Raw genomic sequence first — 71,733 nt, 5'->3', positions numbered from 1 at the left:
TTAATTGCTCCTAGCTGCAGTTGGTCTCACACTCCCAGCCACTTTGGCATGTCTTGTCGTCTTGCTTGCGCTTGTTCTTCTTTTTCTTTTTCTTTTTCTTTTTTTTCTTTTTCTTCCGACTGGGCGTCTATGGCAGCCTATAGAACCGTTTGCGGGAAACTTATACAAATTGGCACAGTGATAGAGGACAGCCTGAACTATCACCATAGCAAATTTGGAGTCTCCAACTCATTCCCTCTAGCGCCACCAGCTGTCCAAAGTTTCACTCATGTTTATGCTAATAACTTTTGAACCACAAGGGCTAGAAACAACATTCTTTTTTCCTCTGATTCCTGAGCTCACGACGATTCGACTGCACCCTATGACGTCATTTTCCGTCATAATAGTTTTCCCGCCATTTTGAATTTTCCGAAAAACCTACTTTTTCGAACTCCTCCTAGGCCGTTGCTCCGAATTTCACGAAAAATGAACCAGATCATCTCCAGACTATGACGACCAAAAGTTATGGAATTCAAGTTGATTCGAATTACCGTTCTCGAATACCGCGCAAATAAATTTTACGTAGCGCTTGCAAAAACAGACGTAAGGCCGTATCTCCACAACGCTTTATCGGATTCAGACCAAATTTGGTACATGTTGTCACAAGCATGACCTGAGGTTACTTGCTGCGTTTCGGCGCAGCGCCACCTACTGGTCCGGAGATATGAATAATTTATGTTTTTGCTTATAACTTCTGAACGGTTTGTCCAAAAATCACAAAAGTGGTCTCGTTAGATTCAGGGCGTCGTGCTGAGTTGACTGATATTCAATTTTCCCATATCGGCCATTTTGGCTGTCGGCCATTTTGAATTATGTGCTAAAATGCTGTATTTTATGAACGCATGAACGTATCGTTACGAAACTCAGTATGGGTCATCAGTACAACGCCCTAAAAGTACTCAAAAATGTATGAGACAGCGCCACCTTTTGGTCAAAAGTTATAATGAAATTTCCAAAAATGCTAATAACTTTTGAATAAATTTGCCTATAGTAATGACACTGATCTCAATAGATTCCTTGGGTTATGCTGAAAACATAGATACCAATTTTGCCATAGTCAATCAAAGTTCCTGTCCGCCATCTTTATTTTCTTTTAAAACCTACTTTTTCGAACTCCTCCTAGACCGAACGTCCGATTTTCACCAAAATCGGATCGTGTCATCTCCAGACTGTGCCGAGTAAAAGTTATGGATTTCGTGTCGATAGACAAAACCGTTTTCGTATACCGCAGTGGCAAAGTTGAGGCATGATGCCAAAATGACTATTCAGGCTTTATATCTGCAATGCCTTGACATATTGACACCAAACTTTGTATGTGTCATTGTCACTTCACTCTGACCACATCACATCAGTTTCGTAACTGCGCCACCTATTGGTCGAAAGTGATAATCATATTTTTAGTTATTGTATGTGATTTTTCAACCATTTTGCCAAAATTCATCTTCAAATGTCTTTAATTGCTCCTTGCTGCAGTGGGTCTCACACTCCCAGCCACTTTGGCATGTCTTGTCGTCTTGTTTTATAATATTGTTTATTTCAAACTGACATTTTAAATTATTTAGTAAAACATTATTAAACGATTTCACATTATTAATCTGACAAACACTGTTTGTGTTTTTGTTTTCAGGATCAATGGCATCAATGACGTCAGTGTCGGTGAAGGACGGAGAATCACTCTCTCTAAACTCTGGTCTCACTGAAATAAAAAATAATAGTTTTATTAAGTGGATGTTTGGGAATGAAACTAATTTAATATCTGAAATCAATAAACGGGCCGACAGAATCGCTGTATATGATGATGTTCTTGATGGGAGATTCAGAGACAGACTGAAGCTGGACAATCAAACTGGATCTCTGACCATCATAAACATCAGACCTGAACATGCTGGAGATTATGAACGATGGATCACAACTGAAGATGAAAATTCCTATAGTTCAGTCAGATACAAGTTCTTTCTCGCTGTCTTTGGTGAGTTCATTACTTGTTTTACCATTTTATTTTTAATAGATACAATTTTAATCCAAACAACATTTTGCTTTTTTTCCTGTTATAGTTTTATGATATTAATCATTTGAAATTTGAATATCAATATCTCTGCTACAAACTCAGTTTCTGTTTGTTGATACAGTTGAAATATCCGTGAATGAGGGAGAATCACTCACTGTAGACTCTGATCTCACTGAAATAAAGGATTATGATTGGATTCGGTGGATGTTTGGAGATGAAAACATTTTAATCGCTGAAATTAATGTACAGGCCGACAGAATCACTGTATATGATGATTATCTTGGGAGATTCAGAGACAGACTGAAGCTGGACAATCAAACTGGATCTCTGACCATCACAGACATCACAACTGAACATGCTGGAGATTATAAACTACTGACCAGAAGTTCGAGAGAGATTTGGCTTTCAGAAAGTTTCTCAATAAAAGCTTTCAGAGTTTCTGTCTCTGGTGAGTAGAGATCATTTCTCCTGTCCTTCAAATATTCTAGTTTTTTACCAATTATTTACATATTTATTAATTGTTGAATCATTTTATAGTTTGAGATGATAGATCACATAAACACTGACTCAACCAAAAATAATCAAAAGTAAGATTGTTGATTAGATTTGTTCATATTTATCTTTTCTCTCTCTCATGTTTTCCAGCTCGTCCGCCTGTTTCTGGTGAGTAGAGATCATTTCTCATGTCCTTCAATTTACTATTTACATATTAATTGTTGAATCGTTTTATAGTTTGAGATGATAGATCATATAAACACTTACTTAACACACTGATTAAATGGAAAATAAGATTGTTGATTAGACTCAACATCTCAACATCACTCAACTCTGTCCAACGCTATCTCACGACCAATTCGTACGAATTTGTACGAGTGATTAAAAGGTGGCTAATTCGTACGAATTTGTACGACCTCACTCGTACGAATTTGTACGATTTGTCTAAACCCACGTGACGGTTGGGTTTAGGGGCGGGGTCAGGGGTAGGTCATTCGTATGAATTCATACGATTTTGGCAAATCGTAAAATATGTACGTTTTAGCAAAAAACGTACAAATTCGTACGAGTGAGGTCGTATGAATTGGTACGAATTAGCCACCTCGTAAAATTCGTACGAATTGCCGTGAGATCGGGTTCTGTCACACATGTTCAGGTACGGCTGATATTAGTTGATGTCAGCGCTGATATTAGCGTTTATGAACTGATCTGATCTCAGTTTGATGCTTTTATTCCTCAGACTCTGTCCACTGTTGTGGTCCCACTGAAGCTGTGATCCGATTGGTCCTCTCTGCTCTGGTGGGCGTGGCTACTGTCATCATTCTGGTTTATGACATCAGATCCAGAAGAGCTGAACGAGATCAAGCACATATTCACAAATCAGAAACCTAATGGTGTCACTTCTCATATTACTATTTTATGCCATTTATTAATCTTCATTTATTTGTAATGGCTTTATATGCTGGCCTTTACTGTACGCTTATTCTTTAGGTGGCTTATTTCCATCCTATAATAATTTGAGAACAAACAGCAACATATATTTTCTTATTAACTCATTAGTGCTAAAAGTGTTAAATGTGAGTGTTTGTCATTGTATCTGATCTATTCATACATATTTGACTGGGGACTTTAAAAACTATTTCCAATCACACTTAAAGTCTCACATGTCTTGTATTGTTGTTATTGTTCAGATCAGACGTCTCTAATACTGAAGCTCTTTTACTGACTAAACACGACACATTTCTCTCGAATAAGACACAGATCTCACTTTACTACTGCTGTTCATCTGTCATTTAGATTTGCTTGCCTTTGTCAATAAAGATTTTCTTTGATTTTTTGATTGTTTTTGATTCATAAATCAAAAGGGACTTTTTTAATAAACGTATACGTATCCAAAAGAGAATCAATTGAAAGTCTTTCTGGTTTTTAACAAATTTGAAAGATGTGCACACCAGTTTTACCTCATTCATCCACTGGTTAAAGTTGGGTTTAGATTTAAACCGTATGTGGAGGTCCTGGGCTGGTGTCGGCACACGTGGTCTGCGGTTGTGAAGCCGGTTTGATGTAATGCCAAATTCTCTGAGACGCCTTTGGAGACGCTTATAATAGAGGAATGAATTGATCTATAATTGAACATCCCAGGACATTGTGTGTTTGATATTATCATGTCTTGTATGCATGCATGCTTTATGAGGGAAGTATAGTTAATGTAACCCCACCTATATCGTGTCTCATATCTAAATAATCATGTAACGACTTACACTTTAGTGTACATCACCTCCTCACAGCATGCAGTGTGTGTGTGTTATATTGTAACACTCGTTCGATATTAAAGACAGAATGAAACACACAAAAATAAGGGGGGGGGGGGAGCACATCCAAATATAATTGCCAAACACCAGCTCAAAATTAATATTAAAGAACAGTTGAAATTAAATACAACAACACCAGAAAGCAACAATACCCTAATCACCCAAACCCAGCTCCAATATGTACTTCTATATTAACTCAGTCCATACAATGTAAACAAAAAAAAACACAAAATGATAATATGGGAATATGGATAATGAGTGTAATGAATATAAGGAATCTGTAATCCAATAATGATCAATCAGATTGTCTGTGCACACAAGTTTAGTTCAGTTACAACCACCATATCATAATAGCAGAAAACTCACTCAGACAAAAGTCCTCAAAGGCAAAGTTGGAAAAGAAAAATATATATAATCCACAAAGGTAATCCAACCAAAGAAATTTTGCTGCTGGTGTAAAGTCTGTGGTGAACGCATAGACTCCAGGTAGCTCACCAAACAAACACATTTGAGGAAATATATACGGCCTATATTGAGCGTTGCAAACCCACTGTTCCTCAATTAGTAACCACAAGAAGGCATAAAAGTTATTAGCTCAAAACCCCTCTTTATTTAAAAGAATGAGCAATCCCCAAATTGAGCCATCACACGGCTTAAAAGCTGGATCACTTGTTCTTGCTTATATGGGTATTCTGACCCCCTTACCTGAGGCCGTTGCCCCCTGGTGACCAGGAAGATCATTGCACAACAGCTTTAGTCAGCCTAACAGCGAAAACACTCTGGAACTGTTACAATATTAATCTGAGTATAAATGCACACAGACGGCAAGACCCGTGTCTAACCACACTAGAGACAAAGTCATGAATCCTCCCATCAGAGGAATTTTCCCGCTTGGAGATTCCACCTTCCTTATTGGTCAAGCCAACCCCGGGCTGGTTGTGAGGAAGGCCTGCTGTGTAGATGCTCTATAAAGCCTGAGAAAAGTCCCTCCTCACAACCAGCCGTGTGCTCATTCAGGAGAGAGACTCTCTCAACCACAGAGTCAAGGACAACATCGGGAGTTTGCCACAATTTCTTAATTCAATGCAGAAGAAGTCAATCACAACTCCAGCCATCGACTCACGAAACCACTGAGATCTTCTTCAAAGATGTCACACACCGATTCCACTGTAAAGGAGATGCAAGTAACGCACAATTGAAACATTGGTTTAATAATAAGCGGTAGACGCCTCTTAATGATGCGCTTTGAAAGAAGAAAGCTGATGGTTCATAGTTTCATTCTGTCACCATTTCACCTGTGTAGCCCATGTATGATTGTGTGTGTGTGTGTGTGTGTGTTTAGATTAGTTGTGTTTGTGATTTAGTTAATAAAACTTGTGCACATACGTATTTTGTTCTGATTCTCTGCTTGCAACAAAGTCAATGTTATGATTTCTGATCTTGTGACGCTCTAAGCGCTGTACATGCCAAGAAATAATAATTTTTCTGTGTCCATGAAAAATTCCCCTTTCTTACAATCAGTGAGTAATCGAAAGTGTTCGCTGGGCAAACTGATGAATTGATTGTAATTGTAATATACATCAAATTAATCCAAACAACTGATCCAAATATTCATAATTAATCATAACAAGTTATGATTTATTATGAATATTTCCCCTTTGAGCTAATTTGTTACGGCTCTTCTCAATGGACAGTCCCATCATGACCACTTGCTGGAAACGGTCAGATATGACGATCAGATCTGGATACGCTGTTCTGCTTAGCTAATATTTGTGAGGCTTTATTATTAATATTGATATAAGACACACATATCTCACATTACTACTGCTGTCCATTTGCCATATTTGTCTTTATCAATAAAGTTTTCTCAGTCTGAGGTTCAAGAGTCAGTCCATGTTTTATTACATTTATTGTATATTTAACCAAATTTCACTAGTGCACCACATATAAAGACTGTCGTTGTGAGACTGGGTTGGATTTAGATTCAATAAAGCAACCAGTCTGTGTCTTCCCTTAATTCACTCTCTGTGCGGATGCTCCATACAGTAACATTACACATGAGAACGACTCATCCACTCAGTTCTTGAAGCAATGCTTGCATGTGCGATGACTTTGGTTGATGCTTTCCTGTCAAAGTAAGAAAACTGTTGCTTTAAGACACTTCCCTTACGAAAAAAAGTTAATTTTATCAAGTATACTTAAGTAATATTCAAGTATATTTTTAAGTATACATTATGTATTAGTATACTAATGTCAATATGTACTAGTAGTAAACTTGTAAGTGTACTATTTTAATACCACTTGGGACTAAATTGGCCCACTTGAAGTATATAAAAGTATATGTTTAAGTGTACTATAAGTGTAACAGTAGTAAACTTCAGTAAACTAAAATTCAGATACGCAGAATTAGAAACATATCTGTTTTATGTCAAAAATTTAATCAATATTTTCAAACAAGGTAAGTTTCATAAGACGGTATATGAAAAACTATGTAAAAAAAAAAGTATATTTAATATTCTACTCGATCAAAAGAGTTAAAAAACTACAAGCCAAGTATACTTTGAATACATAATTATCCTTTTAAGTGTATCTCGATCAAAAGATTGAGTACAAGTACAGGCCAATTATACTTGGACTTTTCTCTCAGTATAAGTCAAGTACACTTAAGTGTCATTTTAAGTATATTTCTGAGAAGTATATAAAATGTAGACTGAAAGTATGCTTTCTTATTTTTAGTTGAAAAGAACGAAGTATACTAATAGAACACTTGAATAAACTTATTCTTTGTAAGAGTAATTATTATCGATGTGTACAAGATCAGGTTCAGTTCCATGCTTATTTTATTTACTCTATAAGCTATTCCACCATGAAAGCTTGTTACTATATAAACTTAAACATGTTAGTTTATAAGACAGTGTGTAATATGTTTTTTTTAATAAGCTACTCAATCATAATAGTCAACACAAGTACAAGCCAAGAATACTTAGAATACTTAATAATACTTTTAAGTATATCTCGATCAACAAGTATAGGCCAAATATACTTAGACTTTTCTGTTAGTATAAGTCAAGTATACTTAAGTGCAATTTGAAGTATATTTCTGAGAAGTACATAAAAAGTAGACTGAAAGTATACTTTATTATTTTTAGTTTAAAAGAAGTATACTAATTGCACACTTGAATAAACTTCTTTTTCGTAAGGGAAGGAATGAATGGGTCAGTCGTTTTCAGCAAACTAAACCTGAAATGGGGGTACCATCAGCTGGAATTGACCCCAGAATCAAGAGACATCACCACGTTCGCCGTTCATAATGGTAAATAGGTTCAAAAGACTGGTGTTTGGAGTGTCGTCAGCAAGTGAGCAGTACCAGCACGAAATAGCCACTGTTCTAGCTGGCATCGAAGGAGTAGAGAACATATCAGATGACATGTTTGTTTGTTTGTTTGTTTGTTTATATAGCACAGTTTAATACAACTCACGTTGCCCAAAGTGCTTTACAGTCCACAAATATACAGCACAGAACAAAGGGATAAATAGAAAAACACATAACACACATAGACAATAAGCAGTTTACAGTTTTTTAGCATAGGAATTTAAAAGATGTTGCTTCAGCATTGGTTTGAACATGTATAGGGATGTGACTGATCTAATGGACATAGGAAGGTCATTCCACAGTTTAGGACCTACTTGAGAAAAGGCTCTGTCACCTCTACTGTATGTTTATAATTTGTCCTGGTAGTGCACAGCAGTTGTTTGTTCTCCGATCTCAGGGATCTAGGAGGGGTATAAAGAGTGACCAGGTTTGACAGATAAACTGGAGCTAGATTGTGCAGCGCCTTAAAAACTAGTACCAGGATCTTGTAGATAATTCTGAAACGTACTGGCAACCATTTAAGTGAAATTAGAAGTGGAGTCACGGCATCATATTTTTTTGCCGACTTTAACATTTTTGCTGCCGCATTTTGGACTTTCTGAAGACGCATAATTGCTCCAGTATCCACACCGAAATAGAGGGAATTACAGTAATCCATTTTTGAAAAAACAATGGATATGATTGCTTTCTCGAAATCAGAGCTAGAAAGAAACGGTTTCGTCTTAACTAATAGCCGTAGATTGAGAAAACATGACCTCACCACAGAGCTGATTTGCCTGTCCAGTTTTAAATCACTATCTAAGACAAATCCCAAATTTTTAACACTAGGCTTTACAAAATCACTAAGGGAAGTTTTATTTATGCACTGAATCACGTCAAGTTTTTTTGGACCAAAAACAATGACATCGGTTTTGTTCTCATTTACCTTCAGAAAATTTGCGGCCATCCATTTCTTAACGTCATTTAGACATGCTAATAAAATATCGAGAGAGTTAGAATTTAGTTCTTTCACAGGCAGATAAATCTGCGTGTCGTCGGCGTAACAGTGAAAAGACACTTTATGTCTCCGAAAAATCTCCCCCAGAGATAACATGTAAAGGGAAAAGAGAATTGGCGCAAGAATTGATCCTTGCGGAACTCCCTGATGAAGAAGACCTCTTGCAGAATCACGACCCCCAAAACTAACAGAAAAAGATCTCTCTGTGAGGTAAGATTCAAACCACTTGAGCACATTTCCCTTTAGGCCGACCCAGTGTTCTAACCGATTTATTAAAATCTTATGGTCCACCATGTCGAACGCAGCGCTGAGGTCAAGTAAGATTAAAATTACACTCTCACCATTATCCAGTGAAACAAAAATGTCATTTAACACTTTGACCAGCACTGATTCCGTACTATGGCAGGGCTTAAACCCTGACTGAAGAGGCTCGCTAATTGAATTTGCCGAAATATGTGCTTGTAGTTGCTTAAAAATCACTTTTTCTAAAACCTTCGCTAAAAACGGCAAATTTGAGATCGGTCTAAAGTTATTAGGGTCCTCTATTGCCAAATTTTGCCTTTTTAATAGTGGAAAAACTGTGGCATGCTTCAAATCTGCTGGACAGATGCCCTGACTAAGGCATTTGTTAATTAGATTCAAAACTGTAGTGCCTACACTATTAAAAATCTGCTTAAAGAAACGGGGTGACATAGCATCATCTTTAGAAGAAGAAGGCTTAAGATGTAAAACAATGTCCGCCAGAGCTGGAAGAGTAATGAGATGGAATTTGGACCATTCTGTGCTACAAGGCACAGCCAGGTCACTAGACGGAGTCTAGATTGTAAAACCTTAGCTTTATCATTAAAAAATTTCAAAAAAACTTCACAGTTTAAGATAGATGGATCAGGATGTCTAGCTTGCCTAGGATTTATAACTGAATTTATTGCCTCAAATAAAATCTTAGGATCATTAAAATGTTTGGTAATAGTATCTGAATAATACTTGTGTTTAGCATCTTTGGAGGCCTTTTGAAATTCCTGTAGCGAGTCTCTAAAAATCTTATAGTGGACCTGCAGTTTATCTTTTTTTCCACCTCCTCTCAGCTTTCCGAGCATGTTGTCTAGAAGCCCGTAAGGGTTTCATTTTCCCAAGGTGCACGTTTAATTTTTCCCCTTTTAACTCTGAGAGGAGCAATATTATCTAAAATACCCACACAAATAGAGGTAAAACCTTTCAACAATTCATCAGCACTTGAGTTCATCAAAGATATTTCAGATAGAGTTGATTCACCATAGTCTTTAAATAGAGCAGAGAACTCAGTACTGGTAGAGGAATTAATTTTCCTAGACCATATTTTTTCTGGCGGTGACTTTCTCACATTTTTATAGCAACATGCATTGAAAAACACTGATTTATGGTCCGAAATAGTAACATCATCAATCATAATGTTCTGAATTTGAAGGTTAAACGACAGAACTAGATCTAATGTATGGCCCAACTTATGAGTTGGTCCCTTGACCCACTGTGTCAAATCAAAAGAGTCGATCATATTTACAAACTCTCTGGAGACCACATCCTGCCCACAGCCCAGATGTACGTTAAAATCACCAATGATTAAAAAGCTGTCGAATTTAGTAATTAGCATACTCACAAAATCAGAGAAGTCATTTACAAAGTCCTTATTAGGCTTTGGAGGACGATACACAAGAGCCACCAACACAGGATTTACAAACATAATTTGAAACGTTTGAAGCTCAAAGCTATTATAAAGTTCAGTTGAGATCGTCCGGCATCCGAATTCATCTTTAAAACTAGACATAAGATCCCCGCCGCGTCCAGTTATCCGAGGGGTATTGTAATATGAGTAGCCTAATGGTAAAAGTTCGGATATCGGCGTAAGAAGACATCATCAGCCATGCACCTGACAAAGAGACTCATGAGAAAAGAATGCATGCAGTACTAAAGAGACTGGAAAGCTGCGGCTTGACTCTGAATGTAGAGAAGTGCCAGTTTAACATGGACAAATGGGTGTTTATGGGCATGCTGCTGTAAGTGAAAGGCATAGGCCCGACGGCAGAGAGGGTGAGAGCAGTTGTGGAGGCAAGAGAGCCTGAAAACGTTTCAGAGGTGAGAAGTTTCCTCGGTTTAGCTGGTTATAGTAGCCGTTTCATACCTCAGTTTGCGAGCATCTCAGAACCTCTGCGCAGACTGACAAAGAAAGACACCAAATTTCATTTCGGAACTGAACAGAAGAAAGCTTTCAAAACTTTCAAAGATAAGTTGGCCGAGACAACAACACTGGCTTACTTCGACAAGGACGCACCAACAAAAGTAATTGCTGATGCTGGACCAAAAGGTGTTGGAGCAGTACTAGTTCAGGAACAACGGGAAGGATTGGTTCCTGTCTGCTATGTGAGCAGGAGCTTGAAAGAGTGCGAACAAAGGTATTCACAAACTGAGCGCGAAGCACTTGCTCTGGTGTGGGCGTGTGAACGAATGCACCCTTATATTTATGGTCGGAAGTTTGATCTCGTCACAGACCTCAAAGCATTGGAAGCAATTTATAGCCCTCGCTCAAAACCATGCGCACGAATCGAAAGGTGGGTCTTGAGACTACAGCCTTATGACTTCCGGGTGATCCATATACCTGGAACACACAACATTGCAGATCCTCTGTCACGTCGGCTGGGCCCATCAGCCAAAAGTGAGATGCACACACATAAAGCAGAGGAATATGTGCGGTTTATAGCAGTTTGTGCGACACCCAGCGCCCTGACCACCAAGGAAGTCGAGCAGATCTCTGCAAATGATATGGATTCACAGAGACTGAGAACTGCTATTCAAACAGGTTGTTTTGATGACTGTCCTGCATACAGACATATTGCAGGTGAGCTAAGTGTCATTGGCCAAATAATACTCAGGGGAACAAGAATTGTTTTTGCCACAGTCGCTGCGAGGTAGAGCATTACAGTTGGCACATGAGGGTCATCGTGTCGCTCACAGTGATGCCTGAAGGGCCATGGCAAAACGTAGCCACAGATTTACTTGGTCCTGCACCGGATGGACATTCGATTCTGGTTGTTGTCGGTACTATGAATATGCAGTCCTCAAGTCAACAACGGCAGAAAAAGTGATCGACCCTTTGGAAGACATTTTCAGTCGGCACAGACTTCCTTTAACAATCAGGTCAGATTGTGGCCCACAATTCAAGTCCAGTCTGTTTCAGGCTTTTTGTCAGGAGAACAGAATACACCATATCAAAACAACTCCAAAGTGGGCGCAAGCAAATGGAGAAGTGGAAAGCCAATGGTCTTATTGGCAACGGGGATGAGTCTGACTACCGCAGAGAAGTGGAGGGGCTGGTGAAATGGTGCGAAAGCTTTAATTTGACACTTGACATCTCAAAAACCAAGGAACTGGTAGTAGATTTTAGAAGGACCCCTAGTCCCCTCCCTACGCTCTCCATTAATGGGGTGGAGGTGGAGAGGGTCACTTTCTTCCAGTTCCTTGAGACCACAATCCAGGAATCCTTATCATGGGAGCTCAACACCAATATTAAGATCAGTAAAGCTCACCAGCGACTCCCCTTTCTGCGGCAGCTCAAAAAGTTCAGAGTCAGCCAAGTTGCCATAACCCACTTCTATAGGTCAACTATTGAAAGCGTGCTCACTTTTTCCATGCTTGTCTGGTTCAACCGCTCAGGACAAAACTAGGATGGAAAGAGTAGTACGCAGAGCATCAAAAATCATAGGCTGTAGCCTCCCTTCACTTTCTTCTCTTTTCTCCACCAGAATAATCAGAAAGGCTAAAAACATCATAGCGGACCACTCTCACCCCGCTCACCATCTCTTTAATCTCCTCCCATCAGGAAGAAGATATAGGAGCATTAAGACTTCCACATCACGTTTCAGAGACAGCACTTACCCTCTGGCTATCAGACATCTGAATTTGCACGGCATTTTACCAACTGTATGCACTTTTTTTGCCGAGGGGTATTGTCTCTTTAATGTCGGCGGGGTTTGGTCTACTGTTGGGTATTGTTGTTATTGTTGTTATTATTTTTGTACTTATGATGTCTGTCTTTAGGCTATTTACGTCTGAGAGTTGTACCAAGACAAATTCCTATCAACTTGTTGACATGGCAATAAATTATTATTGATTGATTGACAAAACGCATCACAGATGAAACGAGTACAGATTGGCCAAGCTGAGGGCCAGGATTGGATAAAAGAGTTACGCAAATATGTGACTGTCTACAGGTCCATACAACATGCCACAACGGGCAAAAGCCCAGCAGAACTTCTTTTTCAGAGGAAGATCAGAGAAAAGTTACCAGACATCACAACTTCACACAGTGACCTTGAAACTCGAGACAAAGACGCAGAGCAGAAAGGAAAAGCCAAGATATACACAGACCACAGACGAAGCGCTAAGACATCAGACATAGAGGTTGGAGATCAAGTGCTTGTAAAACAGGATAAAACAGACAAATTCACAACAACATTTCACAGCACTCCTCACAAGGTTGTACGCAGAGAAGATAACAGCGTTGCCGTTCAGTCACCCACTGGAGCAAAGCATGCACGGAATACGACATTTGTCAAGAAGTTTCTGTCTGCGGAAACACCAACATTGGATGGTGAATTGAGATGTACTCAAGAGCCGAGTTATGATAAGGAGCAAAAGGGAAGTTCAGAGGAATGCAAAGAGAACTGTGAAACATTTCAGAGAGGGGAACAGATTCCTAAACCTTGCAGACCCCAGAGACTAATCAGATTGCCTAAAAGGTTTAGAGACTATGTTGTTGAGTGACTGATAAAAGCTAGGTTATGCAAAAAGTAAAACAAGTAAAAATCAGATTAAGAGTTATGTTGTGGTGTGGTGCACCTGTTCAGAAAGCATTGCAGAAGTTATATTAAGATGTACAGTGTTACATGTACTTTGAATGTTTTGAACTGTCTTAAGTTGTAAGAAAATGTGAATGAGAACTTGTTTAGTTGGGGTAAGTTCACATTCAAGTAGGGGGGGGGGGGGTGTTGTGTATTACTGTGACGTCATCAACGACTTAGTTGTGTTGGTTTTAGTGAAACAACTCTAAATTGGTTTAATAATTACTCATCTGAAAGAACTCAATGGGCCCTATTTTAACGATCTGAAACGCAAGTGTCAAAGCGCAAGTAACTTTGTGGGCGGATCCCGGCGCTGTTGCTATTTTCCCGGCGGGATAAACGACTCTTGCGCCAGCCGCAAATCTAAAATGTGTTGGTCTGAAGTCGCTTCATTATTCATAGGTGTGGTTTGGGCGTAACGTGAAATAAACCAATCAGAGCGTCTTCTCACATTCCCTTTAAGAGCAGGCGCGCTTGTTCCACGGCGGATTGCTATTATAACGGCGGATTGCTATTATAACGACGGATTTGCCGGCGCACGCCAGGAGCGATTCACAGCCGAGGAGACCGACGCTCTCGTCAGAGCCGTAAAACACAGAGAAGTGACATTAGGGATGATGGAGAAACCACACAAATTAGCCTTGGTTAAACAGGCGTATAATTGGGGTAAATGTGTAGCCTAATCTAGATTTTTTATATTAGATCTATAGATCTTTTTCACATCTTCACGGACACAACAATGATTTCCCTCGTGTGTTAATATTTTACCTTGTAATAATGTATGATTTGCAAAAATGAAAACTGCTGCGTCTGTTTATAATTATTAGAGAATCAAAGTGGATGCGCGTTAACACGCTACATTATGGCCAAGCACACGCCTTTAAAATACCATATCACTAACGCGCAACGCGCCACTGTCTTTAGACTGTTTTTTTCCTGGTCAGTGGCGCAATTGCTTTCTAAAACTGGAAAATAGCACCAGGGAAGTTTTGCGCCGGAACACACTCCTCTTTGCGCTCAACCGCCCCCGCGAGCGCAAGTCCATTCCCTAATTTACAGACGTGCGTCTGTGGAGGGAAAAGTCCGCTGTGCGCGGGTGCAGAATAGAAATGATACATGCGTCTGTCTTCAAAGTCAATTGCGCTGGGTGCAAGATAGGGCCCAATGTGTCTCAGTTGAAAATTTTATATCAGCAGAACAAACAATTAAAAAAAGGTGTACCACAGGGTTCTGTTTTAGCACCAATTTTATTTTCTACTTATATAAATGACATAGATTGTGGGATAACCCAAGCTAGAAAAAAAAAAATGCTTTTCACACGTGGTTCCATCAAAACAGATTACCCGAATTTAACTTTAGAAGGGGGACTGTATAGAAAGAGTAAATTGTTATAAATACTTAGGCATATGGCTAAATGAAAAATTAGGTTTTAATGTACATATTGAAACTCTCTTGAAAAAGCTTAGACCAAAACTGGGTTTCCTCTTTCGTTTAAAGAATTTTTTTCCTTTTGAAGCAAGAAAGAGAATTATTCAAAGTTGTTTCCTCTCTATATTAGATTACGGTGCTGTGATTTATTTGCATGCAAGTTCATCTTCTTTAAAAAAGTTAGATTGTGTATACCATGCTGCCTTACGTTTTGTGACGAGTGCCTCTTCACGCATTGTTAGGCAAATTATCAGTTTATATCTGTCGTCTTTTATCTTATTACACCTGTAATTATAGCACAAGATCTAGTGCTAAATTGCTTTTAAAGGTTCCTAGAGTACGTACAGAGCTGAGTAAAACTGCCTTCTCCTCCTATGCTCCCTGGTTATGGAATGAGCTGCAGAGTATAATAATGATAGAAACACTCCCCTCTTTGAAAGATTTTAAAAAATCTCTTATTGACCAATCTAAAGGAAACGTGTGTATGTTTTGTTAAGTAGATAATTATTTTTTATTTTTTTATGAGTGCTGGATTTTGCGTTTTATGTTTGTATGTTGTTTTGTGTGAAACTTTTTTGTGCTGCCATTTTGGCCAGGACTCCCTGGAAGAAGAGATTTTATATCTCAATGGGACTATGGTAAAATAAAGGATAAATAAAATGTGATGACGTACAGAGTGGTGATAAAGGAGGAATAAAGTTAAGTCTGGTGTCTGTGTGGTTCGATCCGAAATAACTAGAAAGGTTACAACACCAACTATCAAAACTTCTGTTTTTTCTTTATTAAGTTGTAGAAAATTATGTGACATCCAGTGTCTATCATGACTAAAATGTCCTTCGTGAGTTAAATTTAAAGCTTTAGCACAGAGAGACTGTAGAAACACAACGCGTGTCCCACTCAAGACTAACTGTCCAGTCACTGTTAACTCATTGGCAATGTGAGCGTATGATTAATATTCAATAAAGCAACCAGTCTGTGTCTTCCCTTAATTCACTCTCTGTGCGGATGCTCCCATACAGTAACATTACACATGAGAACGACTCGTCCACTCAGTTCTTGAAGCAATGCTTGCATGTGCGATGACTTTGGTTGATGCTTTCTTGTCAAAGTAAGAAGACTGTTGCTTTAAGACACTTTTCACACATGTTTATTGCTGTTGAAAAAGATATCCAGAGGAAGTTGAGGTGCTGGAGCTCAAAGTGACAAAGTTTAGACCGTGAATTATCAGGAATAAAGATCTCGACGCTAGAGCTTCACATGAGCTTCACATCAGCTCATCTGTCATTTTATCACTGAAGCAGTTTTGAAGAGTTTGTCTTTTCATATTTGTGACTGAAAGCGCTGAAGATGTTTCGCACTGTTTTCTTCTGTCTGTGTTTCTGGCGTCTGGATGGTGAGTTTTAAATCTGGTTTTATGGCTTATGTTATTTCTCTTCTGGATCCATGTAATAATGATTGGTTAAATTAGTGAGAGAGGATTAACATTCACTGTTACAGGACAGCACTAACATTTACTAACATCTAAAGATATATGGATATGGTTATTTTCTGTGTCTTTATTTGATTTCGTAAATGTTAGTTGATCCTCAATAACGTTTACGAAATCGAATAAAGGTACAGAATAAAACCACAGCATAAGTTTAGTAAATTTAACCTAGAACTAGTTACAACATTAAAGTAAAAGTGTCTTTATTTAGTTTTTGTACCATATATAAATCTATTTATTTTTTAATTTATCATCTTTTGTCTTTGTATTTCTGCAGAATATTATTAACATCACATTTAAATGATTAAAAGTATTTCAGTGAAGCTTCATCAAAACAACAGCGAGTGATTTTAAAAGCTTTAATCTGTGAAAAACTCTGATCTTCAGGTGTGTTTGGAGATGAAGATAAAAAGAAGTATATGATGAAGGGAGAATCATTCTCTCTAAACTCTGATCTCACTGAAATAAAGGATGATGATGTAATTCAATGGAGGTTTGGATATCATGAAAACACTTTATTATCTAAAATCAATAAACGGGCCGACAGAATCGCTGTATATGATGATGTTCTTGACGGGAGATTCAGAGACAGACTGAAGCTGAACAAACAAACTGGATCTCTGACCATCATAAACATCACTGAAGCGACTGGACATTATTCTCTACAGATCAACGGTGTGAGAAAGAGAAAGATCTATATTGGTTCCTATGGTGAGGCTAAACATATTTCTTTCACCTTTATTTAACGACAACATTTAAATTAATTCATACAACATTCCATTTCTTTATGTTATTTTATAATATTGTTTATTTCAAACTGACATTTTAAATTATCTAGTTAAACATTATTAAACGATTTACCCAATATTAATCTGACAAACACTGTGTGTGTTTTTGTTTTCAGCATCAGTGACAGTGTCAGTGAAGGACAGAGATTCACTCTCTCTAAACTCTGGTCTCACTGAAATAAAAAATAATAGTTTTATTAAGTGGATGTTTGGGAATGAAACTAATTTAATATCTGAAATCAATAAACGGGCCGACAGAATCGCTGTATATGATGATGTTCTTGATGGGAGATTCAGAGACAGACTGAAGCTGGACAATCAAACTGGATCTCTGACCATCATAAACATCAGACCTGAACATGCTGGAGATTATGACCGACGGATCACAACTAAAAATGCTGAAAATTCCTATAGTTCAGTCAGATACAAGTTCTTTCTCGCTGTCTTTGGTGAGTTCATTACTTGTTTTACCATTTTATGTTTTAATACCCAGATACAATTTTAATACAAACACCATTTTCCTATTTTTGTTTTATGATATTGATCATTTGAAATTTAAATATCAATATCTCTGCTACAAACTCAGTTTCTGTTTGTTGATACAGTTGAAATATCAGTGAATGAGGGAGAATCACTCACTGTAGACTCTGATCTCACTGAAATAAAGGATTATCATTGGATTCGGTGGATGTTTGGAGATGAAAACATTTTAATCGCTGAAATTAATGTACAGGCCGACAGAATCACTGTATATGATGATTATCTTGGGAGATTCAGAGACAGACTGAAGCTGGACAAACAAACTGGATCTCTGACCATCACAGACATCACAACTGAACATGCTGGAGATTATGAACTACAGATCAAAAGTATGACAGCGATTTGGCTTTCAGGAAGTTTCTCATTAAAAGCTTTCAGAGTTTCTGTCTCTGGTGAGTAGAAATCATTTCTCCTGTCCTTCAAATATTCTTGTTTTTTACCAATTATTTACATATTTATTAATTGTTGAATCATTTTATAGTTTGAGATGATAGATCATATAAACTGTAACGTGGAGTCAGAGGCGTTCAAATTCGTTTTGCAGTACTTATTAGATGAACACAAACACACAGAAGATTAAACACAGGCAATGAAACACAGGAGCGATCCAGAACTCGTGGTCAGAAGACAGGCAATGGACGAGGCAGGCAGTAAATGTTCTTGAACAGAGTCCGAGGAAACAGGCAGGGATAGAGGAACCAGGGAAACCAGGGAGACTAGGACTGGGAGATAGGGAACAAACACTGAGAAATGTATGCATGGGCAAAACAAGACTTCGCAGAGAACAAAGGGGAGAAGGGTCCAGATAAAAGGGAGCTGAGGGTGCACAGGTGACAGATGACAGTGATGATGATGACCAGGCAGGGATGGACGGTGATGAGTGTGATGAGATGGTGAAGGGAGTGATGGGAAGTGCAGTCCTTATTTCTCCGGGGAAAGTGATCTGGAGAGACCAAGGGGAGGCGACGCAGAGCGCTCCGTGACAGAGCACCCCGCCTGGACGACGACGGGGTCTCCCTCGGGGTCTCGGAGCTGGGCGGTCAGGGTGGGCCTGATGAAAGGTTGCAAGCAACGCAGGGTCCAGGATGTCTTGGGACCTCACCCAGGAACGTTCTTCTGGACCATACCCCTCCCAGTCGATGAGGTACTGGAGAACCCCGCCGCAGTGTCTGGAATCCAGAACCTCTCGCACCCGGTAAGCCTCCTCGCCGCCGACATCAATTGGGGGGAGCTTGCACAGTCGCGGCCTCCTCCAGGTCGTCCTCCCTCCTGGGTGCAGCAGCGGGTCTGAGAAACATGGAAAGTGGGTGAGATGCGGTAAGAGGGAGGGAGTGCAAGACGGTACGAGACCGGAGTGATTTGACGGAGGATCTTGAAAGGGCCGATGAACCGGGGAGACAGCTTTTTACAGGGGAGTCTAAGGCGTAGATCACGGGTGGAGAGCCAGGCCCACTGGCCCGGTCTATACAAGGGACATCCTCGCCTCCGCCGATCCGCTTGCTGTCGAAACTGGCGGACTGCCCGCTGAAGATGGACGTGGGCGGTGTTCCAAGTCTTCTCACTGCGTCGTAGCCACACGTCCACTGCAGGGAGATCAGTGGGCTCACCGGACCAAGGGAACAGAGGAGGCTGGAACCCTAGGACACACTGAAAAGGTGTTAGACCAGTGGCAGGCTTGCGAAGAGAGTTTTGGGCGTACTCCGCCCACACCAAGAACCGACTCCAATCCTGCTGATTTTGATGGCAGCAGGTGCGGAGGAACCGTGTGAGGTCTTGGTTGAGCCTCTCTACCTGACCGTTGGCCTGTGAATGATATCCGGAGGTGATACTGACGTTGATGTTAAGCTTAGCACAGAACTCCTTCAAGACCCAGGAGGTGAATTGGGGCCCTCTATCCGAAATAATGTCCTCAGTGGGATCAGTCTTTCATTTACAACCAAAATGCAACCAAAATCATCCCTGACATTACTACTCTCTACTCAAGGACCTTGACAGAAATGCAGTGGAGTAAAAAGTACTATAGTTGTCTTTCAAATGTAGTGAAGTTAAAGTAAAAGTTTCCAGAAAAAAATAATACTCAAGTAAAGTACAGATACTCAAAAAGTGTACTCTAAATATGTAGCCTAATAAATGTTTTAATATTGATGATGATGATAATTATTATTATTATTTGCGTACACGGATCCCAAACACACCGCGTCTTCTAAGTCAGGTGACTGTAAATGCGCAAAAACTGTTTCCATTGCAGTTTTGCGAAATATTCCTTTTTGCACAGTTGGTCGCAAGATTTGTGTGCTTTGCAAAGGACAGCTTGATAAAAGGCAGGACACACCTTGGAAATGCCAGGCATGTAATGTTCACTTGTGTCTTCAGTTGAACATTTAGTTCCTCCACATAGAGGAATTACAATAAAACAGATTGAAAAACAAAACCCTTGAATCTCTTTGTTTAGGCTTTCCTCATGATGGGCCATTGGGGGAGTGTCTGTCACACCCCGGGTCTGAATCTCATTAATATTGATGGGCCATTACCACTCCATGCATAACCTCTTCTGACAAGTTTAAATCAATGTCTTGTTTTATGTGAACGATTAGGCAGGATGTTTTTCACATAATTTTAAAGCCAGAACTCGAAGCGACAACATCCATTAGTCAAAAGTCTTCGGAACACATATTTAGTATGGGTTTTGTGGTCTATTTCAGCAACTTTCATTTTTATTTTTTTCAATAACCACGCATAAACATTATTCTCTTAAAAATACAAACATGTACATACATGTTGCTCACATATTATGGTAGCCCCGTTTGTGCTATATAGAGTGAATTTACACCTTTGCCATTAACATGTTTATAAATAACTGAAAAAAGCACAAATGTCAGGGCATTTCAAAACATCCCAAGGGCCCCAAAAACACCTTGGTCCACAGAGGGTTAAGTACAGTACTCAAGTAAATGTACTTTGTTACTGTCCACCTCTGGAAACTTCTAATGTTAGAGAATTAGAATAGCGAACAGTGGAACTCACCGTAGTGGAATCTCTTGAAGTGGGTCTCACGGGACAAGACGCCCTCAGGTGGCCGATTTGAGCACAGTAAAGGCAAAGGTTGTTGCGCCTTCTTCTCTCTCGCTCCTAGTAAGATGTTGTACCGGTACCTGCTTCCAGGTACTTTTTTCGTATCACCTTCAGCGAGGTTCTAAGCGAGCCGAGGCAATACTAAAACGTGACGTGACACACGGCAGACTGCTGATTGGTCAGAGAGAATCGTCACTATTCACTGCGCCATCAATGCACGCGCCAGACGGAGTATCCTGAACGGAGTATCTTGTACGGAGTATCTCGCTCCTAGTAAGATGCGTGAAGCCGGGGGGAGGCTTCACGCAGGGGGAGGATATTTGACGAGACGGGGCTTGAGTGGTGTGCGACGAGCGCGCATGCGATTATCCAGGTGAATAGCGAGATCCATGAGTTGATTAAGAGATTTATAAGAGCAGCTCACCGGGATCCTTTCCTCTAGCGGGATGTTCGAAGACCTCTCTGAAATGTGCGATGACGTTGTCGTATGAAAGAAAAGACAGCTGACCTCCAGCCCAGAGCGCGGTAGCCCATTCCAGCGCCCTTCCAGTGAGTAGTGAGCAGATAAAGGAGGCCGTCATCCGTGGAGAAGAACTGGGGCTGCTGATTGATATACAAACTGCACTGCAGAAGAAATCCTTTACAAGCAGCAGGCGAGCCATTACATTTCCCGGGAAGAGATGGACGAGGATTGTTTGGTACTTACGCTGGGTAGCGGTGGAACAGGTGGAGCGTAAGCTTGGGCTTGATTAGCGGCCATGGTCTGTGAAGACAGTGATTGCATTGATCTCGCTAACTCCTCGGTAAGAGATGTTAACTTTACCAGTTGCTGTTGATGAGAAGCCAGAACTGAAGCTTGAGTCGAGATCTCAGTAGTGAGACGATGCAAAGCTGCTGGATCCTGTTGTGGCAAAGTCAGGGATGGACGGTGATGAGTGTGATGAGATGGTGAAGGGAGTGATGGGAAGTGCAGTCCTTAATACTCGGGGGAAAGTGATCTGGAGAGACCAGGGGGAGGCGACGCAGAGCGCTCCGTGACATCAACACTGACTCAACCAAAAATAATTAAAAGTAAGATTATTGATTAGATTTGTCCGTATTTATCTTTTCTCCCTCTCTCATGTTTTCCAGCTCATCCGCCTGATCCTGGTGAGTAGAGATCATTTCTCATGTCCTTCAAATTTTCTTTTTTTTAACAACTATTTACATATTAATTGTTCAATCATTTTATATTTTGAGATGATAGATCATATAAACACTTGCTCAACACACTGATTGAACATAAAATAAGATTGTTGATTAGACTCAACATCTCAACATCACTCAACTCTGTCACACATGTTCAGGTACGGCTGATATTAGTTGATGTCAGCGCTGATATTAGCGTTTATGAACTGATCTGATCTCAGTTTGATGCTTTTATTCCTCAGACTCTGTCCACTGTTGTGGTCCCACTGAAGCTGTGATCCGATTGGTCCTCTCTGCTCTGGTGGGCGTGGCTACTGTCATCATTCTGGTTTATGACATCAGATCCAGAAGAGCTGAACGAGATCAAGCACATATTCACACATCAGAAACCTAATGGTGTCATTTCTTATATTACTATTTTTTGTCATTTATTAATCTTCAATTATTTGTAATGGCTTTATATGCTGGCATTTACTATAGGTTTATTTTTCAGGAGGCTTATTTCCACCCTAGAACATTATTTGAGAACAAACAGCAACATATTTTCTCATTAACTCATTAGTGCTCAAAGTGTTAAATGTGTTTATCATGGTTTTTATCGATCTAGTAATTCATATTTGATTGGGGATTTTTTAAATGACTTCTAATCACACTTAAAGTCTCATGTCTTGTTATAATTGTTCAGATCAGACGTCTCTAATACTGAAGCTTTTTCACTGACTAAACACGACACATTTCTCTCAAATAAGACACAGATCTCACTTTACTACTGCTGTTCATCTGTCATTTAGATTTGCTTGTCTTTGTCAATAAAGTTTTTTTCAATCTGAGGTTTAAGAGTCTCTCCATGTTTTATTAGATGTATTGTTGAGCGCCCCCTGCAGGAATACTAACCCTATGTATTTTAACAATTCTAACACTACATCACATATTAAAGGCAGGGTAGGCAGGATTCTTTTAAAAAACGTTTTCCCAAATTTGTTTAAACTGTCTTTATATACCAATACATAATTAAAATGTAATTACTCTGAAAAAGAGAGTTTAAAAATCGAATGTATGTAGTCCTCTCAGGGCTGCAATAAACACAGCTACTTATTTTCATTCACTCCCACCCCTTCCCTTCTCGGCTCCACCCCCTCCCTTCTGGGCTCCTTCCAAAAGCCACGCCCCCAAAACACATGAACGCGCGACAGTGGCGGAGTCAGAGGGCTAGTTGGGGCTCCAGTCCAAACGGCTCCAAAACAACGCGCAGCACACACAGGATCGATGAAGAGCGTTTTGCTATGTACGGCTTTTATTGGTATTAAATTAAACGAAGTACTGTTTTAACGGGAAGTAAGGGAGACGTTGCACTGTAGTGCATTAATACTTCAATGAGCATTACTAGTCTCGTGAAACTGACTGACTAACTGTGCGTTCACACCGGACGCAAATAGCGCGTCAAATTCGCGCCTGCCGCGTCTAGTTTGACGCTTGAACATTTTTGAATGCATTCGCACGTCCAAAGCGAAATGGACGCGCCTAAAAAGCAAGCGTTTGGAGCGAAATTGACGCGCGTCCGAGGCGAAATCCGGTTGTTCTGGGAGAAATTTAAAAATACTACTGTTATGTCACGAAATGTAGTTTTAAGAGTTGTTCAGTCGGAAATGTAGTTGTTTAAAGCTCAAATCTGTGGTTTGTTTATAAAGATATAGCGCCTATTTTAAAAATTTGATCTGACTTTTCGGAGTTGTGAGATCCAGGCGATCACCGGGCGCTCGGCGCTCATGTAACCCGCCTGGAACACCTCGGCTACTAGTCCTCCTGACGTCTGCCGCTGGTAAACGAGAAATGTTTAAATTCACAATCTATAGCTTCGGCTCTATTATATGAAACATATAAGTTAAAATACATTAATGACTCGTTATAACGTAGGTCAAACGACTTCTTTAATTAACGTTATGTGAGTTTTTCCTTTTCTTTACTTGTTCTATTTTTGCTGTATACTTAATATATAATTGTGTACATTTTGTTGTTCTATTATTGTTCTTGTGGTACATATTTGAATATGTACAACTGCCTTGTTTTGACAGGTCCAAGTTTACCTCAGTTTTTATTTACTACTGGACTTGATTAGTCCAAGGAGCACTTTGAATACTTGTTGTTCTATTTTTGCTGTATACTTATTGTGTACATTTTGGAAAATAAACAACTTTAATTTATTATACATTTTGTGGAAAATAATTTATTTTTAGTGTAATTGAAAACTTTGTATATTGACCCCCCAAAATAATACCTTGTCACCCCTGTTTTAAAAGTCTAGCTCCGCCACTGACGCGCGATGGCGACCTGAGCTTGAGGAGGACGCATTACCAGCGCCGAGCGGAGAGGAGCGCAGTGCATGTAGTGATCATGTCAGAATCACATGTGATAAAATACCTAACTTTATCATTATGAATATAAACAACTAACATGGCTGTTAGTACTCACTATCAAGTTAGCATATCAATACTGGTAAAGTTTAAAATATATTGAGTTTGACGAGTAACGAGCTAGTAACATAAGGCAAAGCTAAAAACAGGTTGCATTGATACACGTTTTCCCATTACCACCAGTTACACTGTGATGAAGGAGAATTTCGTGTAAGATTCATAACATATACGGTGCATGTAAGAGCTTCCACGATGAAAGCACTGTTGGCTCTGATGAGGACTACACTCCAGAGACAAGTATACCGCATCGTCGGCTCAAGGACAGGTCTGGGGTCGAGGGTGAATACGGTCTTCCTTTGTTTGCCTTCGCTGACTGTATATGCAGGTACTGGGAGTTTTGACTGGGAGCTCTTTCTCTGCCATAATTGTGATTATTCCTAGCTTCCGTGCCTCTTCCCCTCCTCGAGTCAAACGGGTGCGCGCGTGTGGGCAGCTCCTGTAGCGGCAGGGGTGGTAGCCATGGTAGCGAGGGAGAGTGACAGTTGCCCAGCCAATCATTTCATTCGTTCCGAATGGAAATAAGTAGCTGTGTTTATTGCAGCTCTGAGAGGACTACAGACACTCGATTTTTATACTGTCTTTTTCAGAGTACTTACATTTTAATTATGTATTGGTATATAAAGACAGTTTAAACAAAAGTCTATGGAAGTGAAATTAAATCCAGTATTGCACAAAAATATTTAACTATTACTCGCAAATACTGTGGGTTTGTTCATTTTTACTTTAAGTACGATTGTTTTAAACATGTAAAACTGCGCAGCATTAACCCACCAAATAATTTGACATATAGTCACATATCAGTATCAGGCTAATATAGCATCACATCACACTCCTTGAAGCTAATTCATTACAATTACATAAAATAATGTTGATACAAAAACTAATTCATTACCTCATCCGTGAACATGATTCCTGAATTCCAGACATCTCTGGATGGTGAACACAACATTATTCTCTCTTTCATGGCATCATCAAGCTTCACCTTTGTTATTGTTTTGAAAATGGTGGAGAAAACGTACATATTGTGCCTTTAACTTCAAATTGTCATGTAATCTCAATTTAAATAATTTTATTAGTGGAAACTTAGCTAGCTATAACTAACTAACTGCATGGCATATCACTTGCTAATGAGTACACCAATCATTCACTACATCTGAGCCGGTTTCATAAAAGACGCTATAGGCCGGGATTAAACTCCAACACCTGAATTGAATGAACAAATTGAGGCTAAAGCGGTTTCATAAAAGGTAATTGAAGTTCATGCAATCCCACTAATTTGCTCCAGGTTTATTCAGTCTGGATAATAGCGCATACACGCTTTTCTTAAGCAGTCCTAGAGGTCGATCATGGATCAGTTTTGAACCCGAGAGCTGGTGACTGGTGGTGGTTGGCAACGGCTAGACTGTGAATGGGCAAGAAATGGCGGAAGGAAATTAGGAGACAGGAAGTGAGGAAGGGATTTGAAGAAGGCGGCGGGAGAGATAGGAGTGTTTGGAATGTAATACGGTCAAGAAAACGTGAAAAAAAGGAGAACAGATAGTGAACAAAGTATGACAATAGTAAGTAAACAAGAAGAAGAAGAATATAAAGTGATCATGAAACTATCTCAGGAGGGGTCGTCATTTGGTGAGTGGAATCCGATTCAACTAACAAAGTCGATAAACAAATTGCTAGACAAGGTAAAAAATGCAAAAGTATTAAGCAGTGGAGCGCTGCTGATTTTCTGTATATAAAACGCAACAAGAGAAAGCCATAGAACTGAATAGAATAGATGGCAAGAGAATAAAGTGTGTCTTGACTGGAAACAAGGCGTTGGTACGAGGAGTTATCACAGGAATACCGGTAAACAGAGACAATGTAACAGGGGCAAAACAGTAAAAAGTATGATATTTGTCTTTCAAATATAGTTAAGTTAAAGTAAAAGTTTCCAGAAACAAATAATACTCAAGTAAAGTACAGATACTCAAAAAGTGTACTTAAGTACAGTACTCACTTTGTTACTGTCCACCTCTGGAGCACAGTGCAGCCTACCGTGGATGTGAAGTGCAGCGACTGAGATCGAGATTACATATGCAGAAGCTGTAAAGAAAGTGTCTAAGGAAAAGTAAGCCTGTAAACCAGAAATCTAAGAAAATAAAAGTAGGTCGTGTGAGAAATGTTAAAAAAATTGTTGCAGAGATCAGTATTGACCACAGCGTCTTGTCGCAGGCCTTTGACCACTTGACTAATGGCCTTCACCCCTGGATCTTCTTCTCTGCTGTTGGTCGTGATGGGTTGGGTTCAGGTTGCTCTTCTGCGCCTTGTTCTTCCTCCTCTGGGGCAGGGGTGTTGATGTCCTGCAGACTGTGGTGTGTGTCCTGCAGCTGAACTTCTGTCGACTGACTCGGCCTGCTTCTCAGAAAGTAGCTGTCAATGCGACTTCCCTGTTGACCCTTCCTTAGTCGCCCTTTCCTGCCCTGATAAATGTCAGGTCTTAGGTGAAAGTAACCTTTACGTCCTGCTGTAGCTGTCGGAGCCTCAGGTAAGCCGATCATCAATCTGTTCCGTTCCTGTGATCGTTACCGTGTTGTCTGTCGACGAGCCATCTTCCGTCCCTGCTCTCGCTGGCTATGGAGGTGTTTTTTTCTTAAAGGGTTAGTTCGCCCATTTAAGACATGAAGTTGTATGCAATCCTTACCAGCACTATAGTGCATACACACTGTCCCACTCTGTGGTCTCCTCCCTGGTCAGAGTTCTGGCCGCTGGAAGTTTTTCAAGGAAGTAGTCCTGGTTAGTTTCCGGGGCCACAAAACTGTGCGTTTTTACGTGAAAAAATGATTGGCGTTTCAAAGCTTGATTAATTAACATCACAAAAAACACGCCCGGCAAAATTCATACCTCAGTTTTAATCGGCACTATTTTCTTTCCATTTCTATCAATCCGCGCTGCTGTCGACGTCAACAGTGCGCACGTTCCGATCAGCTGTAGCTATGAGACAGCTTTGGCTGGTTGCCATCGGTTACTCTGCGGGAGCTAAAATATCCAGAATCAAGGATTTTCGTGTGTGCAGTGCTCACTTCAGCGAAGACGATTACATCCCCAACCAAGGAGGAAAAAGAAAAAAGCAAATTTTAAAGAGTTTTGCTCTACCAGTAACACGGGTAAGCTCTATTTACTAACTTGATGATCCCATGTCTAAACTGTACGGTAAACAAGCTGATGTTTAGACTCCAGTGGAAATCACGTGAAAAGAAGTCTAATATAAAACAGTATAGGGATATACGTTAGGTACAATTTGCTGAGAAAACTATTTGATCGAACACACACACAATTGAGTTCATAAAGGTATCCCTTTGGCGTTGTGCTAAAATTACTTTCATCATCAGAAGTTTCGTAGTCAGACATGTTGTCAGCGAGTCTCGCTATCAACAGCTGATCGAAGCGTGCGCACTGTGGTCGTCGACAGCAGCGCGGATTGATAGAAATGGAAAGAAAATAGTGCCGATTAAAACTGAGGTATAAATTTTGCCGGGCGTGTTTTTTGTGATGTTAATTAATCAGGCTTTAAAACGCCAATAATTTTTTAACGTAAAAACGCACAGTTTTGTGGCCCCGAAAACTAACCAGGACTACTTTCTTGAAAAACTTCCAGCGGCCAGAACTCTGACCAGGGAGGTGACCACAGAGTGGGACAGTGTGTATGCACTATATTGCTGGTAAGGATTGCATACAACTTCATGTCTTAAATGGGCGAACTAACCCTTTAAGACTTTTCGTAGCTACTATATATGTGGGTGGGACCCATACACCACACGTGCTGGATCCTGCCGCCACGGGTAGCTAGTTGGGGTCGGTTCCCTCCTGCCAGCTGTCTCTCCATGCAGTCGCAAGGTTTTCCCTTGTTGTCAGCTGCCCTTTCACAGCAGTCACTGGTTCACCAAATAATCAGGTCTGTTTTATAGGACTAGATGTTGATATCCCTCAATAATGCATACTTGAGGCACCAATGAGACTCCGTGGGATGGTCAAATGAGTGATGGCACCCTTTGGGTTATCAAGTGGGCACCCTCCTTCTTCGGTGATTCGCTGATAGGCCCACAACTCCACCAGAGGGTTCAGCAGTGAATACCAGCGTCACTCCCTAGTTGCCATCAACTCACTTTAAGGCCAAGGCAGAGTCCTTTCTTTTCATCCACAGCCACTGGCTCCCCTTTTCAGCAGCCCTGGAGAGGTCTTTGCTGCCTGCCGATGGGCCTTCCCTCGCACTCCCATCTCCCTGAGTAGCCTGGATGTTGAGGTGGCTACGATCCCTCTGCAGCCTACTTCCACTGGGCGTACATTCGCATTTCAGCCTTGATGTTGCGCATCGGCTGCAAGTTCAGCATACCTCAGCCTTTTCTGTTTCTGTTCATCATATTATATTAATATGCCAATCCACAGTATACGAGCCTCTCCTAGACTGCATGTAGTCTCTCAAATTATTACTCAACCTCACCTTGTTTTTGTGTGATTTGATAAGGCAGACTCTCGCTAATGTGGTGCTTATGTGGAACGTTGGAATCCATAGCGGTTGAATATTAATCATATTTTCATATCAGAGAACTCTTCGATCTCCATTAAGCCATTAGAGAAACTCTGAAATCATCTGAGAGGAGAAACAATTCAGACATTTGATAAAAAGTTAAGAGGCGAGAGCAGAGCCAAACACTCACAGGGTCTCATGACAAGATCAAACTGTTGCTTTTAGATATTTTTAGCATGTTATGTGTCAGTTCATTTCTGTGGAAAATTGTGTCACTGATCTAGAGGAAGTTGAGAAAAACTGGAGCTCAAAGTGACAAAGTTCAGAGCTAATAAAGAGCTGGATGGACACATGCATTAACACTTATGGATGTGGTTATTTTCACTTTATTTTACTACAGAGCAGCTTCACATCAGCTCATCTGTCATTTTATCACTGAAGCAGTTTTGAAGAGTTTGTCTTTTCATATTTGTGACTGAAAGTGCTGAAGATGTTTCGCACTGTTTTCTTCTGTCTGTGTTTCTGGCGTCTGGATGGTGAGTTTTAAATAACTTTTTATGGCTTCAGTTATTTCTCTTCTGGTTCCATGCAAATGACTGGTTAAATTAGTCAGAGAGGATTAACATTCACTGTTACGGGACAGCACTAACATCTACTAAAGATATATGGAATTACCAGTTTGTAATAACATTTCCGAAATTGAATAAAGACACAGAATAAAACCACAGCATGCATTTATACAGCAAAAGTAAATTCAACCTAGAACTTGTTACATCATTAAAGTAAAAGTATTTTTATTTAGTTTTTGTTCCATGTATAAATCTATCTCTTTTAATTTATCATCTTTTGTATTTGTATTTCTGCAGAATATTATTAACATCACATTTAAATGATTAAAAGTATTTCAGTGAAGCTTCATCAAACCAACATCAAGTGACTTTAAAACTTAAATCTGTGAAAAACTCTGATCTTCAGGTGTGTTTGGAGATGAATATGAAGAGAAGTATATGATGGATGGAGATTCACTCTCTCTAAACTCTGATCTCACTGAAATAAAGGATGATGATGTGATTCAGTGGAGGTATGAAAACACTTTAATCGCTGAAATCAATAAACGGGCCGACAGAATCGCTGTATATGATGATGTTCTTGATGGGAGATTCAGAGACAGACTGAAGCTGAACAATCAAACTGGATCTCTGACCATCATAAACATCACTGAAGAGATTGGATATTATTCTCTACAGATCAACGGTGTGAGAAAGAGAGAGATCATTATTGGTTCCTATGGTGAGGCTAAACACATTTCTTTCACTTTTATTTAATGACAATATTTAAATTAATTCATACACCATTTTGTTTGTTTTATGATATTATTTCAAACTAAAATTTTAAACTATTTAGTAAAACATTATTAAGTGACTTCCCAGTATTAATCTGACAAACCCTGCTTGTGTGTGTTTTCGGTATCAGGATTAATGCCGTCAGTGTCAGTGTTGGAGGGAGATTCAGTCACTCTAGACTCTAATCTCACTGAAATAAAAGGTGATAGACTGATTAAGTGGAAGTTTGGAAATAAAAACATTTTAATCGCTGAAATCAATAAACGGGCCGACAGAATCGCTGTATATGATGATGTTCTTGATGGGAGATTCAGAGACAGACTGAAGCTGAACAATCAAACTGGATATCTGACCATCATTAACATCAGACCTGAACATGCTGGAGTTTATAAGCGACTCCTGCAGGGTTGGATCAGTTTTGTCTCTCTCGCTGTCTTTGGTGGGTTAAATATTTGTTTTACCATTTTATGTTTTAATCAAACGAAACAATATTAATCCAAAACACCATTTGCTTCTTTTCTGTTTTATTCATTCAATTAAATTGTACAGTGGGGATAACAAGTATTTGATACACTGCTGATTTTGCAGGTTTTCCCACTTACAAAGCACGTAGAAGTCTGACATTTTTATCAGGTACTCTTCAACTATGAGTGACATAGTACAGAAAATCCAGAAAATCACATTGTATGATTTTTAAGTTAATTTGCATTTTATTGCATGACATAAGTATTTGATATATCAGAAAAGCAGAACTTAATATTTGGTACAGAAACCTTTGTTTGCAATTACAGAGATCATACGGTTCCTGTAGTTCTTGACCAGGTTTGCACACACTGGGGATTCTGGCCCACTCCTCCATACAGACCTCCAGATCCTTCAGGTTTCGGGGCTGTCGCTGGGCAATACAGACTTTCAACTCCTCCAAAGATCTTCTATTGGGTTCAGGTCTGGAGACTGGCTAGGCCACTGCAGGAGCTCAAGATGCTTCTTACGGAGCCACTCCTCAGTTGCCCTGGCTGTGTGTTTCGGGTCGTTGTCCTGCTGGGAGACCCAGCCACGACCCATCTTCAGTGCTCTTACTGAGGGAAGGAGGTTGTTGGCCAAGATCTGGCGATACATGGCCCCATCTATCCTCCACTCAATACGGTGCAGTCGTCCGGTCCCCTTTGCAGAAGAGCATCCCCAAAGAATGATGTTTCCACCTCCATGCTTCACGGTTGGGATGGTGTTCTTGGGGTTGTACTCATCCTTCTTCTTCCTCCAAACACGGCGAGTGGAGTTTAGACCAAAAAGCTCTATTTTGTCTCATCAGACCACATGACCTTCTCCCATTCCTCCTCTGGATCATCCAGATGGTCATTGGCAAACTTCAGACAGGCCTGGACATGCGCTGGCTTGAGCAGGGAGACCTTGCGTGCGCTGCAGGAGTTTAATCCATGACGGCGTAGTGTGTTACTAAAGGTTTTCTTTGAGACTGTGGTCCCAGCTCTCTTCAGGTCATTGACCAGGTCCTGCTGTGTAGTTCTGGGCTGATCCCTCACCTTCCTCATGATCATTGATGCCCCACGAGGTGAGATCTCGCATGGGGCCTCAGACCGAGGGAGATTGACCCATCCCAGCCTTGTGCAAGTCTACAGTTTATTCCTGATGTCCTTACACAGCTCTCTGGCCTTTGCCATTGTGGAGAGGTTGGAGTCTGTTTGATCGAGTGTGTGGACAGGTGTCTGTTTGATCGAGTGTGTGGACAGGTGTCTGTTTGATCGAGTGTGTGGACAGGTGTCTGTTTGATCGAGTGTGTGGACAGGTGTCTGTTTGATCGAGTGTGTGGACAGGTGTCTGTTTGATTGAGTGTGTGGACAGGTGTCTGTTTGATTGAGTGTGTGGACAGGTGTCTGTTTGATTGAGTGTGTGGACAGGTGTCTGTTTGATTGAGTGTGTGGACAGGTGTCTGTTTGATTGAGTGTGTGGACAGGTGTCTGTTTGATTGAGTGTGTGGACAGGTGTCTGTTTGATTGAGTGTGTGGACAGGTGTCTGTTTGATTGAGTGTGTGGACAGGTGTCTGTTTGATTGAGTGTGTGGACAGGTGTCTGTTTGATTGAGTGTGTGGACAGGTGTCTGTTTGATTGAGTGTGTGGACAGGTGTCTGTTTGATTGAGTGTGTGGACAGGTGTCTGTTTGATTGAGTGTGTGGACAGGTGTCTGTTTGATTGAGTGTGTGGACAGGTGTCTGTTTGATTGAGTGTGTGGACAGGTGTCTGTTTGATTGAGTGTGTGGACAGGTGTCTGTTTGATTGAGTGTGTGGACAGGTGTCTGTTTGATTGAGTGTGTGGACAGGTGTCTGTTTGATTGAGTGTGTGGACAGGTGTCTGTTTGATTGAGTGTGTGGACAGGTGTCTGTTTGATTGAGTGTGTGGACAGGTGTCTGTTTGATTGAGTGTGTGGACAGGTGTCTGTTTGATTGAGTGTGTGGACAGGTGTCTGTTTGATTGAGTGTGTGGACAGGTGTCTGTTTGATTGAGTGTGTGGACAGGTGTCTGTTTGATTGAGTGTGTGGACAGGTGTCTGTTTGATTGAGTGTGTGGACAGGTGTCTGTTTGATTGAGTGTGTGGACAGGTGTCTGTTTGATTGAGTGTGTGGACAGGTGTCTGTTTGATTGAGTGTGTGGACAGGTGTCTGTTTGATTGAGTGTGTGGACAGGTGTCTGTTTGATTGAGTGTGTGGACAGGTGTCTGTTTGATTGAGTGTGTGGACAGGTGTCTGTTTGATTGAGTGTGTGGACAGGTGTCTGTTTGATTGAGTGTGTGGACAGGTGTCTGTTTGATTGAGTGTGTGGACAGGTGTCTGTTTGATTGAGTGTGTGGACAGGTGTCTGTTTGATTGAGTGTGTGGACAGGTGTCTGTTTGATTGAGTGTGTGGACAGGTGTCTGTTTGATTGAGTGTGTGGACAGGTGTCTGTTTGATTGAGTGTGTGGACAGGTGTCTGTTTGATTGAGTGTGTGGACAGGTGTCTGTTTGATTGAGTGTGTGGACAGGAGTCTGTTTGATTGAGTGTGTGGACAGGAGTCTGTTTGATTGAGTGTGTGGACAGGAGTCTGTTTGATTGAGTGTGTGGACAGGTGTCTGTTTGATTGAGTGTGTGGACAAGTGTCTGTTTGATTGAGTGCGTGGACAAGTGTCTGTTTGATTGAGTGCGTGGACAGGTGTCTGTTTGATTGAGTGCGTGGACAGGTGTCTGTTTGATTGAGTGCGTGGACAGGTGTCTGTTTGATTGAGTGTGTGGACAGGTGTCTGTTTGATTGAGTGTGTGGACAGGTGTATGTTTGATTGAGTGGGCAGGTGTCTGTTTGATCGAGTGCGTGGACAGGTGTCTGTTTGATCGAGTGTGTGGACAGGTGTCTGTTTGATCGAGTGTGTGGACAGGTGTCTGTTTGATCGAGTGTGTGGACAGGTGTCTGTTTGATCGAGTGTGTGGACAGGTGTCTGTTTGATCGAGTGTGTGGACAGGTGTCTGTTTGATCGAGTGTGTGGACAGGTGTCTGTTTGATCGAGTGTGTGGACAGGTGTCTGTTTGATCGAGTGTGTGGACAGGTGTCTGTTTGATCGAGTGTGTGGACAGGTGTCTGTTTGATCGAGTGTGTGGACAGGTGTCTGTTTGATCGAGTGTGTGGACAGGTGTCTGTTTGATCGAGTGTGTGGACAGGTGTCTGTTTGATCGAGTGTGTGGACAGGTGTCTGTTTGATTGAGTGTGTGGACAGGAGTCTGTTTGATTGAGTGTGTGGACAGGAGTCTGTTCACCTCGGACAGGTGTCTGTTTGATTGAGTGTGTGGACAGGAGTCTGTTTGATTGAGTGTGTGTGGACAGGTGTCTGTTTGATTGAGTGTGTGTGGACAGGTGTCTGTTTGATTGAGTGTGTGTGGACAGGTGTCTGTTTGATTGAGTGTGTGGACAGGAGTCTGTTTGATTGAGTGTGTGGACAGGAGTCTGTTTGATTGAGTGTGTGGACAGGAGTCTGTTTGATTGAGTGTGTGGACAGGTGTCTGTTTGATTGAGTGTGTGGACAGGAGTCTGTTTGATTGAGTGTGTGGACAGGAGTCTGTTTGATTGAGTGTGTGGACAGGAGTCTGTTTGATCGAGTGTGTGGACAGGTGTCTGTTTGATCGAGTGTGTGGACAGGTGTCTGTTTGATCGAGTGTGTGGACAGGTGTCTGTTTGATCGAGTGTGTGGACAGGTGTCTGTTTGATCGAGTGTGTGGACAGGTGTCTGTTTGATTGAGTGTGTGGACAGGAGTCTGTTTGATTGAGTGTGTGGACAGGAGTCTGTTCACCTCGGACAGGTGTCTGTTTGATTGAGTGTGTGGACAGGAGTCTGTTTGATTGAGTGTGTGTGGACAGGTGTCTGTTTGATTGAGTGTGTGTGGACAGGTGTCTGTTTGATTGAGTGTGTGTGGACAGGTGTCTGTTTGATTGAGTGTGTGGACAGGAGTCTGTTTGATTGAGTGTGTGGACAGGAGTCTGTTTGATTGAGTGTGTGGACAGGAGTCTGTTTGATTGAGTGTGTGGACAGGTGTCTGTTTGATTGAGTGTGTGGACAGGAGTCTGTTTGATTGAGTGTGTGGACAGGAGTCTGTTTGATTGAGTGTGTGGACAGGAGTCTGTTTGATCGAGTGTGTGGACAGGTGTCTGTTTGATCGAGTGTGTGGACAGGTGTCTGTTTGATCGAGTGTGTGGACAGGTGTCTGTTTGATCGAGTGTGTGGACGGGTGTCTGTTTGATTGAGTGTGTGGACAGGTGTCTGTTTGATCGAGTGTGTGGACAGGTGTCTGTTTGATCGAGTGTGTGGACAGGTGTCTGTTTGATCGAGTGTCTGGACAGGTGTCTGTTTGATCGAGTGTGTGGACAGGTGTCTGTTTGATCGAGTGTGTGGACAGGTGTCTGTTTGATCGAGTGTGTGGACAGGTGTCTGTTTGATCGAGTGTGTGGACAGGTGTCTGTTTGATCGAGTGTGTGGACAGGTGTCTGTTTGATCGAGTGTGTGGACAGGAGTCTGTTTGATTGAGTGTGTGGACAGGTGTCTGTTTGATTGAGTGTGTGGACAGGTGTCTGTTTGATTGAGTGTGTGGACAGGAGTCTGTTTGATTGAGTGTGTGGACAGGAGTCTGTTTGATTGAGTGTGTGTGGACAGGAGTCTGTTTGATTGAGTGTGTGTGGACAGGTGTCTGTTTGATTGAGTGTGTGGACAGGTGTCTGTTTGATTGAGTGTGTGGACAGGAGTCTGTTTGATTGAGTGTGTGGACAGGAGTCTGTTTGATTGAGTGTGTGGACAGGTGTCTGTTTGATTGAGTGTGTGGACAGGAGTCTGTTTGATTGAGTGTGTGGACAGGAGTCTGTTTGATTGAGTGTGTGGACAGGAGTCTGTTTGATTGAGTGTGTGGACAGGTGTCTGTTTGATTGAGTGTGTGGACAGGTGTCTGTTTGATTGAGTGTGTGGACAGGAGTCTGTTTGATTGAGTGTGTGTGGACAGGTGTCTGTTTGATCGAGTGTGTGTGGACAGGTGTCTGTTTGATCGAGTGTGTGGACAGGTGTCTGTTTGATCGAGTGTGTGGACAGGTGTCTGTTTGATCGAGTGTGTGGACAGGTGTCTGTTTGATCGAGTGTGTGGACAGGTGTCTGTTTGATCGAGTGTGTGGACAGGAGTCTGTTTGATTGAGTGTGTGGACAGGTGTCTGTTTGATTGAGTGTGTGGACAGGTGTCTGTTTGATTGAGTGTGTGGACAGGAGTCTGTTTGATTGAGTGTGTGGACAGGAGTCTGTTTGATTGAGTGTGTGTGGACAGGAGTCTGTTTGATTGAGTGTGTGTGGACAGGTGTCTGTTTGATTGAGTGTGTGGACAGGTGTCTGTTTGATTGAGTGTGTGGACAGGAGTCTGTTTGATTGAGTGTGTGGACAGGAGTCTGTTTGATTGAGTGTGTGGACAGGTGTCTGTTTGATTGAGTGTGTGGACAGGAGTCTGTTTGATTGAGTGTGTGGACAGGAGTCTGTTTGATTGAGTGTGTGGACAGGAGTCTGTTTGATTGAGTGTGTGGACAGGTGTCTGTTTGATTGAGTGTGTGGACAGGTGTCTGTTTGATTGAGTGTGTGGACAGGAGTCTGTTTGATTGAGTGTGTGTGGACAGGTGTCTGTTTGATTGAGTGTGTGTGGACAGGTGTCTGTTTGATTGAGTGTGTGTGGACAGGTGTCTGTTTGATCGAGTGTGTGGACAGGTGTCTGTTTGATCGAGTGTGTGGACAGGTGTCTGTTTGATCGAGTGTGTGGACAGGTGTCTGTTTGATCGAGTGTGTGGACAGGTGTCTGTTTGATCGAGTGTGTGGACAGGTGTCTGTTTGATCGAGTGTGTGGACAGGTGTCTGTTTGATCGAGTGTGTGGACGGGTGTCTGTTTGATTGAGTGTGTGGACGGATGTCTGTTTGATTGAGTGTGTGGACGGGTGTCTGTTTGATCGAGTGTGTGGACAGGTGTCTGTTTGATCGAGTGTGTGGGCAGGTGTCTGTTTGATCGAGTGTGTGGACAGGTGTCTGTTTGATCGAGTGTGTGGACAGGTGTCTGTTTGATCGAGTGTGTGGACAGGTGTCTGTTTGATTGAGTGTGTGGACAGGTGTCTGTTTGATTGAGTGTGTGGACAGGAGTCTGTTTGATTGAGTGTGTGTGGACAGGAGTCTGTTTGTTTGAGTGTGTGGACAGGAGTCTGTTTGATTGAGTGTGTGGACAGGTGTCTGTTTGATTGAGTGCGTGGACAGGTGTCTGTATGATTGAGTGTGTGTGGACAGGTGTCTGTTTGATTGAGTGTGTGGACAGGAGTCTGTTTGATTGAGTGTGTGGACAGGAGTCTGTTTGATCGAGTGTGTGGACAGGTGTCTGTTTGATCGAGTGTGTGGACAGGTGTCTGTTTGATTGAGTGCGTGGACAGGTGTCTGTTTGATTGAGTGTGTGGACAGGTGTCTGTTTGATTGAGTGTGTGGACAGGAGTCTGTTTGATCGAGTGTGTGGACAGGTGTCTGTTTGATCGAGTGTGTGGACAGGTGTCTGTTTGATCGAGTGTGTGGACAGGTGTCTGTTTGATTGAGTGTGTGGACAGGAGTCTGTTTGATTGAGTGTGTGGATAGGTGTCGGTTTGATTGAGTGTGTGGACAGGTGTCTGTTTGATTGAGTGTGTGGACAGGTGTTTGTTTGATTGAGTGTGTGGACAGGTGTCTGTTTGATCGAGTGTGTGGACAGGTGTCTGTTTGATTGAGTGTGTGGACAGGTGTCGGTTTGATTGAGTGTGTGGACAGGTGTATGTTTGATTGAGTGTGTGGACAGGTGTCTGTTTGATCGAGTGTGTGGACAGGAGTCTGTTTGATTGAGTGTGTGGACAGGTGTCTGTTTGATTGAGTGTGTGGACAGGTGTCTGTTTGATTGAGTGTGTGGACAGGTGTCTGTTTGATTGAGTGTGTGGACAAGTGTCTGTTTGATCGAGTGTGTGGACAAGTGTCTGTTTGATTGAGTGTGTGGACAGGTGTCTGTTTGATTGAGTGTGGGGACAGGTGTCTGTTTGATTGAGTGCGTGGACAGGTGTCTGTTTGATTGACTGGGCAGGTGTCTGTTTGATTGAGTGTGTGGACAGGTGTCTGTTTGATCGAGTGTGTGGACAAGTGTCTGTTTGATTGTGTGCGTGGACAGGTGTCTGTTTGATTGACTGGGCAGGTGTCTGTCTGTTTGATTGAGTGTGTGGACAGGTGTCTGTTTGATTGAGTGTGTGGACAGGTGTCTGTTTGATTGAGTGTGGGGACAGGTGTCTGTTTGATTGAGTGTGTGGACAGGTGTCTTTTATACAGGTAACGAGTTCAAACAGGTGCAGTTAATACAGGTAATGAGTGGAGAACAGGAGGGCTTCTTAAAGAAAAACTAACAGGTCTGTAAGAGCCGGATTCTTACTGGTTGGTGGGTGATCAAATACTTATGTCATGCAATAAAATGCAAATTAATAAAATAAAAAAAATCATACAATGTGATTTTCTGGATTTTTGTTTTAGATTCCGTCTCTCACAGTTGAAGTGTACCTATGATTAAAAATTACAGACCTCTACATGCTTTGTAAGGAAAACCTGCAAAATCGGCAGTGTATCAAATACTTGTTCTCCCCACTGTATTTGTATAGAGATTTTCACAATACACGTCATTTCAAAGCAGCTTTACAGAAAATATTATGTTATTGTTCATTTGAAATTTAAATCTCAATATCTCTGCTACAAACTCAGTTTCTGTTTGTTGATACAGTTGAAATATCAGTGAATGAGGGAGAATCACTCACTGTAGACTCTGATCTCACTGAAATAAAGGATTATGAATGGATTCGGTGGATGTTTGGAGATGAAAACATTTTAATCGCTGAAATTAATGTAAAGGCCGACATAATCACTGTATATGATGATTATCTTGGGAGATTCAGAGACAGACTGAAGCTGGACAATCAAACTGGATCTCTGACCATCACAGACATCACAACTGAACATGCTGGAGATTATAAACTACAGGTCAACGGTGTGAGAGATCAGATATCAGACAGAGTCTCATTAAAAGCATACAGAGTTTCTGTCTCTGGTGAGTAGAGATCATTTCTCCTGTCCTTCAAATATTCTTGCTTTTTACCAACTATTTAAATATGTATTAATTGTTTAATCATTTTATAGTTTCAGATGATAGATCATATAAAAACTGACGCAACCAAAAGATAGTTGATTATATTTGTTAGCGTTTATGAACTTGTAACAATCGGCCTAATCGGTTTAGTTACATGAGCAAAACATGGGGTCAGATTAAACTGTGAGAGTTTTGGAAGTGTTCTAAAAGATGAGACGAGAACAGAAATAAAGGGAATAAATGAAGTGTGTTCTATAATTAACTTAAAACAAAAAATTACAACTACAAGCCTTAGGCTGTTAAACGCATAGAGTCCAATGGTTCCATACCATAAAACAGTCCTTAAGAGTCCTTGCATGCTGTAAGTCCCAATGTGTAAGTGTCCACCGGTGTATATACAACACAACTGTAGTGATAATCCAATGAAAGTGATGGGGTTTTCTGGAATGGTAAGTCCTTAAAAACAACTCGGTCCAGCTTTGGTCGTCATGACAGAGACCTCGTTTGTTTGCCATGCTGCTTCCTTTATGCTGGCTTTTTCCTGTTTCCTGTCATGTGATCAGTCACATGACAGGCAGACCCCAAATGGTTTAAAGACATACACACATCAAAACAGATAAGAGGAATAAAATGAACTAAAATGACTAGGACACCATGTAAATTAAAACTCTAATATACATAAAATCATCATAATATATAGAGTGATTAAAACATGTGTCATGTGTGACAGTGTCACAAACTGATCAGATCTCAGTTTGATGCCTTTATTCCTCAGACTCTGTCCACGGTTGTGGTCCCACTGAAGCTGTGATCCGATTGGTCCTCTCTGCTCTGGTGGGCGTGGCTACTGTCATCATTCTGGTTTATGACATCAGATCCAGAAGAGCTGAACGAGATCAAGGACATATTCACACATCAGAAACCTAATGGTGTCGCTTCTCATATCACTATTTTATGCCATTTATTAATCTTCATTTATTTATAATGGCTTTATATGCTGGCATTTACTATAGGTTTATGCTTATTTTCAAGAGGCTTATTTCCACCCTTGATCATAATTTGAGAACAAACAGCAACATATTTTCTCATTAAATCAAAGTGTTAAACGTGAGTGTTTGTCAATATAAATACTGCTGGTGTTGTTGTTTTTTTTTACAATCTATTCATTAATATTTGATTGGGGACTTTAACAACTACTCCCAATCACACTTAAAGTCTCACATGTCTTGTATTGTTATAATTGTTCAGATCAGACGTCTCTAATACTGAAGCTCTTTTACTGACTAAACACGACACATTTCTCTCAAATAAGACACAGATCTCACTTTACTACTGCTGTTCATCTGTCATTTAGATTTGCTTGCCTTTGTCAATAAAGTTTTTTTCAGTCTGAGATTTAAGAGTCTCTCCATGTTTTCTTACATTTATTATGTCGAGCGCCCCCTGCAGGAATACTAACCCTATGTATTTTAACAATTAGCACTACACCACATATTAAACTCTACATTATTTCTAAATGTTCACATTATTGCAGGTAATTCTTCCTTCTTATTATTTTTGTTCTGCAAGCAAACCACATACATTATGTATTAATGTACCGAATAATGTAAGGGTTAATTCCCCCGGTTCACCCCCACATGTGTATGTTTAATGGGTTTTACTTTTAAACCAGAACAACATTAATTAAAGCAGTGTTTCTCAACTGGTGGGTCGCAAAATCGTTTTGAGTGTGCAACAAACAACAACAAACGTAATTCTCTTTTTCTGACGCTTGACTTTTATTTTGTAAGACGTGCGTGAAAGCGGTTGACTCTTCTATCAGTGTATGAAAAAATCGCTTTGTCCTCATTCAGTATCTACGGTTATTGTTGTAAATCTGTTTTTCAAATAAAGGTTTCAGAGTTATGGATGTTAGATTGTGTGTATGTATTTTTATTGTACTTCCCTGAAACATGAGGGTAGTAACAAGCATAGACATGTATAGAAAGGCTTAGATAGCTTACCGGCGCTGAGAGCCAATGGGACCCGACGACGTCACACGGCGGCCATCTTAGGACAGGACCGCTCGTCCAGTTATAACATTAAAGTCTATTGTGCATGTAGTGCTGAAATAACTATATTTTGCTCAATTTTCAACCGATTTTCAAACGGCTTGGTGTGTCATAAACGTCAGGGATGCGGCTATTTAACTGCATACTTATGAAAAGTAAGCGTTTCTCAAAACGTGAAGCTACAATTTAAACATCGGCATCAGCACAAATCATAGCCACGTTAATAAGGTTTGTAATAAACCAAACCGTTTGTAAATCCGTCAAGAATTCAGCAAGTTACGAGCATTTTAGTTGGCGTATGTCACTCACCTTCCGTCCACAGCAGCAGCGCAGTCTCCTGACCTAAGATGGCCGCCAAGTGACGACACAGCTGACTCCGCCTTGAGCCATCTAGCCTTTCTATACATGTCTATGGTGACAAGCACCACTTTAATATAATTGAGCACAATTTCAAAGTCTCATTTGTTGAAATCACGTGACAGGTTGACATGAGCTCCAATATGAACAATGGCCTGAAATTGGTCCGTTTATTTCAAGTTCAAGTTTCCAGTTTACTTTATTTATAAAGCACATTTAAAACAACCCTGGTTGACCAAAGTGCTGTACAAGATATATCTAAAATAGAACCATAACAAAAATTTAAATCAACTTTCACAAGACATTGAACGCATAAGAGTACAAATAGGTTTTTAAAAGTTTTCTGAACTCAGACACTGTGGACGCTGTTTTGATGTATAATGGCAATTTGTTCCATAGCCTCGGTCCAGCTATCACATATTTGCATATTTTTTTTTTTTCATTTATAAGGTTATTCATTACAGCAAAAGCTTACAGTGCAAAACTCGTTTATTGATTAATCATTACACTGACTTGAATATATTGACTACACTGTAAAAACAAAATCATGGGTGGTGTAATTTTCGTAAAAAAAATTAAGGTGATAATTAAAAATATTGTGTATATTTTAGAACATTGTGGTTCAGTGTTAAAATCTTGAGAACATTTCACTAATAAAACCAAGACATACATTTTCCTAATTTGTTCGAGGAAACGTACACAGTTTTGAGGAACTGATAATTAAAGAAAAAAGGCTACCTATTTATTTCAACAGAATTATGCGGTTTTATTTAGAGACACAATTGTTAGTTCACAGAATACTTTGCATATGCCTGGAAATGGAGAGTAAATATTGTAATTAAATGTTATTTCATGTGTTTTTGAGTAACAGGAAACATTGGTTGAGTGTTCAGATATGTTCAGAAGTTTTGATAGTTACATTGTGCAGAAGAGTAGAGCTTATGGTAAGGTTGTGAATAACTGCATGTATTAATAAACTGACTATTAACATACAGTCTTTTAATTATACAATATAACTCAAAATCCAATATAAACAGGTCATTTCCATTCACTTAAATTGACACATTTTTGAGAGTCAACATAAAATAAAAAAGCATGTTTCACTAAAAATGGTTAAAAAAAAGTGTTATAGACTAAATAAATTAGGGGATTTTACATGATTTATTCAGGTAGACGCCATGAAAGAAATCAAGCCTTAACTACTCAAAAATCTATCATGATAATAAAATATAATGTGTAATATTGTTACCATAATTTTTTTTTAGGTAAGTAGTAGCACGTAATTTTACACTGTAGTCGTGAGGACATTTTCTTCTTCATTTGGTGATATGGAGAAGACCGCTTATATTCTCATAAGAGTCTGACCGGTGAACAGCCGGTCTGGGATGGACAGTCTATGGGAAAAACACATTGATTATTACCTGAGTTTTAAATAAACAAACACTTTTGCACGTGTAGTTTTTGATATTTCATTTACTGTGAGTGTGTCGTAGAGGTCAGATGATCTGGACTTGAGGTCAAGAGCTGCATATGTACTGGGATCAGCGTCCTATAGGGAAACAGACATACATGTATTATATACTCCATATCACCAAATGAAGAAGCTATATTGGACAGCAGAAGAGAGCGTCAGTCTGTGAGTGTTTACTTTTGTCAGTAGATTTCAGCGCAGTTATTTGTTGCTAGGATACTTTGTTTTGTTTACTGTGTTTTACTCTGGTAAAACGCACGCGTGGCCTTTGTTTGTTTGTGGCGTGACTTGAGTTTCGCGTGGCGAGGGCGTGGCCAAAGCTAGGGAAAGTATTTAAGCTACCAACCTAGAGCACTTATCAGAAGAAGCTATATTGGACAGCAGAAGAGAGCGTCAGTCTTTTCGCGTGGCGAGGGCGTGGCCAAAGCTAGGGAAAGTATTTAAGCTACCAACCTAGAGCACTTATCAGAAGAAGCTATATTGGACAGCAGAAGAGAGCGTCAGTCTGTGAGTGTTTACTTTTGTCAGTAGATTTCAGCGCAGTTATTTGTTGCTAGGATACTTTGTTTTGTTTACTGTGTTTTACTCTGGTAAAACGCACGCGTGGCCTTTGTTTGTTTGTGGCGTGACTTGAGTTTCGCGTGGCGAGGGCGTGGCCTGCAGTACTCAACAACGAGATAATAGGCGTGTATAAATAGGTTAGTGCACCGCGGCAGCGTTCGCGGCGGCGTGAAGCCCTCATCGTGTGAAGACCGAAGAGTGTAAAGACCAACGACTCTACCTGTGCGACTCCACCGAGCAAGGACACCGACAAGGCACTTGAGTATTAATTTCTATCTCTGTTATATCTTTTATTGTCATTTCGTTTTCTACTCACCAAAGCTAGGGAAAGTATTTAAGCTACCAACCTAGAGCACTTATCAGAAGAAGCTATATTGCTATATAAGCTATTCAACTGATCTTTCTGTTTGTGAGCTCTTACACCATGTGTTTTACAATCCCTACTATTACTAACATTCGTAAATCCTATGTCACACGTCGGAGGCGGCGCAATCCTAACAACCTGCGTACCCTTCCCTTGTCTTCTAGTACTATCTTCTCTTTTCCTATTGGTCTCTGGAATTGTCAGTCTGCAGTTAACAAAGCTGATTTCATTACATCTATTTCTAGTCATTCAGGTCTCAGCCTTCTGGCCCTGACTGAGACCTGGATCAGACCAGAGGACACAGCCACACCAGCTGCGCTCTCCACTAACTTCACTTTCTCACACACCCCTCGTCTGACTGGAAGGGGTGGAGGTACCGGTCTGCTCATCTCAAACGATTGGAAATTTACTAATTTACCACCTCCGTGTAACAACAACTCATTTGAATCACATTCTATTACCATCACTAGTCCTATTAAAATCCATTGTGTAGTTGTCTATCGTCCCCCAGGTCAGCTTGGCAGTTTCTTAGAGGAGCTAGATGTGCTACTCTCTTCCTTCCCTGAGGATGGCACTCCTCTCATAGTTCTTGGAGACTTCAACATCCACCTGGAAAAACCTCAAGCTACTGATTTCCACACTCTGCTTGCCTCATTCGACCTCAAACGAGTATCGACTGCGGCTACTCACAAATCAGGTAACAAATTGGACCTTATTTACACACGCTACTGCTCCACTGACCATACTCTTGTCACTCCACTGCACACCTCAGATCACTTCCTCCTCACTCTCAACCTCAACCTGCCCCAGAATACAACATGCACTCCTCCACAGGTCACCTTTCGGCGGAACCTACGCTCACTCTCACCCTCTCGCCTATCCTCTTTGGTCTCATCCACACTTCCTCCACCAGACCAGCTCTCAGCACTAGATACTAACAGTGCAACTGATACTCTTTTCTCCACTCTAACATCCTGCTTGGACAACTTCTGCCCCCTTTCCTCCAGGCCAGCCCGCGCCACTCCCTCTGCCCCCTGGTTATCTGATGTTCTCCGTGAACATCGTGCTAAACTCAGGGGTGCAGAGAGGAAGTGGCGCAAATCCAAAGATCATTCTGACCTTGATCTTTATCAATCCCTCCTCTCTTCCTTCTCAGCTAACATATCTACTGCTAAAATTACTTACTATCACAACAAAATTAACAATTCTTCTGACTCTCGCATGCTTTTCAAAACCTTCTCCTCCCTTCTTAACCCTCCTCCTCCTCCTCCTCCTTCATCTACCCAAACAGCTGATGATTTTGCCTCATTCTTCATAAACAAAACTACCACCATCAGCGGCCAATTTACCAATCCACAAACTAACACACACATTTTACCAGCTAACACACACATTCTACCTTCCTTCTCCTTGCTTTCAGAGACAGAAGTCTCCAAACTCCTTCTTTCCAATCGCCCTACTACCTGTCCGCTTGATCCCATTCCCACTAACCTACTTCAAGCTATTTCTTCCTCGGTTATACCCACACTCACACACATCATAAACACATCTCTTCACACTGGTACATTTCCCACAGCATTCAAGCAGGCTCGGGTAACCCCACTGCTTAAGAAACCCACTCTAAATCCAGCACATCTAGAGAATTACAGACCGGTATCTCTTCTTCCTTTCGTCGCAAAAACACTTGAACGAGTTGTTTTCAACCAGATCTCCTCCTTTCTTACGCAGAACAACCTCTTGGACAGCAATCAGTCTGGCTTCAAAAGCGGACACTCGACTGAGACTGCTCTGCTCTCAGTAATTGAAGCTCTGAGATTGGCAAGAGCTGCTTCCAAGTCCTCAGTTCTCATCCTGCTGGATCTGTCTGCTGCCTTTGACACAGTTAACCACCAGATCCTCCTGACAATCCTAAAGATGAAGGGAATCTCGGGAACTGCACTCCAGTGGTTCAAGTCTTATCTCTCGGGTAGGTCCTTTAGGGTGTCGTGGAGGGGTGAGGTGTCTAAGACCCAACATCTAGCTACTGGTGTGCCTCAGGGCTCAGTGCTTGGACCACTTCTCTTCTCCATCTACATGACATCACTAGGATCTGTGATTCAGAAACATGGCTTTTCCTACCACTGCTACGCTGATGACACACAACTCTACCTCTCATTCCAGCCTGATGATCCGACGGTAGCCGCTCGCATCTCAGCCTGCCTGACAGACATTTCTGGCTGGATGAAGGACCACCACCTTCAACTAAACCTTGCGAAGACAGAGCTACTCGTAATCCCGGCTAACCCAGCACTTCATCACAACTTCACCATTCAGCTAGGCTCGTCATCCATAACTCCATCAAGATCAGCCAGGAACCTTGGAGTTGTAATTGACGACCAATTGAATTTCACAGATCACATTGCTAGCACTGCCCGGTCATGCAGATTTGCCTTGTACAACATCAGAAGGATCAGGCCCTTCCTATCAGAGCATGCTACACAACTGCTTGTTCAGGCGCTTGTTCTATCCAGACTGGACTATTGTAATGCTCTCCTGGCTGGTCTCCCAGCTTGCACTGTCAAACCTCTGCAACTGATCCAGAATGCTGCAGCTAGAGTGGTCTTCAACGAGCCGAAGAGAGCACACGTCACTCCTCTCCTAACAAAATTGCACTGGTTGCCGATTGCCGCTCGCATCAAATTCAAGTCACTGACGTTTGCCTACAGAACAACCACTGGCACTGCTCCCTCATACCTGAACTCATTACTTCAGACTTATGTGCCATCCAGAAACTTGCGCTCTGCAAGCGAGCGCCGTCTTGTGGTGCCATCTCAAAGAGGCAGAAAATCTCTTTCTCGGACCTTTACCATGACTGTTCCCTACTGGTGGAATGATCTGCCTAACTCAGCCAGAGCCGCTGAGTCCATACCCATTTTTAAGAAATTGCTGAAGACATATCTTTTTCGGCAGCATTTAATCCAGTAATACTAACACACTCTTCTCTATTCTAACAAAAAAAAAAAAAAAAAAAAAAAAAAAAAAACTGTACGTTGGATTGTACTGTGAAGGGTCATAGCACTTACATACTGTTGGTCTACTGCTAGTTTAATTGCTTCTATTGTTTCTCATTTGTAAGTCGCTTTGGATAAAAGCGTCTGCTAAATGAATAAATGTAAATGTAAATACACTGTGTATATATACATATATAGCTATATATTGAATTTATTCTGTAGTTCTTTGATAAGCTCACCTCACACTTGTGTATTGCAGATGGTCTGCTCATTAGTTTTCTCGTACTGTCAAAAAAGGAAACATAATTCATATATAGATAATTATGACATATCCTTCTGCATTAGTGTTTAAGTACATTTTATTTATACTTTTCATTATGTAATTTACATTATAAATAGTATGATAATGATGAAGATGATGATGATGAATAATCCTCCAGATGCCGCTGTGATCACAATCACATTCGGACCAGCAACATGAAGAACTGAAAGAGGAAGATCATCATGATTAACTCTCCAAGCTGATGAATGATGTGAAGATACAGGAGTGTGTTAGTAAAACCTTAAATCATCTAATTCAAACACAATCTCCTAATTTTAAAAAACAAATGAATCTGTGCTCACGCGTGACATTGAGCTGAACAGCAGGAGAGATGTGTGTGTGTCCGTCGACAGCACAGCTGTATGTGCCTGAATCCTCTCTTCTGACTGGATTGAGGGAGAGTTTGTTACTGAAGTTACTCTCAGTTAATATCTTCAGTGAGTTTCTGTACCAGATGAACGTTGCTCTGTCAGTCGGAGCGCAGCTGCTTTTACACGTCAGAGTCACTGAATCTCCCTCCGTCACTCTCTCAGGAGACTCCACCTGAAGACCTGAACACAACACACACATTATATCTAGTGCTGCTGTCTTATTGGTTTTACAGACTTAAATTAAAATGTACAGTAATAAACCGTATTTTATTATCTGATATAATGTGAATTTACCGTTCTATTGAAATATTAATATCTGTGTTGTACCTTTGTAATACACTAACCACCAATCACAGCAGTGATGCGAATCACATGATCTATCAAAGCTCACCACAGGCAGTTCTTCCACAAGAAAGATAATACTAATGTATAGAAGCTGCACAGTTTCATTCACACAAACATTAAACACCATCATGGTAACACACATGAAATTTTAAAAATGCAATAAACATTCATTTAACAACATTAAATGTAACATAAAACCCTAATGTACAGTAACTGATTAGAAAAAACTAAGACAACTATGAAGAAACGGTTATTTCAACAGAAATACATCAAATGTGAAGTGTCACACAGGGAATTGTGGGAATGTCAATTTACGTTTTTTCACCGTAAATTATACAATCAATGAGTTGGTCTTTTTAACTTTCAAAAACTGTACATTTAACGGTATTTTACAGTAAAAGTACCGCAGTTCTATCACAGTTATTTACCGTATATAGTACGGAAACTTTCATTTAACCAATTAACAGTTTATCACTGTAGCATTTTGACTAGCATAATATTTTACCGTTAAAATCACAATCATTTTTTACAGTGAACATAATGCACAGAAGAAGAGATAAACCTCATCAAACTCACCCGTGACAGTAAGAGTCACTCCTGGTTTACCAAACCATTGTCCATCAGGTTTATCAGTTGTGAATCTGAAAAAGTACCTGTGTTCATCCTTCAGTGTCACATGACTCAGTCTGACGGTGCAGTTCTGCTGTTTATCTCCCAGATACTGAAGCCTCCGACTGTATTCAGGGTCCTCAGACAGATCTGGAGGCTCAACACCCTTTATAGACTCGTTGGTCCAGAACACTTTCATGATCTGATGTCCAGCAGGGTATGTATAAGTGCAGCTCATTATCACGGTTGAGTCCTTTAGTGCACAGATGTGTGAAGGACTGTAACTCACACCCCAATCAACACAAGAAACCCCTGAAACACAGAATTCATCAAGAGGAAAATGTTGTTTTATCAGTTACAACTTACCGTGAAAACATAAACATACTTTTTTAGTATTTTAAAACAGTGAATCATTACAGGGAATATAAGCTCATCTTCTCAGACGATACACTGATTATTATTCAACATAATGCACAGAAGAAGAGATAAACCTCATCAAACTCACCCGTGACAGTAAGAGTCACTCCTGGATAACCAAACCATTGTCCATCAGGTTTATCAGTTGTGAATCTGAAAAAGTACTTGTGTTTATCCTTCAGTGTCACATGACTCAGTCTGACGGTGCAGTTCTGCTGTTTATCTCCCAGATACTGAAGCCTCCGACTGTATTCAGGGTCCTCAGACAGATCTAGAGGCTCAACACCCTCTTGTAATGGGCCTTTGGTCCAGAACGCTTTCATGATCTGATGTCCAGCAGGGTATGTATAAGTGCAGCTCATTATCACTGTTGAGTCCTTTAGTGCACAGATGTGTGAAGGACTGTAACTCACACCCCAATCAACACAAGAAACCCCTAAAACACAGAATTTATACTGATGAAAATGTTGTTTTATCAGTTACAACAGACCATGAAAATATGTATTATTTAATAACTCCATATTTTGAGTGACTCGTTACAGGAAATAAAAGCTCATCGTCTCAGAATCTATACTGAGTGATAAATGATCTCAGTGTGAATTACTTCATGAACTCAGATGGAGGATGTTGCAGAAATAAACTCACAGAAACAGAAGTGTGAAAACAAAACTAAGTTGTTAGTCATAAACAACATGCTATCAACAGAAGGAACACTATAAAAATAGTCAAACACATGACAACTAAGACTAAGGAAATAATCAATGATGGTTTAAAAAATCAATGATATCAACAAGATATATATATATATATATATATTTGGCTTTTAGTTCATGTCTATCAGCTCTGAGATCTATAACAAAGTCCATCGGCACATAAACCTCAACAATATCTCCACATTGTCTTGAGAAAATGAACCAAAAATATTTTTGGTCTGGCGATACACTGATGTTTGTCCAATCAAATGCTCTAATGAGTGAGAAAGTCCCTCCCCTAAACCACCTGACACTGACTAGCCAGTAGCAAATTACCAATTCATATTCAAGAATGTGACGTCACTAAAAACTACTGGATATTTATAAAATAGACAAGCCCATTGAATGCCTCACCCAAACTTCCTGTTTCAAAAGGAAATACAACAACATAGCATATAAAACTGCTAACAATCATCATTATACGATCCACAGGGTACAAACACCAGAAGAAAAGGAAAGGCTCTTTATAACTAAATCGAGCAGCAACTAGTTGCTTTAGCGCCTCAAAAGTTGAAATGTAAGAGACTCACCGTGAATCATGAGCAGAAAGATCAGAGGACGAGGAGGAGCCATTCTGACCGACATCAGCATAACATCTATAATACAGCATTAAACATCACTAATATGCTCATTACCAGTCATGACCCTAAACAGCTCATCGTGTTAATAAGATATTTGCACATCTGAAGATTATTAATGCACAACATCAGTGTGTGTAAATGAACTGATCATTAGATGAACAGAAGATATTTCTCATGAGCTAAATATCTAAATAATGATCTAAATAATCATCAGTTTTCATTTAATTACGAACGGTGTTGAAGCTCATCAGATCAACAGCAACCAATAATTGTGGCCAACGTGTTTTGGAGAAAAACATTTATTTCAACACTTTATTTGTTTATTATTCATTTGCTTCATGTATTAGTTTTGTTTGGGCTTTTATGTTTGCAGGCCTGTAATTTGGAGCGCCTATTTGGGGTTTGTGTTCATTACGCAGCTTATTCTTTATTTAAGTTGATGTGCTGAGCGGAATGTTTTCCGTCATGTTTTTCCTTATTTAATTATGAGTTGTTAAAGTTATTTTTGTTAATAAATACTTTTTGATTCGCTTTTGTTCTCGTTGCCTCCCTCATTTGTCGCGGCTCAGAGCCGGCCGTGACAACCCCGAAAATTAATCCGATTAATTAACGAGTTGCAGCAGAAGGCACGAACAGAGCGAAATGTTATTATTTGAGTATTACGAGTAAACTGCATTAATAAATGCGACTGAAAACGTGAAGACGATTGAATGCAAGAGTCAAAACGTTAATGCCACGATTTTAATATGCATAAGGAATACGTACAAATTTGTACGTCGGTAGAGTTGTTCATATGTAAATTAAGTTCCCTTTCGAGGGAATTCGAACTGCGTCGGTGACGACACTAGGGGCGTTCCCCTAGTGTCGTCACCGACGCAGTGTCTCGTTCCCTTTCTCAGGGAACAAGGGTTACATACGTAACCCGAGACGTTTTTGTGCTGTCAATACGTAAATGTTCTACATTTTAGTGCTGTAAATACGTCAGTATTATACGTTTCTGTGTGTATAAAACGTAAATAAATGTATGGTAGAACTACACTTTACGTAAAAATACACAAGTATTCTCGTGAGATCATGTAGGAAATTAACAAGTTAGAGAAGAGAACAGAGCCAAACACTTGCAGGATCTCATGACAAGATCAAACTTACCTTTAGACACTTTTAACACGTCATGGGTCAGTTCATTTCTGATGAAAACTATGTCATTGAGAGGAAGTTGAGGCGCACTTGAGAAAGTGACCAAATTCAGAGTTCGAAATAATGAGCTAAAAAAAGTTCTAGATGCACTGTAAAAAAAAGTTGCTGCCTCAATTTAAGTACAATCAACTTGGATGTTTAAATCATTCAACTTAAATTACATTAAATGACTTAAAAACTGTTTAACATATTTTGATGAGTTAAAGCAGTTTAAAAACATGTGTTGTCGACATATTGATCATAGCCTATTTTTTACAGTGTGATCATTACAGTGTGATCATATGCATCATCACATAAAAATGTGCAGTTATTTTAGATGAAGGTGGAGTTTGACTTCATTTTACTACAGAGCAGCTTCACATCAGCTCATCTGTCATTTTATCACTGAAGCAGTTTTGAAGAGTTTGTCTTTTCAGATTTGTGACTGAAAGCGCTGAAGATGTTTGGCACTGTTTTCTTCTGTCTGTGTTTCTGCCGTTTGGATGGTGAGTTTTAAATTACTTTTTATGGCTTATGTTGTTTCTCTTCTGGTTCCATGCAAATGACTGGTTAAATTAGTCAGAGAGGATTAACATTCACTGTAAGACAGCACTGATAGGGGAGCATTCAAACTCTAAGGCGAACACAAACCGACAGAAAAATCTAATTTAGGAGGTGACAAACTTATTTATATACAATGTTTATACAAGAAAATCCCCGAACATGTAATTTAATCATGGAAACAATTGCTATACACTGCTCAACAACATTTACAAAATACACTACAGACACAGTGAAAAACCACAGCGAGTATATACAGGTATATCACATATAATAAAACATTTGTAAAACTTACAATCAGTAGAGTTGAAGGCGATAAAGTCTGCTTAAATCAGGTCTCTTATTGGTTCCCGATACATGGTAAATGCGTCTGAACTATAATCAGGCTCTGTGAGAAATGTTATGAGGAAGTATCAACTAAAGAACGGGTATACATGCAATAAATTGACTAGCAGGGGCAAAAACACCATATGCAAAACTCCAGCAAATACACACAGCTTTTACTCAACATAATTTGGAAGGTTTTGTTCTTCAGTTTGAAGAAAAACACAATAAAAATGTGGGATACCATCCGTTTGATTCCAATATAGTAAATGTCATAGTGAGTACTGTTGGAGAGGAAAGTTGACTGCTAGGCTCTAGTTAAGTTGGCTTGTGAGAGCCAACTTACTGATATTGTACTTAAACTTCTTATTAATGGTGCTTGCCTATAGGCAAAGCAACATTAGTGTTATTGCTCATACTTATTATTATTCTTCTGTTTCTTCTTCTTTTTATTCTGGACAAAGTTTGGCGCGAAACTCGCCCCGCACCGTTTGTCACAGACCCCTGAGTGAGGTGTCAAATCGACCGGCCCATTGAGGAGAGGTGTGCTATATCTTTTCTAAGCGATCGGGTGTACGATGTTCGCGCAGCGGACGAAAAAGCGGCCAAAAAAGTCCCATTGACTTAACATTGCGGAATTTTCAGAAATTCAAATACCAACTGTCATTTTTCACACACACAGACACAAAGGGCCTGACACCCCTGCATGTCTCCCCCTCTCTCTCCCTCAGAGGATTTATATTATCCAGCAGCCAATAAGTAATGGCCTAAAATCTTCATAGCCACACCATAGCAACCAGTTACAGCACCCTAGCAACCATAGGCTATAGGCACGAGGCCGCAGGCCTCGTGCACTCATTATAATGCACTCGTTTAATAACACAACCACTCAAAATACCTTAGAACTCCCTAGCAACACCCTAGAAACCACCCAAAATACCTTAGAACTCCCTAGCAACACCATAGCAACCACCCAAAACACCTTAGAACACCCTAGCAACCACCCATAACACCCTAACAACCACCCAAAATACCTTAGAACTCCCTAGCAACACCATAGCAACCACCCAAAATACCTCATAACTCCCTAGCAACCACCCAAAATACCTCAGAACTCCCTAGTAACACCATAGCAACCACCCAAAATACCTTAGAACTCCCTAGCAACACCCTAGCAACCACCCAAAATACCTCAGAACTCCCTAGCAACCGCCTAGCAACCACCCAGAACACCCTAGCAACCACCCAGAACACCCTAGCAACTGCCTAGCAACCACCCAAAACACCCTAGTAACCACCCAGAACACCCTAGCAACCAACCCAAAACATGAATAAGCCATACCTCAGCAGCAGAACATCGTACAGACATGGTTGTTGGCTCGTATGCAATCATGTACCACACTCTAGCAACCGAGTGGTGAGTTTTGCCACTGCAAGCACCATTCACATTTTCTTTTGGAAATGTACGTTCTAGTTAATGGTGCTTGCCTATAGGCAAAGCAACATTAGTGTTATTGCTCATACTTATTATTATTTTTTTTATTATTATTATTCTTCCACACAAAGTTCGGCGCGAAACTCGCCCCGCACCGTTTGTCACAGACCCCTGGGTGAGGTGTCAAATCGACCGGCTCATTGAGGAGAGGTGTGCTATATCTTTTCTAAGCGATCGGGTGTACGATGTTCGCACAGCGGACGAAAAAGCGGGCAAAAAAGTCCCATTGACTTAACATTGCGGAATTTTCAGAAATTCAAATCCCAACTGTCATTTTTCACACACACAGACACAAAGGGCCTGACACCCCTGCATGTCTCCCCCTCTCTCTCCCTCAGAGGATTTATATTATCCAGCAGCCAATAAGTAATGGCCTAAAATCTTCATAGCCACACCATAGCAACCAGTTACAGCACCCTAGCAACCATAGGCTATAGGCACGAGGCCGCAGGCCTCGTGCACTCATTATAATGCACTCGTTTAATAGAGATTTTAAACACCCATAACACCCTAGCAACCACCCAAAATACCTCAGAACTCCCTAGCAACACCATAGCAACCACCCAAAATACCTTAGAACTCCCTAGCAACACCCTAGCAACCACCCAAAATACCTTAGAACTCCATAGCAACACCATAGCAACCACCCAACACCTTAGAACACTCTATGAACCACACATAACACCCTAACAACCACCCAAAATACCTCAGAACTCCCTAGCAACACCATAGCAACCACCCAAAATACCTTAGAACTCCGTAGCAACACCATAGCAACCACCCAAAATACCTAAGAACTCCCTAGCAACACCATAGCAACCATCCATAACACCCTAGCAACCACCCAGTACACCATAGTAACCACCCAGAATACCCTAGCAACCACCTAGCAACGCCCTAGCAACCACCCAGAACACCCTAGCAACTGCCTAGCAACCACCCAGAACACCCTAGCAACCACCTAGCAACCACCCAGAACACCCTAGCAACCAACCGAACAACATGAATAAGCCATATCTCAGCAGCAGAACATCGTACAGACATGGTTGTTGGCTCGTATGCAATCATGTACCACACTCTAGCAACCGAGTGTCGAGTTTTGCCACTGCAAGCACCATTCACATTTTCTTCTGGAAATGTACGTTCTAGTTATTATTATTCTTCTTACCAAACTGTTGACTCTATCTCGTCCTAGAGCTTTAACTCTACATACTCCAAACTCGGCTCAGACACTCAAACTGTTCTGAAGTTAGTTGCTATATCTTTTCAGACTGATCGGACTTACGGTTTTCCTATAAATGACGATCAAACTCGGAAAAAACTCCCATTGACTTAACATTGCGGAATGTTCAGATTTTCAAACTCCCCAACTGCCAAAAATTCAAATCAAAATCCCTTGAAAGCCTAGACTAAATCAAACTGCCATTCTATACACTATATGAGCCATTGAGACTCATTTAAACTCATTAAACTCATCTATCTATCCACCTCAAACTATTTTAAACTTCAAACTAATTTAAACTTTAAACTAATTTAAACTTTTTATGAATAAAAACTATAAAAACTCGCTCGTAGGCACAAGGCCGCAGGCCTTGTGCCTCACCTTAGCCCTAACTCCAGGATGCTAATATACACTGAACTATGAACTCTTAGACTCATGTAAACTCATAAACTCATCTATCTATCCACTTTAAACTAATTTAAACTTTTAACTAATTTAAACTTTTTATGAATAAAAACTATAAAATCTGGCTCGTAGGCGCAAGGCCGCAGGCCTTGTGCCTCACCTTAGCCCTAACTCCAGGATGCTAATATACACTAAACTCTGAACACTTAGACTCATGTAAACTCATCTATCTATTCACTTCAAACTAATTTAACCTTTTAACTAATTTAAACTTCAAACTCGGCCTAACCTCAACCATAACCCAAGGATGCTAATATACACTAAACTCTGAACTCTTAGACTCATGTAAACTCATAAACTCATCTATCTATCCACTTCAAACTATTTTAAACTTTTAACTAATTTAAACTTCAAACTACAACTCACTCGTAGGCACGAGGCCGCAGGCCGAGTGCCTATCCTCAGCCCTAAGCGATGCTAATATACATTAAACTCTGAACTCTTAGACTCATGTAAACTTATAAACTACTTTAAACTCATGCATTCACTAAACTCTAAACTCAAAAACTCTTTAATGTGTGTGTGTGTGTGTGTTAGAACACCCTAGCAACACCATAGCAACCACCCATAACACCCTAGAAACTGCCTAAAATACCTTAGAACTCCCTAGCAACACCATAGTAACCACCCATAACACCCTAGCAACCACCCAAAATACCTTAGAACACCCTAGCAACACCATAGCAACCACCCAAAATACCTTAGCAACCACTCAGAACACCCTAGAAACCACCCAAAATACCTTAGAACTCCCTAGCAACACCATAGCAACCACCCATAACACCCTAGCAACCACCCAAAATACCTTAGAACTCCCTAGCAACACCATAGCAACCACCCAAAACACCTTAGAACTCCCTAGCAACACCCTAGCAACCACCCAAAATACCTCAGAACTCCCTAGCAACACCCTAGCAACCACCCAAAATACCTTAGAACTCCCTAGCAACACCCTAGCAACCACCCAAAATACCTTAGAACTCCCTAGCAACACCCTAGCAACCACCCAAAATACCTCAGAACTCCCTAGCAACACCCTAGCAACCACCCAAAATACCTTAGAACTCCCTAGCAACACCCTAGCAACCACCCAAAATACCTCAGAACTCCCTAGCAACACCCTAGCAACCACCCAAAATACCTTAGAACTCCCTAGCAACACCCTAGCAACCACCCAAAACACCTTAGAACTCCCTAGCAACACCCTAGCAACCACCCAAAACACCTTAGAACTCCCTAGCAACCACCCAAAATACATCAGAACTCCCTAGCAACACCATAGCAACCATCCATAACACCCTAGCAACCACCCAAAATACCCTAGCAACCGCCTAGCAACCACTCAGAACACCTTAGCAACCCTCTAGAAACACCCTAGTACCTTTAAACTACTTCAAACTATACTTTAAACTATTTTAAACTTTAAACTACTTCAAACTTCAAATCACTTTAAACTAATTTAAACTTCAAACTAATTTAAACTTTAATCTACTTTAAACTATTTTTAACTGTAAACTACTTTAAACTTTAAACTACTTTAAACTAATTTAAACTTCAAACTACTTTAAAGTTTAAACTATTTTTAACTTCAAACTACTTTAAACTTCAAACTAATTTAAACTTCAAACTTTTTTAAACTGCTTTAAACTTTAAACTAATTTAAACTTTAAACTACTTTAAACTTAAATCTACTTTAAACTTTAAACTATTTTAAACTTTACACTTATTTAAACTTCAAACTACTTTAAACTTCAAACTAATTTAAACTTCAAACTAATTTAAACTTCAAACTAATTTAAACTGTAAACTACTTTAAACTTAAATCTACTTTAAACTGCTTTAAACTTTAAACTAATTTAAACTTCAAACTACTTTAAACTTTAAACTTTTTCAAACTATCTGGTCCAAACTTTCACAAGCCAACTTAAAGTTTGTTTCAACGAACTTTTTAATCTAGTTCTACTTGTTAGCAGTATACACCCCTGGGTGTCGGTCAGAACACAAAGAATGAGGAGACTGGTGCTTCTTTCCAAAGTGTATTGAATATTAGTCTAAAATAACAAAAAAACATATTACATTAGTAAAGTAGAAATGTGTACATTCACAGATGAATCAGTCACTTCTTCATTCAGAATACTAAACTATTCAGTATCACCTCTAAATAACCGTTAAAGCTCAACATATGCTGAGGATAGGCAATTGAAAACAATATAACTATTGTATTATCACAAGAAATTACTTTGGCATTAATATGTATTATTAATGATTCCAGATGCATCAACAAACTATCTTAATTTCCCAAATTAGCATAATCAAAAGGAAATAATACTGGATAATCCTTCTGCAGAATAATTAGCTAACCTATTACAGACATATACAACGTAAACTGTCACATTTGACTATATTTAGCAGAAATCACGTTACATGTCTTGTTTATCTGTCAAACGATCGCACATGAATGCACATGAGGTACATGTCCGGGCGTGCACATTTAAGTACACAAAGCTCAATAATACACTAAAAACACGGTTAAAACATCAAGAAATCAGAGAAAACTTACTTTATGGGCATTTACTAATACTTTTAACACCCAAACGCCAACGAACATCCGAATAACAGGCAAGAAGAAACTTCTAGGTGCGCAGCTGCCGTTCTCTCAGTAATCTATATTGACGCAACAGGCAGCAAACCATGACAATAATGCCTCCTACTGGAAGCATCGGGTATCGCACTCTAAAATAACTATCAAAATAAAAGTCCCACAATAAAAGCCTTCATTCTCCTGGAGCCTTTTATACAGCCGCCCCCAAAGATGCTAGGCAACTTTGCTCCAACTAAAAGGCGACTCAACTTAAGGCGAGTTTGCAGGACAGTCATCTGGCAGAGCTGGGAGGATCACCAGACGTGCTACTGGTCGAGTGTATACATGCCCCTTTATTTCTATATCAGCAGACCTGACATGTCCATCCGGACTGTGATGTGTCTTGATGACATGTCCAACAGGCCAGAGGGCCCTAGGCATCTGTGGATCTACAACCATGACAACCGTTTTCTCAGTTAAGTCTGGGGGAGAGGACTGCCACTTTTGCCGGGTCTGGAGGCCTGGAAGGTAGTTTCGGGTGAACCGGGACCAGAAGTTATCTGATAGGACTTGTGAATGCCTCCAATGTCTGCGACTCAACAATTCAGACTCTGGGTAGATCACCTGTGGCAAGGAACCATCTAGCCGCCCCATGAGCAAACCGTTTGGTGTCACTGGGTCAATGTCTGCCACATCAGAGGACACGTACCCTAAAGGTTTTGAGTTCAGAATAGCTTCCACCTCTAGAAGGACTGTCAGCAGGACCTCTTCAGGAACTGATTGAGCTCCCACGGTAGTATAAAGGGCTGACTTTACCGATCGTACTTCTCTCTCCCACACTCCTCCGAAATGTGGGGCTGCTGGAGGATTGAAGTGAAATTGGATCCTTTGACGAGCAAGCTGTTTCTGTAAGTCAGGAGCCATTTCAGAAAAAGCGTCTCTGAGCTCTCTTTCACCCCCTTTGAAGTTTGTTCCCTGGTCTGACCACAGTTCCGCAGGTGTTCCCCGCCGTGCAACAAACCGCCTGAGGGCCATCAGGAAGGAATCAGCATTCATGGTACTGAGGAGGTCCAAGTGCACCGCTCTAGTGGTTAGACACTTGAAGATTATCCCCCAGCGTTTCTCTGTGCGTCTCCCAATCTTAATAAGCATTGGCCCAAAGCAGTCTACTCCACAAGAGTAAAAAGCAGGTTTGTGAAGACGGAGACGGGCAGAAGGCAAGTCTGCCATCTTTGGAATAGTTGGCTTTGCCCTCCAACGCTGACAGTCTAGACACACATGCTGGTGCCGACGAATGGCTTCACGTCCACGGATGATCCAATAGTAACGCCGGATTTCGGCGAACACTCGCTCAGGCCCTGGATGATGCAGCTTGCAATCATAATGTTTAATCAGTAGCCGGGTAACTGGGTGATGAGCGTCCAACACAATGGGGTGTAAGGCAGATTCTTCAATGGACTCCGCTCTCCTCAATCGACCTCCCACTCGGATTAAACCATTGATTCCATCCAGTTCAGGAGCTAAGGTAAGAAGGCGACTGTCTGAGGACACTGGTTTTCCAGTAACCAAATGCTGATAATCATTGGGGAAAGACTCCTGCTGAACTCGCTTGAGAATAAGGATCTCGGCTTGACGATAATCTTCTGCATCTGGAAAGGATTCAGAAGTAGGGTTTACCAGAATTTCCTTAGCAGTGGCATCCATGAGTTCCTGCCAAGTATTGTGGCTCCAGACATCTGGGATGATTGATTGGGGTGGCACTGCAGTGGCGCCGCAGAAGACAGACTTTCGTAGCTCTGTGTGGTCATCTTTCAGGTCTGTTCTAGGTAGTACTGGCCAGGTAGCTGGATCCTGGAGTAGGAAGGGAGGACCTTGAGACCATCTGTTTATCTCTGTCTCCCTGGTTACTTCCTGGACAGCTCCTGTCTGTATGAGCTTCTCCATCTCTGCACTATAGGTCTTTGCTTTCACTAGATCCTTTAACAAACGCTTCTCGATACTGCGCAGATTTGGCATGACTGACTCCTTAGGGGCATGCAACCGAGGCATATCCTTCTGTCGTAGCAATGGCGTCGCCAGTCGAAGAATTCCATTCACTTCTGTGCGGATGGTCTTGGTTTCAAGTAACTTTAAGGCCTCCTGGTCATGTTTGGATCTAGTCACCTCTTTCTCATCCCTGTGTGGAACAGCTTCCATTTGCCAGAGTCTTTGGACATTCTTAAAGAGCTCATCTTGTGGTGGAAGGACAGATGTCAGTAGGCATTGTTGGGAGGATGCAGGCCGCCCCATCAACGATGCAGGGCCCTGGAGGGTCCATCCCAGGCGTGTGTGGACAGCAGCAGGTCCACCTGGAGAACCTAATCGTATAGGCTCGATTGGTGTGATGAGATGTGGCTGATCTGACCCAATCAGAAGTAGAGGCTGAGCATCTTTCACCGGCAGGATGGGAAGACCGCGTAAGTGTTTATACTTCCTCTGCAGTTGATCCATGGGATAAGACTGCCGTGACAGATTGAGGCGATCTGCAGTGAAGGCATATTCAATCTTGTAACATGTTTGAGGCTTATGAGATGCGGATACTTGAAATGATATAGATGACCCATTAAGAACTTCAATGTCTTGTCGCACGGTGTGCAATGGGAGATCTTCAGGTGTACCCTGTATGCCTAGGGCTTTGGCAGCAGTTGGGAGCAGAATGGTTCTCTCAGAGCCGTCGTCCAGCAGCGCAAAGGTATCTAAAGTACGGTCTTCATAATGAATATGTACAGGTACTACCTTGAGCATGACACGGGTCCCAACAACAGGTTTGTCCAGGTAAAATCTGTCTGGAGAGGAACTGGTGAGGCAACTCTTCTCCGCACTGACTGTATCCTCTTGGGAGGGTCTAACATTTACATTGTGTAGAGGGCGAAGGTGTTTACCTTGACACAGGTTACAGGGCTTCTTCAGGTCACACTGAGCAGCATGATGATTCCTGGCACAGCGCCAACAACGATTATTACCTCGAATCCAGTCTTTGGCCTGGTCAGTGGTAAGTTTAGCAAATGGCTTGCATTGACTCAAATAATGCTCTGTACTATCACAGAAGGGACAGAACCGTTTCACTTCGACTGACTTGATCGGTGGAGTCATACCCTTCTGAGGGGACAGGGAAGTTACATTTTGAGCCACTCCAACCCCATGAAGTATGGCTACAGTCCTTTTACTCTGTACAGGTCGAGAAGTCTGTCTGTCCTGAACTCCTCGTGAGGAAATCTCTACATCAAAGTCATGACACCAGGCTTCATAACGGAGCCAGTTTGAGAGATTATGTAAAGTAGGTACGGTTCCAGGTTGCCGAAACATGTGACGGCGGAACTCAGCTCGCTGTTCAGAAGGAAGTTTGCTCAAGAGACGTGCGACATGTGACCCACAATTCAGTTCAATTGCGCCTTCAGGTCCTAAAGTCTTCAACAAACCCACCAATGACTGTACCTGAAGAGCAAACTTCTGGAATGCAACTGTATCCCCACGCTTTACATCAGGGGCTTCCAGGACACTGGCAATTTTCCTCAAAGCTAGTTGGTGGGGCTGACCAAACTTCTCATGGAGGGCCACCATAGTGTCAGTAAACGGGGTAGGCGAGTTCAAAAAAGCATCGGCAATCAGCTGAGCTTCATCCAACTTTAAGTGGTCCACAAGTATTTGATATTTAAAGAGTTCAGTTCCATCTCGAGGAAGCAGATTTTCCAAAGCGATTCGAAGTCTGGCAAACTCGCTTGGATCTGGTCGGCTGAACTTGGGGATAGTAGGGGTAGGCCCTCTATACACATACTCTGAAGGGTGTGTTAAATATGGCAGTTTCGACTCTACCTTGACCACAGGCGCTGGATACCTCGACGGAGCTGATATGGACCCAAGTCGGGAAGAAGAAACTGGAATTTGGGCACTTAAAGGTTTCCTATACGAGGTCTGTGCAGCTGAGGATAATAACATTCTGAGGTCTTCAGGTGTTGGAGGTGGTGGTAGCACATCTGGATATTGAAAGCAATACTGAGAATTGCGGTATGGAGGGTGAGCCTGGGAGACCGTTGAATACTTTGGTACCTCTGGTTGGTATGTAGCTTTGTCAGGTTTCGTTAACTTTAAAGCCTCCATACCTCTGCTCAGTTCTGGCTCGGGCCAGGGTGGAAGCTCAGGCCACTCTTCATCATCAGCTGATGTCCGGCCTACGCGACAGGAAAGACTGGATGGCAGTTGGGGTTCTGGTTGCACTGGAGGACGATCATGGCTTTTAGCTGTGCTGAGGTCTGCTTTAAGGGTTTGGGCTACTTTGACCAGTTCTTTGAACTCAGTACGAACTTCTTTCAACTCCATCAGGTCAGAACGAAAGGCTTGGTGGGATTGCAGCAGCTGTACATTTTCTCTGCGAATGGCTTGGAGCTCGTTATAGAATTCAGGCTCGGTGTAGCGATTCTGCGGGACTGATGTGAATGACTGAGGCAGGTTTTCGCTGCGCTCTGCATAACTGAAGCTTGGTGGTCTGAACCGAGGGCCTGTGCGAGGAGCAGCATCATCATAGAGGTAGTCAGGATGGTCCCATGATGACTGGAGAGGTGTCATGTGGGCAGGTACCTCCCAGGGTGGTGAAAGAGCATGTTCACTTACAGGTCTGCCCCCTACATACTGCACTTCAAAGTCTTGGAGTCGAACTGGTGGATGTGTTCGGCGTTTTGGTCTGGTTGCTCCAACAATCTCCTCATCGGACTCCATGATACCAGGAATGAACACTACATCCGGCTCGAAGGACCAATTTGTTGGAGAGGAAAGTTGACTGCTAGGCTCTAGTTCTACTTGTTAGCAGTATACACCCCTGGGTGTCGGTCAGAACACAAAGAATGAGGAGACTGGTGCTTCTTTCCAAAGTGTATTGAATATTAGTCTAAAATAACAAAAAAACATATTACATTAGTAAAGTAGAAATGTGTACATTCACAGATGAATCAGTCACTTCTTCATTCAGAATACTAAACTATTCAGTATCACCTCTAAATAACCGTTAAAGCTCAACATATGCTGAGGATAGGCAATTGAAAACAATATAACTATTGTATTATCACAAGAAATTACTTTGGCATTAATATGTATTATTAATGATTCCAGATGCATCAACAAACTATCTTAATTTCCCAAATTAGCATAATCAAAAGGAAATAATACTGGATAATCCTTCTGCAGAATAATTAGCTAACCTATTACAGACATATACAACGTAAACTGTCACATTTGACTATATTTAGCAGAAATCACGTTACATGTCTTGTTTATCTGTCAAACGATCGCACATGAATGCACATGAGGTACATGTCCGGGCGTGCACATTTAAGTACACAAAGCTCAATAATACACTAAAAACACGGTTAAAACATCAAGAAATCAGAGAAAACTTACTTTATGGGCATTTACTAATACTTTTAACACCCAAACGCCAACGAACATCCGAATAACAGGCAAGAAGAAACTTCTAGGTGCGCAGCTGCCGTTCTCTCAGTAATCTATATTGACGCAACAGGCAGCAAACCATGACAATAATGCCTCCTACTGGAAGCATCGGGTATCGCACTCTAAAATAACTATCAAAATAAAAGTCCCACAATAAAAGCCTTCATTCTCCGGGAGCCTTTTATACAAGTACAAACAAATAAGTTTGTATAAAACCCACAGGTTTAAACACTTCATTTATCATTTGGCACACACTAAATTAAAACAAAACTCAGAGGATCAGCAGAAGAAGAAAAAACATTTCCCCATCACTGGCCTAATAAGGGATGAAAACAATGAGCTATGACTCAAACAAATGACTCAAATTTAAGTAAACCCCCTACGTTTTTTTTTGCCATTTATAAATCTATTTCTCTTCTCATTTGTCATCTTTTTTCTTTGTACTGCTGCCGAATATTATTCACTTCACATTTAAATGATTAGAAGTTTTTCAGTGAAGCTTCATCAAACTAACATCAAGTGATTTTAAACTTTAATCTGTGAAAAACTCTTCAGGTGTGTTTGGAGATGACGAGGTGAAAAGAGTGTCAGTGTTGGAGGGAGATTCACTCTCTCTAAACTCTGATCTCACTGAAATAAAGGATGATGATGTGATTCAGTGGAGGTTTGGAGATGAAAACACTTTAATCGCTGAAATCAATAAACGGGCCGACAGATTCGCTGTATATGATGATGTTCTTGATGGGAGATTCAGAGACAGACTGAAGCTGGACAATCAAACTGGATCTCTGACCATCATAAACATCAGACCTGAACATGCTGGAGATTATTCTGTACAGATCAACGGTTTGAGAAACAGAAAGTTCAGTGTCAGTGTCCATGGTGAGGTTAAAAAAAATGTTTCACTTGGTTTTTAATGACAGAATTTAAATTAATTCATGCATAATTTAGTTTCTTTTGTCGTTTTATGATATTGTTTATTTCAAATCGATATTTTTAACCATTTAATTTAGTAAAACAAAGTGATTTCACAGTATTAATCTGACAAAACCTGTTTGTGTGTGTTTTTGGTTTTACAGGATGGGTGTTTGTGATTGTGACAGAGGGAATTTCACTCTCTCTAAACTCTGATCTCACTGAAATAAAGGATGATGATGAGATTCAGTGGAAGTTTGGATTATATGGAGATACTTTAATCGCTGAAATCAATAAACGGGCCGACAGATTCGCTGTATATGATGATGTTCTTGATGGGAGATTCAGAGACAGACTGAAGCTGAACAATCAAACTGGATCTCTGACCATCCCAAAAATGAGAACTGAACAGATTGGATATTATACACTACAGATCAACGGTGTGAGAGAGAAAAAGTTCCGTGTCGGTATCTATGGTGAGGTTTAAAAAATCGTTTAACCCGGTTTTTAATGACAACATTTTCATTAATCCATACATAATTGTGTTTCTTTTGTTGTTTTATGTTTATGTTGTTTATTTCAAACTGATATTTTAAACTAACTAATGTAGTAAAACATTGTGAAGTGATTTCCCAGTATAACCTGACAAACCCTGTTTGTGTGTGTCTCTGAGATCAGAATCCGTGACGTCAGTGTCAGTGAAGGAGGGAGATTCACTCTCTCTAAACTCTGATCTCACTGAAATAAAGGATGATGATGAGATTCAATGGAAGTATGAAGAGACTTTAATCGCTGAAATCAATAAACGGGCCGACAGAATCGCTGTATATGATGATGTTCTTGATGGGAGATTCAGGAACAGACTGAAGCTGGACACTCAAACTGGATCTCTGACCATCACAAAAATGAGAACTGAACAGATTGGATATTATTACCTACAGATCAACGGTGTGAGAGAGAAAAAGTTCAGTGTTGGTATCTATGGTGAGGTTAAAAAAAATAATCTAACCCGTTTTCAATAACAATATTTTCATTAATTCATACTTTTTTTTTTCTTTTGTTGTTTTATGTTTATGTTGTTTATTTCAAACTGACGTTTTAAACTATTTTATGTAGTAAAGCATTGTGAAGTGATTTCACAGTATTGATCTGACAAACCCCGTTTGTATTTGTTCTGTGTGTGTTTTTGGTTTCAGGATCAGTGACATCAGTGTCAGTGAAGGAGGGAGAATCACTCTCTCTAAACTCTGATCTCACTGAAATAAAGGATGATGATGTGATTCAATGGAGGTTTGGAGATGAATACACTTTAATCGCTGAAATCAATAAACGGGCCGACAGAATCGCTGTATATGATGATGTTCTTGATGGGAGATTCAGAGACAGACTGAAGCTGGACAATCAAACTGGATCTCTGACCATCATAAACATCACATCTGAACATGCTGGATATTTTGAACTACAGTTGAAGTTTTCATACAAATTCTTATCAAAAGCATACAGAGTTTCTGTCTCTGGTGAGTAGAGATTATTTGTCCTGGATAAACAGAGAGACTGATATTAGCGTAGACGCTATTCTTCTTATGATGTAACGAGTACATCAGGATTTAAAGGAAGTATTCCCGGTCCCGGCTGATCTAATCTATGCAGCCTAACATTGAGTTATAGAAGTCTATAATGTGTTATGTGTATGCTAGGCCGAAGAGATGTGTCTTTAATCTAGCTTTGAACTGACAGAGTGTGTCTGCTTCCCGGACAATGGTAGGAAGACTGTTCCAAAGTTTTGGTGCTAAATAGGAAAAGGATCTACCGCCAGCAGTCGATTCTGATATTCTAGGTATTATTAACTGGCCGGAATTTTGAGATCACAATAGACGTGAAGGACTATAATGCGTTAAGAGCTCGCTCAAGAACTGCGGAGCTAAACCATTTAATGCTTTGTAAGTAATCAGTAATATTTAAAAATGTATACGATGTTTAATAGGCAGCCAATGTAGTGTTGACAGAACGGGGCTAATATGGTCATACTTCCTGGTTCTGGTAAGAACTCGAGCTGCTGCGTTTTGGACTAGCTGTAGTTTGTTTATTAAGCGTGCAGGGCAACCACCCATAATAGCATTACAATAATCTAGCCTTGATGTCATAAAAGCATGAACTAATTGTTTTGCATTTTTCATTGAGAGTATATGACGTAATTTAGATATATTTTTAAGATGGAAAAATGCGTTTTTACAGATACTAGACACGTGACTTTCAAATGAGAGATTGGTTAGAATAATTAGAATCTCTTCTTAATTGCTAGTCATACAGTTTTTTATATCTGCTATGCATTCCGTTAATTTTGTGAATTGGTAAGTTTCATCAGGGCGTGTAGAAATATAGAGCTGAGCATCATCAGCATAACAGTGAAAACGAAATATCTCCTAAGGGTAGCATCTACAGTGTGAACAGCAACGGTCCTAGTACTGAGCCTTGTGGTACACCATACTGAACATTTGATCGATAAGACATCTCATCATTTACTGCAACAAACTGATAACGGTCAGATAAGTATGGGTGCTTTAGGGTGCTTTCACACTGGCAGTTTAGTTCGGAACGGGGCACGGTTCGCATGAAAAATCGCTAATGTGTTCGCACTGAGGTACCAAACCCAAGTCTACCTGGAGGAGGCGGTCTGAGTTCGGTTGCTCTCGAACCGTGCCGCAGTTCACGTGAATGTGAAAGCAACACGGACTCGGGTGCACACTTGTTCAGGAAGTAAAGTGACCTGCGCATGCTCATGCGCTTTAGCTGATTGTGATGTATTTAGTTAAATAAAACACATGTAAGAGATGATAGTGTTGTTGATTTACCTTGGCTTGGATACACTGAGCCTGCAGTGAATTCACACAAATCGCGTGGAATCAGGGCAACAAATTTGGAAATCCACTGTCTCCTCAAAAGAGTCCGTTTGCAAGCAGCAGAAAGCCACCTTATGTAACACACACTCACAGTAAGCATGTGTTGTTCACTCGCAGCTGTGCATAATAGCACTGAATTAATAAAAAACACAACATATTGACCCACGTTCTTTTTTCTATTATGCGCCGTGCACATTTGCGTTGACGTAATATGCACGCAAATGCACCAGGGTTTGATAGAATCAAGTTGAGTGTGAAACCAGATCAACGCTGCGGGGGGCGCCGGGAACAATCGCGCTCAGGCTCGGACCGCAGCAAACCAGCCCAGTGTGAAAGCACCATTAAACCATGCTAGTGCAATTCCACTAATGCCAACATCATTTTCGAGTGTATTTCAAATAATGTTGTGGTCAATAGCAGGGGCGTAATTTGTGGGGGGGTTGGGGGGGATATAACCCCCCCAATATTTAAATCTATGCATTACAACCCCCCCACAACCCCCTCAAAATTTATACCATGATCACATGAAAACCCCCCCAATGTTCAAACCAAATCTACACCCTTGGTCAATAGTATCAAATGCAGCACTAAGATCGATAAGAGCAAATCATTTGTGACTCTTACGAGAGCTGTCTCGGTACTATGGTACGGTCTAAATCCTGACTGAAAATCCTCGCAGATATCATTTATTTCAAGAAAAGAACATAGTTGTGAGGATACTGCTTTTTCTAATATCTTTGACAGAAAAGGCAGATTCGAGATCGGCCTGTAATTGACTAATTCTGTAGGATCAAGTTGCGTTTTTTTAACAAGCGGTTTAATCATAGCTAGCTTAAAGGTTTTTGGTACGTACCCTAGTGACAAAGATGAATTAATGATATTAAGAAGAGGATCTATGACCTCTGGAAGCATCTCTTTCAATAGCTTAGTCGGTATAGGGTCTAACATACATGCTGTCTATTTAGATGATTTAATGAGTTTAGAAAATTCTTCCTTTCCTATAGCAATAAATTAATCAAATTTATTTTAGTATTGTCTGATGCAATACTGTAGTAGCATAGTTATAATTTTTTTCCTGATATTATCAATCTTGTAAGTAAAGAAGTTCATAAAGTCATTACTGCTGTGCTTCTTGGAAACGTCTGGGGTTGAAGATTTATTTTTTGTTAATTAAGCCACTGTTTCAAATAAATACCTAGGGTTTTGTTTATTTTCTTCTAATAAGGTTGAAAAATAAGCAGATCTAGCCGTTTTAATGCCTCTCTGTATGAAATCGTGCTCTCTTTCCATGCAATGCGAAATACCTCAAGTTTTGTTTTCTTGTTGTGTGTGTGTGTGTGTGTGTGTGTGTGTGTGTGTGTGTGTGTGTGTGTGTGTGTGTGTGTGTGTGTGTGTGTGTGTGTGTGTGTGTGTGTGTGTGGGAGAGAGACACCCTCTGGTGTTCAGATGGATATGTGGTGTGTGAGACGCCCTCTGGTGTTCAGATGGAGCAAAATTTACTACCGATCAGCCACTGTACTGACAAGCTGCACATAAAATAAGCACAGCCTTTGCCAAACTGTGTGCGATTTCATTACGACTAATTGAACAGCCCTAATTTGTTCTTATATTTTCTAGCTCGTCTGCATGTTCCTGTAATCAGCAGAAACTGTTCCTCTTCATCATCATCATCATCATGTTCATCAGGATCTCATCCCAATCCCATCAGCAACCAGACACCACATCTCAACATCACTCAACTCTGTCACACATGTTCAGGTACGACAGCACTGATATTAACGTTTATCAGACTTACACTTCCTTTGTTGATCCCCAAGAGGAAATTAAGATAAACAGGGCAACACGCAAGACAAAAATAGACAATACAATCAACCAATCAATAATCTCAATAACTGGAGTATCTATCAATTATAAAATACCATATGATGGCCTACTTAACATAACTTAACAAATTCAAAAGCACCTCCATTCACTTACCCACATAGGCGCTCACTACTCTCACATTACATATCATACCAAACAATGCCACTCAACCCCCAGTGCAAGCAAAGCATTCAATGTGCTATTTAAAAAAATAATTACAGTAATATACTAAAATAAATATACAAAATAAACAACGTCCATTCATGCATCTACATAAGAACCTCCCCTTATACATGCCTATGCGTACATACATACCCAGATATACCCACACTCTAAAAAATGCTGGGTTGTTTCAACCCAATTTTGGGTAAAATATGGACTAACCCAGCCGTTGGGTTACATTTTTACATTACATTTTTAACCCAATATTTGGGTTTGGCCATATTTTACCCAAAATTGGGTTGAAACAACCCAGCATTTTTTAGAGTGCACATTATTCTGCACATATGTCAAATCAGGGTACGATTGTATAGCCTAATCGCAGCAGGAATAGAGCTTCTGTAGCTCCGCCCCTTTTCAGCGCTGCGCTCGTTGTGTTTTGTCTTCCGGTCTGTATTTTCACAGCGATCTTGCGTATTTATGAATGACCGGCTCGTTTTAAAATCTTCCCGGTCTACTGACATTTGTTAAGACATCTGCTTCAAACATTACAATCGTCATGATAACTTTAGTTAACTTTACTAAAGTTTTACTAAAGTAAATCCACTTTAAAAATACTGAGCAACCGCAAAACGGAAGTTCAAAGACGATATTCTAAAGATGGCGGCGCACTTGTTTCTCTGGCGCATAAGGTCTATATACAATCAATCAACCTCCTACTAAATGTACTCTCCTGTCCATGGACGATACATTTAGAGGGTGTGCAGAGAGTTTGTCCAGAATTCTCCTCTCCATCGCCACCTCCAGCGGGTCAAGGGTAGTCCCCAACAAAGAGCTGGCTTTCTTTATCAGTTTATTCAGTCTGTTTGCATCGCTGATGCTGATATCACTTCCCCAGCATACAACAGCATAGACAAGTACAGCCGTCACAACAGACTCATTAAGTAAGACTTATTATTAATAACTGATCTGATCTCAGTTTGATGCTTTTATTCCTCAGACTCTGTCCACTGTTGTGGTCCCACTGAAGCTGTGATCCGATTGGTCCTCTCTGCTCTGGTGGGCGTGGCTACTGTCATCATTCTGGTTTATGACATCAGATCCAGAAGAGCTGAACGAGATCAAGCACATATTCACACATCAGAAACCTAATGGTGTCACTTCTCATATTACTATTTTTGGTATTTATTAATCTTCATGTGGCTTATTTCCACCCTAGAACATAATTTGAGAACAAACAGCAACATGTTTTCTCTGAATATTGAAGCTCTTTTACAGACTAAACACGACACATTTCTCTCAAATAAGACACAGATCTCACTTTACTACTGCTGTTCATCTGTCATTTAGATTTGCTTGCCTTTGTCAATAAAGTTTTTTTCAGTCTGAGGTTTAAGAGTCTCTCCATGTATTGTTGAGCGCCCCCTGCAGGAATACTAATACCCTGTGTATTTTAACAATTCTAACACTACATCACATATAAAACTACATTATTGTAAACATTTTTTAAATGTTTACATTATTGTTAAGGTAATTCTTCCATTACCCCTAAAATATGTTAAAATAAATTAGTTTAGCCTATTTTTTTTTTACCTCTGCAAGATTTTCTGAAGCAAACCACATATAGGCTACATTATGTATTAATCTCAGACCACTTTCAGAGAGAATCCCACAACAAAAAGAGAACAACAGATTACTGTAGAATAAGTGCATGACAGCCGCTTTTAAATTCCCCTTCAAATTGCACAAATTGGAATTGCTAATTGAAAATACGCCCAATGGAAACGTCAATTCCACAAAAACTCCCATATATCAATATGGACGGTATATATGGACAGAAGACGAGACAGAGTCTTTATTAAACTCATAAAAGACTAAAGAATTACAGGAATACTGGATTCTAAACCACTAATAAATGCCACAATAAAGACCTGAGAGCAAAAATGAGGGAGAAAGTATAAGTATACGAGTATAAGCTTATATGCTCTCATATAAGAGTATTTCCTTGCCAATAATGATTGAATAACACACACACGTCTCCTTCGATTAATAATAATGGCCAGTGCGGTATCTATGTCGCCATAATTGTTGGAATGATGAAAAAATTAGGTTTCAGTCGCATAACATCTTTAATGGAAATGTCGTCATTTCTCAATCGTTTTTTATCGACATTTAGAAAATATCGCAAAATTTTGTGCAAATCTGTAATGGAAACACGACTAGTGACATGTTCCATTACATTAACTTTCTCTATTATGTTTGGTTCTTCATATGTGCAATTCCTCTTCTCTATTATACTTCCCTC

The 71,733-nt window shown here is 40.7% G+C and overlaps 5 protein-coding genes and 2 long non-coding RNA genes across 9 annotated transcripts in view; 4 read left to right on the top strand and 3 right to left on the bottom strand.

The window, feature by feature from the left end:
- LOC307001961 (uncharacterized protein) overlaps positions 1-3,758 on the top strand; it is an 8,478-nt gene extending 4,720 nt beyond the window's left edge. Inside the window, exons 2-5 of the mRNA XM_079619064.1 lie at positions 1,667-2,008; positions 2,169-2,495; positions 2,693-2,710; positions 3,282-3,758. Of these exons, the coding sequence (XP_079475190.1) occupies positions 1,672-2,008; positions 2,169-2,495; positions 2,693-2,710; positions 3,282-3,433 (834 nt within the window). The 5' untranslated portion in view covers positions 1,667-1,671 and the 3' untranslated portion in view covers positions 3,434-3,758. The remainder of the gene's footprint in view (positions 1-1,666; positions 2,009-2,168; positions 2,496-2,692; positions 2,711-3,281) is intronic.
- A 25,584-nt stretch (positions 3,759-29,342) lies between these two features.
- LOC307001647 (uncharacterized protein) lies at positions 29,343-40,886 on the top strand. Its single transcript, XM_079618411.1, has 5 exons — positions 29,343-29,604; positions 30,044-30,358; positions 30,542-30,850; positions 38,733-39,056; positions 39,871-40,886. The coding sequence occupies exons 1-5, from the start codon at positions 29,559-29,561 to the stop codon at positions 40,020-40,022; spliced, it is 1,146 nt and encodes a 381-aa protein (XP_079474537.1). The 5' UTR covers positions 29,343-29,558; the 3' UTR covers positions 40,023-40,886.
- Positions 38,962-47,343, bottom strand: LOC307001648. Of its 2 annotated transcripts, XR_013798280.1 has the most exons (4): positions 47,129-47,343; positions 42,981-43,052; positions 42,753-42,897; positions 38,962-39,981 (listed from the first exon to the last, which is right to left on the bottom strand). It is a non-coding gene; the product is annotated as an uncharacterized lncRNA (long non-coding RNA). The 2 variants fall into 2 exon arrangements; XR_013798281.1 differs by lacking the exon at positions 38,962-39,981 and having other exon boundaries at positions 42,039-42,897.
- Positions 43,618-46,823, top strand: LOC307001883. The gene is made up of 3 exons (XR_013798350.1): positions 43,618-44,596; positions 45,628-45,865; positions 46,060-46,823. It is a non-coding gene; the product is annotated as an uncharacterized lncRNA (long non-coding RNA).
- Positions 47,344-47,347: 4 nt separating the features above from the next.
- Positions 47,348-50,680, bottom strand: LOC307001239 (uncharacterized protein; the record flags this gene model as incomplete). Its single annotated transcript, XM_079617467.1, has 5 exons — positions 50,236-50,680; positions 49,042-49,389; positions 48,504-48,848; positions 47,599-47,762; positions 47,348-47,374 (listed from the first exon to the last, which is right to left on the bottom strand). The coding sequence occupies exons 1-5, from the start codon at positions 50,294-50,296 to the stop codon at positions 47,348-47,350; spliced, it is 945 nt and encodes a 314-aa protein (XP_079473593.1). The 5' UTR covers positions 50,297-50,680.
- On the top strand, positions 48,643-70,816 carry LOC307001646 (uncharacterized protein). 2 transcript variants are annotated; one of them, XM_079618409.1, is made up of 9 exons: positions 48,643-48,753; positions 49,184-49,294; positions 51,900-51,968; positions 64,147-64,473; positions 64,671-64,982; positions 65,185-65,490; positions 65,703-66,023; positions 69,024-69,164; positions 70,429-70,816. In XM_079618409.1, the coding sequence occupies exons 3-9, from the start codon at positions 51,923-51,925 to the stop codon at positions 70,578-70,580; spliced, it is 1,605 nt and encodes a 534-aa protein (XP_079474535.1). In that variant the 5' UTR covers positions 48,643-48,753; positions 49,184-49,294; positions 51,900-51,922; the 3' UTR covers positions 70,581-70,816. The 2 variants fall into 2 exon arrangements, with proteins under 2 accessions (XP_079474535.1, XP_079474536.1); XM_079618410.1 differs by lacking the exon at positions 65,185-65,490 and having other exon boundaries at positions 70,429-70,778.
- On the bottom strand, positions 57,483-60,360 carry LOC307001645 (uncharacterized protein). Its single transcript, XM_079618408.1, has 2 exons — positions 58,090-60,360; positions 57,483-57,580 (listed from the first exon to the last, which is right to left on the bottom strand). The coding sequence occupies exon 1, from the start codon at positions 60,304-60,306 to the stop codon at positions 58,381-58,383; it is 1,926 nt and encodes a 641-aa protein (XP_079474534.1). The 5' UTR covers positions 60,307-60,360; the 3' UTR covers positions 57,483-57,580; positions 58,090-58,380.
- Positions 70,817-71,733: the final 917 nt, after the last annotated feature.

This window comes from Phoxinus phoxinus (genome assembly GCF_949152265.1).
Source record: "Phoxinus phoxinus genome assembly, chromosome: 7".
Taxonomy (NCBI): Eukaryota; Metazoa; Chordata; class Actinopteri; order Cypriniformes; family Leuciscidae; genus Phoxinus; species Phoxinus phoxinus.
The sequence above is the reverse complement of the archived record's forward strand: the minus strand, read 5'-3'. Positions and strand labels throughout refer to the sequence as shown.

Excerpts from the sequence above, each read along its gene's own strand:
- LOC307001645 (XM_079618408.1), bottom strand. The coding sequence starts at position 60,306 with ATGGAAGCTGTTCCACACAGGGATGAGAAAGAGGTGACTAGATCCAAA.
- LOC307001647 (XM_079618411.1), top strand. The coding sequence starts at position 29,559 with ATGTTTCGCACTGTTTTCTTCTGTCTGTGTTTCTGGCGTCTGGATG. Across the intron at positions 30,359-30,541 it reads GATCATTATTGGTTCCTATG|GATTAATGCCGTCAGTGTCA; the intron begins GTGAGGCTAAAC and ends TTTCGGTATCAG. Across the intron at positions 39,057-39,870 it reads ATACAGAGTTTCTGTCTCTG|ACTCTGTCCACGGTTGTGGT; the intron begins GTGAGTAGAGAT and ends TTTATTCCTCAG.
- LOC307001646 (XM_079618409.1), top strand. The coding sequence starts at position 51,923 with ATGTTTGGCACTGTTTTCTTCTGTCTGTGTTTCTGCCGTTTGGATG. Across the intron at positions 64,983-65,184 it reads GTTCCGTGTCGGTATCTATG|AATCCGTGACGTCAGTGTCA; the intron begins GTGAGGTTTAAA and ends CTCTGAGATCAG. Across the intron at positions 66,024-69,023 it reads ATACAGAGTTTCTGTCTCTG|CTCGTCTGCATGTTCCTGTA; the intron begins GTGAGTAGAGAT and ends TATATTTTCTAG.